This window comes from Pogoniulus pusillus, assembly GCF_015220805.1.
Source record: "Pogoniulus pusillus isolate bPogPus1 chromosome W unlocalized genomic scaffold, bPogPus1.pri SUPER_W_unloc_1, whole genome shotgun sequence".
Classification (NCBI taxonomy): domain Eukaryota; kingdom Metazoa; phylum Chordata; class Aves; order Piciformes; family Lybiidae; genus Pogoniulus; species Pogoniulus pusillus.
This window is the reverse complement of record NW_026974535.1, coordinates 2,262,709-2,334,797: the sequence shown is the minus strand read 5'-3', so window position 1 is coordinate 2,334,797 and position 72,089 is coordinate 2,262,709. Positions and strand designations below refer to the sequence as shown.

General features: G+C 43.3%; 1 protein-coding gene across 11 annotated transcripts; it reads right to left on the bottom strand.

Annotated features, from left to right (window-relative positions):
- Positions 1–20,500: 20,500 nt before the first annotated feature.
- LOC135173792 (mesoderm induction early response protein 3-like) lies at positions 20,501–60,621 on the bottom strand. Of its 11 annotated transcripts, none has more exons than XM_064140938.1 (13): positions 60,510–60,621; positions 59,716–59,740; positions 57,477–57,622; positions 52,006–52,140; positions 50,445–50,565; positions 48,331–48,416; positions 48,051–48,123; positions 36,255–36,406; positions 34,791–34,872; positions 31,467–31,561; positions 23,349–23,476; positions 23,027–23,172; positions 20,501–22,903 (listed from the first exon to the last, which is right to left on the bottom strand). In XM_064140938.1, exons 1-13 carry the CDS (start codon positions 60,516–60,518, stop codon positions 22,446–22,448), a joined length of 1,656 nt encoding a protein of 551 aa, XP_063997008.1. In that variant the 5' UTR covers positions 60,519–60,621; the 3' UTR covers positions 20,501–22,445. The 11 variants fall into 11 exon arrangements, with proteins under 11 accessions (XP_063997008.1, XP_063997011.1, XP_063997006.1 ...); XM_064140941.1 differs by having other exon boundaries at positions 59,523–59,740; positions 60,510–60,619; XM_064140936.1 differs by lacking the exon at positions 60,510–60,621 and adding an exon at positions 60,148–60,501.
- Between the last annotated feature and the right edge of the window lie 11,468 nt (positions 60,622–72,089).

Sequence of the window (72,089 nt, the reverse complement as noted above, 5' to 3'; positions counted from 1 at the left end):
TGTTCCCAACAAGACGACAGGAACCATCTGTGAACAAAGCATAGTTCTTTTCCTGATCAGAGAGATCACCATAGGGAGGAGCTTCCTCAGCACGAGTTATTTTCTCCTCTGGAGGTTTGGAACAGTCTGTGCCTTCTGGCCAGTTGGTGATCACCTCCACCAGACCAGGTCGGTCAAGATTACCCATTCGTGCTCGTTGGGTTATCAAAGCCATCCATTTAGACCAGGTTGCATCTGTGGCATGATGTGGTGATGAACCTTTGCCTTTGAACATCCAGTTAAGAACTGGCAGTCTAGGAGCTAAAAGCAATTGTGACTCAGTTCCAATCACTTCAGAAGCTGCTTTCACTCCCTCATAGGCTGCTAGAATCTCTTTCTCAGTTGCAGTGTAATTTGTCTCTGAACCTCTGTAGCAACGTCCCCAGAAACCAAGTGGACGACAACGTGTCTCATTTGGAGCACTCTGCCAAAGACTCCAAGTTGGACCATTGTCACTGGCAGCCGTGTACAGAATGTTTTTAATGTCCGGACCAGATCTCACAGGTCCCAAGCCCACTGCATGGACTATTTCTCGTTTGATTTGATCAAAGGCTGCTTGCTGTTCAGGTCCCCACTCGAAATTGTTTCTCTTACGGGTCACATCATGCAGAGGTTTGACAATCTGACTGAAACCAGGAATGTGTAGTCTCCAAAATCCCACCACACCAAGAAAAGAAAGTGTGTCCTTCTTACTGGTGGGAACTGCCATGGTAGAGACTTTGTTGATCACATCCTGAGGAATGTAACGGCGACCATCCTGCCACCGCACTCCCAGAAACTGAATTTCTTTGGCAGGTCCTTTGACCTTGTCTCTCTTAATGGCAAAACCTGCTTGCAACAGAATGTCAATGATTTTGTTACCTTTCTCGAAGACTTCCTCAGCAGTTTGGCCCCACACAATGATGTCGTCGATGTACTGGATGTGCTCTGGAGCTTTACCTTTCTCCAGTGCATTGTGGATGACTGAGTGACAGATGGTTGAGCTGTGTTTCCACCCCTGAGGCAAACGGTTGAACTGGTACTGGATTCCTCTCCAGGTGAATGCAAACTGAGGCCTGCACTCCTTTGCTATGGGAATAGAGAAGAAAGCATTAGCAATGTCTATGGTTGCATACCATTTAGCCTCCTTCGATTCCAGCTCGTACTGGAGTTCCAGCATGTCCAGCACAGCTGCACTCATGGGTGGCGTCACCTCGTTGAGGGCACGAAAGTCAACTGTCAGTCTCCACTCACCCGTAGGTTTGCGCACAGGCCAGATGGGACTGTTAAAAGGTGAATGAGCTTTCTCGATGACAGCCTGACTCTCCAATTGACGAATCAGCTGATGAATGGGCAACAAAGAGTCACGGTTAGTTCTGTACTGCCTATGGTGAACAGTTTGAGTTGCAATTGGCACTTCCAGGTCCTCTATGTCATGATGTCCCACAACTGCAGATTCATCAGAAAGTTCAGGTCTAATGGACAATTTCAATTTATCATCCTCAATCTCTACAGATGCTATTCCAAAAGCCCATTATGACCCTTAGGATCTTTGAAACAACCTTGTCTCAAAAAGTCAATTCCCAGAATGCAAGGCGCATCAGGACCAGTTACAATAGTATGTTTCTTCCACTCGTTACCTGTTAAACTGATCTCAGCCTGTATCTTAGTTAACTCTTGAGATCCACCAGTGATTCCAAAGATAGAAATGCACTCTGTCCCTTTACAATTAGATGGCAATAAAGTACACTGAGCACCTGTGTCAACTAAAGCCCTGTATTTCCGAACTCTTGAACTGCCAGGCCACCTAATGAATACATTCCAATAGATTCGGTTCTCTCCACTATCCCTTTCCTCCTCCTGGCTGGAGGCAGGGCACCCCTAATGCTGAACATGGCATGTAGGGTGTACACAATGATTGGTGTTGTTGTGAGAGGAACTGCAACTGTTGGAACAATTGCAGTTGCTCTCGGGAGCTGAAGAAGTGACAGCTACTTTCCTGGCATTATTGCCTCTGTTTCTGCCACTCTGCAGATCCCTGACTCTCTTTGAAAGAGCTGAAGTAGGTTTACCATCCCATTTGTTCATGTTCTCCCCGTATGTATCACGCAGAAGTATCCACAGTGACGCACGTGATTGCTGCTGTCTGGGTGGAATTTGTCTCCTCCTGGGCTGGAATTGCCTTGCAGGAGGTGGGCGTCTGTTCCTGACTGCAGAAACATGCACCCATTCAGATGATGCAGGAATGGTATCCTTTACCAGCTTGGTAATGTTTTTGAGATCCTCCTTCAGTTCTTTCATACTCTCTTTGATGCCATCCCTTATCTCTGTACCTAGAGTTTTTATGGCAGAGACTAAACCAGAATGTGACAAGCTGTCCTCAATCTGCCTGAGCTGGTCAGTGAATTCACCAACAGTGAAAGATCTTCCATTATCACTCCTTGCTAGAAACTTGCTGGCCAAGATGTTAGCATAGGATGAAGGAGCAAGCTTAATCAGCTTCTTCATGAGACCTGTTCCCAAAGGAATATCGTCAGGCTCATGAGTGCCATGATCTCCATAAAGCACTTCCTTCACAGCAAACTCCTTCAGAAGCTTAATTCCCTGCTCAACGGTGTTCCACTTCTTGGCAGCCCATGGCAAATCATCTCGGGAAGGATATCTCATAGCCACAGCCAACAGAAGGCGTGTCCACAAGCTAACCCTACCAAGAGGACTTGCTAGGTGTTTGTCCACTCCACTCTCCTTAGTGAGTGGTCCCAGCTGCTTGGCAGACTTGTCTCCTACCTGCAGAGCATTATCACCAATGCCACGGCATCTCACTAGCCAGCTTAAGATTGGCTCACCTGATTCCCTTGTGTATTCCTTCCTAACTTCCCTGACCTCTCTGAGTGGATCCTTGGAGCCTTGGATGTCATCTTCCTCCTCTTCCTCCTGTTGTTCTGGTGGTGCCGGGCCTAACACAATCTTCCTCATAGCATTCCTAAACTCATTGGAACCATCCTCTCTCCTGGCAGCTAACCTCACAGCACTCCTCTCACTTGAGTATTGTTGTCTCAGCACATCTACAAGGTCTCGCAGACTAACTATCTCCTCCTCCTCCTCTTGCTGCTGATCACCAGAGGTCCCATCTCTTACATCCTCCTGTGAACCACTCTTTGTCTTAGCTTTTGCCTTAGCAGGTGCCAGAAGGGCCTGAGCAGCAACAGACTTGGATGTGTCTGCTGGAGGATTTGAATCTTTAGGAGTCTGACTTGGAGCATTTGAATCATTAGGAGTCTGACCTGGAGCATTTGAATTATTGGAGGTCTGACTTGGAGCTTGTGAGTTCAGATCTGCCTTGCTTTTAACAGGAGGATTTTGGTTCTGGTCTGCTGGCTGGGGGTTTGAATTGGCTGAGCTGGTGTCATTAGGATTTGGACTGACTGGGCTAGCGTTACTAGCACTAGTAGTATTATTAACATTAGTGAGATTATTTGCCTGTCCTCCTGGGATGCCTGCCAACCCTGAGGTGTTATCATTTTTGCTAGGGACATTCTGATTTTGGGTACCTGCCTGTGCTCCTGGGGCTCCTGCTAAACTCTGCCCATTGTTTTTGTTTTTGTTGTCTTTATCATTGTTTATGTTAGTGGCAGGAACGTTGGCTGTGTTCCCAGCACTTGGAGAAGGAGGGGCAGAGGCTGGCAAGGGGGAAGCCGATAACTGTGTTCCCTTGTTTTGCTGTGAAAGAGACTGCTTCTGAGACACAGAATTTTTCCTAGTTCTTACAGAAGCTGGTTTTGAATTTTTCACCAATAATGCCAAAATTAATATGAATATTAAAATCATGAGGCAAATATTAAAAACTGTGAGAAGAAAAACAGTTTTACACGAGCATGTGCCTATACAAACAGTTGGAATTCCTGTCTTAGGCTGAATAACTCTCATTAGAGCCATATTTAAAGCAGAATTTCCATTGATTGTCACATTATTGACCAGAGCTCCTGTAATATCCTTGGTAATATTCTCAGAGATATTAAAACCAGCATAACCAAGAATCAAATCACCCCAGCTCCAGAACATATCTGAAATCTTAGCTTTAGCCTTATTATAAGCCAGATCAATGAAATAAGCAACAATTTGACCTTTTAACCAACTAAATGCCAAGAAAACAAAACCAGACCAGAGCAATGCACCAACCAAATACAATAGCTGCTTGATTAGCTTCATCTTAATTCCCAGAGCTAATTTCCAGTCACTCCAAAATATCTAGCCCCACGTTGGGCGCCAATTTAAAAATGTGATGGTTTGGGGGTTACCCCGCCCCTCCCACACTTTGTATTTGCCCCAGCTAAGTCAGACGGACCCTGGGAATATAGATGAAGCAATTTATTTACAGCTAGCAGAATTTACAAGCAGCTATTTACAATATATACAGTTATATACAATTATATACAGAAATATACAAAAGGATAAACAATACAAAAGCACAATTCCCCTCCCAGAAACCTGAGTCCCCAGGAGGGGCTCTCAAACCACCCCAACACCTCCCCCCGGCCCTCTCAACCTTACCCCAGTTCTCAGGAAGAAGAGAGGTGCAGCCAAGAGGTTAGGGAGCAAGGTTAGTAGGAGCAGGGTTAATGAGATGTGACCAGGTCCAAGGCAAAAGCAAGAGAGAGAGACAAAATGGAGAAAAAGTCTTTCTTCTTCCCAGAGTTCTCAGCGTGACTGTGAGAGAAGTTGACATCAATTGTTTTCATTTCACTGCCCGTTATCAAGTTCTTTTACCAAAACATTCTAGCTTGCTTCAAACTTGCACACCCTCCCATTCAAGCCACGGAGAGAGAGGATTCTTGATCGTGCTCAATATCTAACAGTTCATGGGCCAAAATTATCTTTATGTTGTTGCGCTTTGCTGGATTCTTGTGAAAATCTAAGAGCTGCTGCTGGAAATCTACCAATTTATAGTAGAAATATATTGGTTCAGATCTGAACTGTACTGTTTTTGGTGTAAATCTTGGTCATGGTGAATATTTTATGATTTATATGAGAAAACTAGTATTCTGATATTGAACTGTGCTGGTTTCCTATGAAAATCCATGCATTGCTAATGTAAATCTACAGATTCACAGTAGCAATGTACTGGTTCAGAGTTTCTTTCCCTGGCATTATCTTCACTCTCCCTTGCCACGCAGTCTCAAGCCCACGACAGAACTTTCTGATGCAGTGTGGACAGCTTTAGTGCTTCTGCAAAAAAATCACCTGGGAGAAGAAAGCACAGAAGTACTTTGGGAAATGAACCCAAAGGCCTCCATGGCTTGAATGCTGATTTCTTAGAGGCTCAGCAGGCCAGAGCCAGTGCCCATCCTAGCACATTTCACCTGGAGTGCTGCACTAATTCACCTGCCCAAACCTCCAGCTGGTGCTGACTCCAGCCCAGGAGCTGCCTTGCAGACTGAGCTGACAGTGACAGCTGTGACCCTGTCTGCTACCATGGTGTTATGGAGGGTGGCAAAGCCCCTGAAAGGCCCCCATGCCATGAAGGTTACAGTGTCTCACATTTACGCCAGAAGCATCGCAAAACCAAAACAATCGTCTAGTCCCATGAGAAGTTTCTTCCCTAGAGGAGATAAAAGGTAAACATAGGCCTTGTTTTCCAACTTTCGGCCTTGGTTCTCAGGCACACTGACCACCTGGTGATGGGCCGAGCTTTGGGTGGTCCTACAGGTTGTTTTGGTAAGAACTGTCCAATTATATAGGTTAATTATAACTTTGTACCAATCTGTAATAATATCGTAAAAATTGTCAGAACTGGTGAACACACCTCTTTTGAACATTATAAAAATGGTGTGTCTGCCTGCTTCGTAGTTTGGACCACTCGGACTGTTCGGAACTGTTCGGACTGTTCGGATCGGCTGGTTCGGTTCATATGCTACCAACCTGCCTGCAGCCCGTTCCACCTTATCAGCCTGCTCTAGCGTCCTTGCCTGCTTCGGTCTGCCTGCTTGCTTCGGTCTCAGCCCAGCGTAAGACTGCTGACGCCCGACTCTCAGAGACTGAGGGCCTGCATGGACCCGATCCTGGCCGGGGGAAAAGGGACAACGCCCTAGTGGTGCACCGAAACCCTGCTAAGCTGCTGACTGTGAGTAGACTGATGAACTCTTAAATCGAAACTGAACAACTTCAAAGACTCAAAACTCTTCAAAGAACCATAGACTCTCTTTTATTTACCATTTTCTGAAATGTTACTCTTGCCTAATCGAGAATAATTCACGTGGGTAATTCGGTTTTCGGGAAGGGGATCTTCACTTTTAGCAATAAATCACTTGGTCTCTACAAGCCAGCCTCGCGCGTTTTCCCCATGAATTTCTCGTGAAACTGCGTTCCACGACACATGGCAGGCATCTCTGTGTCTCAGCACCAAACCTCAGTGCCCCAAATCCTGCTTGGAACGGCAAAGGTCCAGCTCCAAGCCCTTTGCTCTCCTCACTCTCTCTGTGAGAACATTCAGGACAGGACCACACTTTGCCCATCTCATCTCTGCTCCAACAGGGCACTGCCCATGAGGGTAGATCTTGTGCAGCTGCAGGGGATTTCTGCTACCGTCTGCCCGTGGGCAAAAAACACTGCAGGCATAAACCCTACACCTGCCAAGGGGCTCCACAGAGCTCCAAGAACAGGACTCCTGCTGCCTGTGGCCACTATGTGCCAGAATGTCACAACCTTCTGGGCACTCTCAGAGGATTCTGTGTCTGGGCTAAGAGAGGGAAGGTGAAGCTTACCTCAGCTGGGCCAGCAGGGACACTCGGAACCTCCTCCTTTGCAGCTTCTTGTGCCTTCAGCAGAGCTTCTTCAAACACCTGGCTCTGTGCAGGCTTCTCCAGATCAGCTTCTGCAGATCAAATCCACTCCTGAGGAGAAAGTTGTAACTCACACTCAGACTCTGACAGCAGAAATGTCTGCAGAATGCATCCCAAGGAAAACAACAAACAAACCAACAGCAAATGTCATCCTGAGAAATGCTGCTGCATTAAGGTAAGAGTGAGTGCTCCTCACGTACAACACTGGCACAGTGCAGATTCCTCAGGAGGCCACACTTCAGCAAAGCTCTTTTCCTGAATGTCCTGGAGTCCTCTACCCCTAAATTCCTCTCCTGCCCGGACTTCGGGGGGAAAGGGGAAAAGCCGCCTGGTTTCCCCCCCCCTCGCCTGCCCTGCAGCCGTGAAGGGGGCGGCGACTGCCCCGTGAAGGGGGTGACTGCCCCGTGAGTTCCCGCGCTGGAGCCAGGCTGGGATTGGCCGTGCGCTTTCGCGCCTAAGGTGTGGTAACTCTGCCCTTTGTCTAGCCAAGGTTATAAATATTGGGGGTCTTCCCGCCTTTGGGGGTTCCCGCTTTGGATTTTGCCCATGTTGGACGCATGTCTCTGCCTGAGTTCGTTCACTCCCCTGTGCCTGGACTGCAGAGAGACTAAGGATTTGCTTTACTGTTAGGCACACACCTTTGTCTGCCTAACGACCCTTAACGACCCTTAACGACTCCTGCAGCCGCTGGAGGAGGAAGACAGACTGCACGAGCCAGCCTGAGTGAGTTATTTGGCTTAGCTTAATTTAGTAAGAAACCGCTATTAATTAATAGCTGAGTCCTTTTCCAAAAACTGACTTCAAATATATATAGTCAGATTATTAATGGTATCCTTGTAGATGTCTCATGCAACTTAACCTGTTTATCAAACAAAATTAATCTTTGTATATATAGTTGTGGGGGCGGGTTTGTAAAAATAAAAAATATCTATTTTTGATAAATTTTCGACTCGGCCACGAATTATTTCTGCCCTCCGCAACACTGAAAAAAAGCCTTCTCCTGCAATTCCATTCTCAGGGTGATGCAAACAGAGCCAGTGTGGTGGAGGGGCAGCAGCCCCAAAACTGAGGCCTCTCTATGCCTCTACATGTCTGGACATGTTTTTCTGCCAGGACCCATGGCAGTAAACAGGTTGTGTAACACACACACCCAGTCCATGTACCCCTGGCATCCGCCCATGTAATCCCCTATTGGGAGGGTCCAGGCAAACAGCTACTGCCTATTAAGGTAAGGTTTGGCTTACTGCCAGCATGATTGGTCACTTTAGATGTCCAAATGAGCCACGAATCTCGGCTCAGAGTCTATAAAGAGAGGTGCAAAGGAGCACCATGTGTTCAGAAGTTCAGAGCATTCAGAGCGTCCAGACTCAGCAGTTCAAGCTCAGCTCTCTGAATCATATATCAGCACCCTGCTGCCCTAACCTGCTTGCATGGCCTAGACAGAGGATCAGGCCTCACTTGCAAACGTTACTGAGGCTCAGACCTCTTGCATTGATCTCAAGGCGCAGTTAAGCTGTCTGCGAACCCTTTGAGAAGCAGAGCGCATGCACGCCTGCATTTAGTACATATATGTGGAGCCGAGAGCCCCCTGCTTAAGCCTAAAGCAGCCATATATACTGGCTTGCTATCCTGCATTTATCTACGGAGCTCAAGTCTCCCTGCAGCCCGGCATACACCCTGCTTGCCAGCTGTCCTGTAAGCCTGGAAAATTCTAGGCCCAGCAGACCCTTTCCAGATAGTCTGCAAACCTACAAACACAGCCTGCTAGCTGTACAGACGATAAATCCTTCTCCTGCAACTGGAATCCTGCCAGCTGGTCATCCCTGGACATGGCATCCAGAAGAAGCAGCAGCACCGAGGCAGAGACCACTTCACACCAGGAGAGAAGGTCAGAGAAATCCTGTTTACCCCAGAGACTGGGAACACTTATCCTTCACCTGCAAACCGGGACAGATTCCAGCTTCACCAAGACCCGAATACTGGGCACACGCTGTGACACAATCCCAGGAGGGTGATTAATGATTAATACTTAAGAGCAACACATTTAAGCAAGCTTTAATTCCTTTGCAATATAAGTTACCTCTATCTTAAGAGCACACACAGTTTCAGCCCTTGCTGGGCAGACAGTATAGTTGTTAAGAGGCATTAAGCCTAAGGGAATCTTTCTCTCTGTCTATAGTTGTTGATAATTTGATAATTCCATTTAATAATCAATGCCTGTAAATATATCCCAGCTGTTTTCATAATCTTGCACAACATAGTGCACAGATTACATAGTGGTTGGGGGTGGCACAAATTTGTAAATATTAATTTTAATAAATAATTTTATAAAAAATTAATACCACCTCAAATTAATTTCTCATCTCCCCCTAACAGAGGAGGAATAGAGAAATCCCCTCCACGACAGTCGGGAGCTTCCAAATGTGCCTTGCCCATCATACCAGGGCCTTCCACACTGTGCCAGGCCCTGGAGAGCAGCCATCCTTTTTTACCATGGGCAGCTCTGTGGTTATACAAAGTTTAGCTGCAGCCCTACAGAGCCAGGCCGGTCAGAGGTAGCCCCTCTGTAGCCAGGCTGCATCACTTACTGCTGAGCTGCAGTACCACTGCCTGTATGCTGCTGCCCTGCCCACAGCTCTGGTGTGATGGACACGAGGAGGAGGGAGCTCAGTGGCCTGAGACAGCTGAGTCGAAGCCACCGAGTGTGGCCACACCGTTCTCAGCATGTGGACATTGGAGAAGACAGAGGAGGAGCTGGGTCCGGCAGCGAAGAGGCACCAGCTGGAACTGGATGAGGAGGGGGCACCAGGCTAGAGCTGGGTGAGGAAGGGCATTGGGCTGGCCACTGCCTGCCTTGCCCAGAAAACTGTGGCAGCAGAAGGCAGAGTCCGAGCCTGCCAGTCGTGACATCTGCTGCCAGGGGCAGCAGCCTCTGTTCAGGCCCTGGGTCGAGGCTGCCAGCCACCACTGTGGTCCCGAGAAGGAGCTGACCAGCAAGCAGGGGAGGCAGAGAGGACCCAGGGGGCTGCTGGTGCTCCTGAGCCCTGTGACTCATTGCCCTTCTCCCTGCAGGCAGTGACCAAGCCCCAGCAGCACAAAGGGATGAGGTGCCCTTGCCCGTGGGGTGCCTCTCCATGCAGTGGATGCGGCTCTGTGGGGTGAGAGCTGGGCTGCACAATCTGAGGCTCAGCTGCTTCCTCAACACCACGCTGCAGTGCCTGACCCACACGGCGCTGCTTGCCAGCTACCTGCTCTCTGCAGATGTGAGTGGGGCTCAGCGGGTGGTAGTGCCAGGGTGGCAGTGCCCATGAGCAGCATGAGCCGCCTGCCCTGCAGCCCGCAATGTGCTCAGCACCTCTGTGTGGCCCTGGCAGGGGCTGTGAGTGTTAGGCTGTGCCCTGTCTGCTCCCTGCTGTCCCATAGGATCCATAGGGGTCAACAGGGTCCGTAGGAAGAAAGCGACCTAGGGGTAGTGGTAGATAGTAGGCTGAATGTGAGCCAGCAGTGTGCCCAGGTGGCCAAGAGAGCCAATGGCATCCTGGCCTGTATCAGAAACAGTGTGGCCAGTAGGACAAGGGAGGTTATTCTTCCCCTGTACTCAACACTGGTCAGGCCACACCTTGAGTACTGTGTCCATTTCTGGGCCCCTCAATTCAAGAGAGATGTTGAGATACTGGAATGTGTCCAGAGAAGGGCGACAAAGCTGGTGAGAGGCCTGGAACACAAACCCTATGAGGACAGGCTGAGGGAGCTGGGGTTGTTTAGCCTGGAGGAGGCTCAGGGGTGATCTCATTGCTATCTACAACTACCTGAAGGGAGGCTGTAGCCAGGTGGGGGTTGGTCTCTTCTTCCAGGCAACCAGCAATAGAACAAGGGGACAATGTCTCAAGTTGTGCAGGGGGAGGTATAGGCTGGATGTTAGGAGGAAGTTCTTCACAGAGAGTGATTGGCATTGGAATGAGCTGCCCAGGGAGGTGGTGGAGTCGCCATCCCTGGAGGTGTTCAAGAAAAGACTGGATGAGGCACTTAGTGCCATGGTCTAATTGATTGGCTAGGGCTGGGGGATAGGTTGGACTGGATGATCTTGGAGATCTCTTCCTACCTAGCTGATTCTCTGATTATATGATTCTGTGATAGGAGTCCATAGTGTTCTATAGGGCCCATAGGGGTATATATGGTCCATAGGGTCCACAGATCCAAAGGGGCCATAGAGGCCTATACAGTCCTTAGAGTCTATAGGGTCAATAGGATGCATTGGTCCATAGGTGTCTCTCCTGGAGTCCTGTACCGCTAAATTCCTCTCCTGCCTGGACTTCGGGGGGAAAGGGGAAAAGCCGCCTGGTTTCCCCCCCCCTCGCCTGCCCTGCAGCTGTGAAGGGGGGGAGGACTGACCCGTGAAAGAGGGCGACTGCCCCATGAGTTCCCGCGCTGGAGCCAGGCTGGGATTGGTCGTGCGCTTTCACGCCTAAGGTGTGGTAACTCTGCCCTTTGTCTAGAGAAGGTTATAAATATTGGGGGTCTTCCCGCCTTTGGGGTTCCCGCTTTGGATTTTGCCCGTGCCTGGACGTATGTGTCTGCCTGAGCTCACACACTCCCCTCGGCTGGACTGCAGAGACCTTCAGGAATTCGCTTTCCTGTCGACACCTTTGTGTGCCTAACGACCCTTAACGACCCTTAACAATTCCTGCAGCCGCTAGAGGAGGAAGACAGACCGCACGAGCCAGCCTGAGTGAGTTATTTGGCTTAGCTTAATTTAGTAAGAAACCGCTATTAATTAATAGCTGAGTCCTTTTCCAACTTCTGACTTCCAATATGGTCAGATTATTGATGGTATCCTTGTAGATTAATTCTCATGCAACTGAACCTGTTTATTAAACTAAATTAATCTTTGTATATATAGTTGTGGGGGCGGGTTTTTTGGAAAATAAAAAATATCTATTTTTGATAAATTCTCGACTCAGCCACGAATTAATTCCTGCCCTCCGCAACATTATGGCGCAGTGTATGCACGGTAGTTCAATCATAGAATTTCTACATGAAAAGGGATGCCTAATCACAGGACTTGATTTAATTTGGGCTCAGAAAAATTGTAAAAATCCAGAGAAAATCCTGGAGAAATTAGCTGAGTGCTCAGACCCTGTGATTACTGAGTCTCCAATGGAGCATTTCTCTGTTGTTCTGGGGTCAGTCGTGACCCGGATTCTGGCCGAATTTGAAAATTATGAAAAAAGAATTCAGGCCTTGGAAAAGGATTTATTAGCAGAAAAAGCTAAAAGCCAAAGTATCTGGGAGAACATGCTGGCGCAGACAAAGAGCCTGACCGCGGCACTGACTGCCCAGATGAAAGAAAGGCTTGTAATGCCTGCAGACACTACCTTTTCAGTCTTCATGTCTGAATTTGAATGGAGTGATTCGCGGGAATTGGGGAAAAAGGCAGAGAATGCCACAAGGGGCTCTTCCGGGGAGAGAAGTTCCCCGAAACCAGGCACAAAAGACTCTGCTAGAGACTCAGAGAATTCCTCTGCACGTGCCTCTGTGCGGCAGAAAGCCTCAAAGCCACGCAGAAAGCGCAGGTCCCAACTGGACTCCCCCGTGGCTAGCAGCGAAGAGAGCTCCGGTGAGGAGGGCGCCATGGTGCAGAAGCATGTGCTGCCTGTAATAAGGACTCAGGCCGTGAAGGGCAGAAAAGTCGGTGCAGGGACCACTGTTATCAAAAAGCAGTTTACAGACGCACAGCTCAGTGACTTACAAGTCAAATATGCGAGAGATCCTGGGGACTCAATTGCTGACTATGTGTATCGAGTGTCCCGAGCCGGTGGGGACCGGGTCCTTCTAGACTCGCAGGAAGCGGCTGGAGACTGGGGGGATGATGTGTTCCTGACACGTGAACCCAAGGGGACACACAGCCTCACCGCCCGGATAGCTTACTGGGCAAGCAGCGTCTGCCCAGCCTACCAGGGGGAGCCGACGGAACTACGGGTCACCAGCTCCTCTGAGCTCATCACTGCTCTCCACAGACTTGCCTGTGTCCAGGCTATCTATGATAAGGGACATTATGATTGCCCGTTTTATGCCCCTGTGGACCCGGAGAGACTGCACCCTATTATGAAGGGTTTGCCAGCAACTCTGCAAATCCAAGTAATGAAGAATGTTGAGAAAATTGAACGTGTGATTGCAAAGAATGCAGAGGACGGTGCCAAAGAGCACGTAATGACTTGGGCTGAACAGTTAACCAACTTAAATGCCCACGGGCTGCAGTTTGGGTTTGGGTCTCCTGAAGGAAAAGGGGATGGGGAGAGACAGTCTCGTGCTTCTCCCCCAGAAAATTCCAGGACTCTGCGCAGGCAGGTCCGGACAGTGCAAGACTGCCCCCCCAGGGGAACGGGTTCTGCAGGCTTCTCCCCGAGGGGAAGGGGCAGAGACCAACAGAGTGACTGGAGACCCAGAGAAAAGAACAGCTGGTATAGACAAGCCCTGACTTTAGGGGTACCAAAAACTGTTTTAAGGCAGCTGGCAGAATGGCAGCTGAAGGATCTAGTGCGGTGCCTCCAGAGATCAGCTACAAAGTCCAGAGGGAGCCGCGAGAAGCCCAGGGCCAGCGGCAGCGGCACGCCCAGCGGTGGCTCCCGGAGCGGCTCGTCCAGAAGCGGCAGCCCCCCCGCTGGGAACTGCAGCTCGCCCCCAGACAGAAAGGTTAACCTTTTCTCGTCTCCCACACGGGAGGCAAAACACTGAATTAGTGTAATAGTGGCTCGGCAGCTTTTAATGGTCAGCAGTCACGGGGAGAGGTACAGAAGCCCCCAGAATAAAGACCTGCTGCCTAGGTGAGCCACGTGGTCACTGACCACCTCCCCAGTACAAAAGGCCAACCTATAGGGGTAGTGCCAATGGCACGGGGTAAACCCAGAGGCTTATATGCCTGGGAAGCCCTAGATGCAAATGGAAAAGGCCACCGGATCAGCGCACGGTGGATCGTCCCCAATTATTAATTGTCAAGCCTGGCCTTTATAGGCCGAGGCAGGTTTTGTCTCCTTACAGGTTAAGGTCGAGGCAGAGGACCAGTTCCTGACCACCTGACCAGCACCTGGGAAAGGGAGAGCCAGCTACACAAGAGATGGAGTCATATCACCGGGGTGGCCAGTGGATGATGGCATCAGGACCCACGGACTGTGACCTCCAGCCATGGACTCAGAGCATCTAAGGCTCTGCCATGAACTTGGTAGCTCTACCAGGAACTGAGCAATTTTTCAAATGGACTGTGTAGCTTTATTTAATACTGTTTGGGGCTATTGTTAAGCCTTGTTAAGTATTGTTAAATATTGTTGGGGCGATTAATGTGTTATATATTGTTAATGTTGGAAAAGGCTAAGCTATATATATATATATTAATAGGTTACTAAATTGAAGGGGGATCACCTATCACTCAAGTTCTAGACAAAGATGCTCATTACCACCGGGGTGGGATGTCCTGGAGTCCTGTACCCCTAAATTCCTCTCCTGCCCGGACTTCGGGGGGAAAGGGGAAAAGCCGCCTGGTTTCCCCCCCCCTCGCCTGCCCTGCAGCTGTGAAGGGGGGGAGGACTGCCCCGTGAAAGAGGGCGACTGCCCCGTGAGTTCCCGCGCTGGAGCCAGGCTGGGATTGGCCGTGCGCTTTCGCGCCTAAGGTGTGGTAACTCTGCCCTTTGTCTAGAGAAGGTTATAAATATTGGGGGTCTTCCCGCCTTTGGGGTTCCCGCTTTGGATTTTGCCCGTGCCTGGACGAATGTGTCTGCCTGAGCTCACACACTCCCCTCGGCTGGACTGCAGAGACCTTCAGGAATTCGCTTTCCTGTCGACACCTTTGTGTGCCTAACGACCCTTAACGACCCTTAACGACTCCTGCAGCCGCTGAAAGGAAAAGGAACATAGACCGCACGAGCCAGCCTGAGTGAGTTATTTGGCTTAGCTTAATTTAGTAAGAAACCACTATTAATTAATAGCTGAGTCCTTTTCCAACTTCTGACTTCTAATATAGTCAGATTATTGATGGTATCCTTGTAGATTAATTCTCATGCAACTGAACCTGTTTATTAAACTAAATTAATCTTTGTATATATAGTTGTGGGGGCAGGTTTTTGGGAAAATAAAAAATATCTATTTTTGATAAATTCTCGACTCGGCCACGAATTAATTCCTGCCCTCCGCAACAGTGTCAATAGGTGTCAATAGGCGTCCATAGAGTCCATAGGATTCTTTCTGCCGAAAATTGCAGAGCATTCGAGCTTATGGGTGAAACGAAGAAGCCTACCTCCAAATCTCTTTATCCAAACTGGAAGGTTCCTCGAGAGAGCAAGAATAGTGTCTGGAATTCAGGGCTAGCACATTCCTTGCAGGAGCTGGAAGCAGATATAAGCATTTTTGAGGAAAGTGGATTTTTCGGCCAAAAATCACAGATACAGGGCGATCTTTCAAGGTTGTAGGTAACATGAAGCAGCCTAGCTTCAAATCTCTTTTTCCAAAGTGTGAAGTTCTTGGAGACAGTCAGAATGACACCTAGAGTTAGGGGCTAGCACTTTTCTTACAGGAGCTGGAAGCAGATATAAGTATTTTTGAGGCCGAGCACTTTTTTGGCTAAAAATTGCATATACGAGGTGAGCATTCGAGATTATAAGGTAAATAAAGAATGGAAGCAGATAGAAGCTTCATTTTGGCCATAACCTTGAATGCTTGCCCTGTATCTGCGATTTTTGGCCGAAAAATTAATCGGCTTCAAAATTGCTTATATCTGCTTCCATCTCATGCATGGAAAGTGCTAGCCCTGAACTCGTAGGCATCATACTGATCATATCCAAGAACCTCACACGTTGGAAAAAGAAATTTGGGGGCAGGCCCTTTCCGGTGGCTTATAACGTTGAATGATCACATTTTGTCTGCAATTTTTAGCAGAAAAAATGCTTGGCCTCAAAAATGCTTATATCTGCTTCTATCTACTGGAAGGAAAGTGCTAGCCCTGAACTCCAGGCATCATTGTGATGGTCTCCAGGAGCCTTTCAGTTTGGAAGAGGAGACCTCATTGCTGTCTACAACTACCTGAAGGGAGGCTGTAGCCAGGTGGGAGTTGGTCTCTTCTCCCAGGCAACCAGCAACAGAACAAGGGGACTGTACTACTTTGAAGCTATCTAGAATGTTTTGGTGAGAAGAATTAGATTACAGGCTGTGAAAGGGAAACAATGGTGATGTCTACTTCCCTCATAGGCTTGCAGACATGTATAAGAACAAGAATGTAAATATAGATAACACAGACACTCACTCTCTGGGCTTTGGGCTGCATCACTCTCTCTCTAACCTAACCTGCCATCTGTGTGACTAATTCACCTGCTCTTTTTCTGTGTATATTTTTTTTGTTAGGTTGGTTGAGGGTTTTTGTTTTGTGTTTTTGGTGGTGGTTTTGGGCTTTTTTTTCTTTGTTTTATTTTGAGGTTTGGGATTTTTTTGTGGTGGTTGTTGTCATTCTTTAAAAATAATGCTGATCTTAGCCTGTTGGCTAACTAGCTAGTATCACTTTTAATTTCTTGTTAAAATGAGGCAATAATTTGCAAGATTTTGTAAATATGTAAATTCTTCATATCTTTTTAGATATCCATTTCAATATTTTTCTGACTACTCCTGTGTATAGTAACATTTTTGTGCATGCTTGATGAGACATTCATAAATTTGTACCACTATAACTTTATCCATGTAAAATAACTCTTTATTGAATTTTTCTTTTAGGAGCCGGACTTAATTATTTTTCTTCCAGTTTAAACATTTTAAATGGAGAACTTGTCACTGTTTGTTAAAATTGTGTTTTGAAAGTCAGCATGAAGAGAACTGAATTGCAACAATATGAAGAAATTATATTGCCTTGGTTCTTTGATGGTGAAGCACAATTCTTATAAATTGTGATGATTTCTTTGTCCTCTGACATACTTTCTCCAACCAAAAATCCATAAATGGGCAATTGCAGTGTTGGTAAATGTATCCTTTCTATGTACAGGGAATGTGATGAGGATAGTTGATTAATTTAGAAGTGTAACTTGGTGCTGTGATTATAGCAATACTTTTACTTTGCTTACTTGTATGTTATCTTCTCACACTAGGATTTTAAATGTTTAGCTTTCCTTTCGTCATGGTCAAACTGCTGAATTTACTTGAAGGATACTAAATCGTGTATGACACAGTCTGTGTCATTAGGGGAAAGTTTTTCATGGAAAGACAGGTCAGGCATTAGAATGGGCTGCCCAGGGAGGCGATTGAGTCACCACTCCTGGATGTGTTTTAAAGGTTGCTTTGATGTAATGCTTGGGGACTTTCCCCTAATGACCAGTCTAAACCTAGGAGCAGAATGATCACTTGAGAACATGCAGGTTGATGGAGAAGAGTTAATATGGCAAACAGGCAGCCACAGACTGACCTTATCTTTCTTTGTGCCTTTGTTTTCATAGAATCAACCAGGTTGGAAGAGACCTCCAAGCTCATCCAGTCCAACCTATCACCCAGCCCTATCCAGTCAACTAGACCATGGCACTAAGTGCTTCATCCAGTCCTTTCCTGAACACCTCCAGGGACGGTGACCCCACCACCTCCCTGAGCAGCCCATTGCAATGGCAAATCACTCTCTCTGTGAAGAACTTCCTCCTAACATCCAGCCTATACTTCCCGTGGCACAACTTGAGACTGTGTCCCCTTGTTCTGTTGCTGGTTGCCTGGGAGAAGAGACCAACCCCCACATGGCTACAACCTCCCTTCAGGAGGTTTTTTTTGTGTCTCAGCAGAACAAATGGGCAATAAAGACATTACTATTATTTTCTTTTTTTTTTCCCTCATCTATGAACAGTCCCAGGAGCAGGGCGGCCCTGGGCAGCCCATTCCAATGCCTGACCATTCTTTCCATGAAAAACTTCCTCCTAATGACCAGTCTAAACCTACCCAGTCACAGCTTGAGGCCATTACCCCTTCTTCTATCACTATTTACCTGTGAGAAGAGACCAGCACCAGCCTCTCCCCAACATTCTTTTAGGTAGTTGTAGAGAGCAATGAGGTCTCCCCCTCAGCCTCCTTTTTTTCAAACTAAGCAGATCCAGCTCCTTCAGCTGCTCTTCATAAGATTTATTCTCCAGTCCCTTCACCGGCTTTGTTACCCTCCTCTGCACTTGCTCCAGCACCTCAACATCCCTCTTGCATTGAGGTGCCCAAAACTGAACACAATACTTAAGGTGTGGCCTTACCAGAGCAGAGGACAAGAGGACAACCACCTCCCTATTCCTGCTGGACACAGCCAGGATCCCATTGGCTTTCTTTGCCACCAGGGCAAACTGCTTGCTCATATTGAGTTGCTTGTCTATTACAACCCCCAGGTCCCTTTCAGCTAGACAGCTTTCCAGCCACACTTCCCCAAGCCTGTAGCATTGCTTGGGGTTGTTGTGACCCAAGTGCAGAACCTGGCATTTGACCCATTGATCCAATCCATCCAAGTCCCTCTGTAGAGCCTCTCTACCCTTGTGCAGATCAACACTGCCACCTAACTTGGTTTCATCTGCGAACTTACTGATGACACACTATATTTTCATCAAGATCATCAATAAAGATGTTAAACAGAAGTGGTCCCAGCACTGAGCCCTGCGGAGCTCTTGTGACCGGCTGCCAGTTGGATTTAACTCTACTGACCACCACTCTTTGGGCCCTTTCCTCCAGCCAGTGCTTTATCCAGTAGAGCGTGTGCTCATTCAAGCCACGAGCAGCCACTTTGTTCGTGAGAATTCTGTGGGATAACATGCCAAAGGCCTTTTGAAAGTCTAGGTAGACAATATCCACAGCCTTTCCCTCATCCAGTAGTTGGTTCATCTTGTTTGTCAGGCATGACCAGCCCTTCATAAACCCATGGTGACTGGGCCTGATTCCCTGGTTGTTCCCTATATGGTGGGTAATGGCACTTGACCTGCTCCATGATCTTCCCTGGTACAGAGGTCAGACTGACAGGTCTATAGTTTCCTGGGATCCTCTTTTCTTCCTTTCATGTAGATAGGTGTTACATTTGCTAACCCTCTGGTCCATTGGCCCCTCCCCAGTTAGCCAGGACTTCAGGTAAATAAGCTGAAAGTCATCATAATTCTCTATGTGTCTCTTCCTTACCATCAAACAGATGTGGAAGGAGGATGCATTCTAACATGAAAAAGCTTTTCAAGTAAAGAACATTCCAGACATTTATTTCTGGAATTGTACACCAAGTATTAATGTACAGCAAATACAAAATAACTAAAAAAAAACCACAGTGTTTATGTACAAATATTAAAATCAATGCAACAATAGCAACTTCCTCTTGAACATCTGATATTAAAAACAAGCTCTGATTGTCACTAAATTTATTGTCATGCACAGGGTAGTTTGAATAATTGATAACTGGAACCTGTTTTAGTAATAGGACTATAACCATACCTACTGTATTTTAATATTTTCCTTCTACTGAAAAATACGAATAGAAAAAATAGTAACCTTGTATTATAAATTACTGTATTTAGTTTTCCCATCTGTATACAATGTGCTTGTAGTGCTGGTCAAATATCGTGTCCCTGTTGGTCAGTTTATCCATTAGTTTACATTCGAAGTTGAAATATTAATCTAAAAACTTTGGTTAAATTAATTAGTATCACTATGTTCTACTTGAGCTGAAGTTTCCATACATTTTTTACTCAGTCTTAAAAATTAAAATCAGAAAATAATTGCACAGTCCATTGACCTAATCATACACGATTTAGTATCCTTCAAGTAAATTCAGCAGTTTGACCATGACGAAAGGAAAGCTAAACATTTAAAATCCTAGTGTGAGAAGATAACATACAAGTAAGCAAAGTAAAAGTATTGCTATAATCACAGCACCAAGTTACACTTCTAAATTAATCAACTATCCTCATCACATTCCCTGTACATAGAAAGGATACATTTACCAACACTGCAATTGCCCATTTATGGATTTTTGGTTGGAGAAAGTATGTCAGAGGACAAAGAAATCATCACAATTTATAAGAATTGTGCTTCACCATCAAAGAACCAAGGCAATATAATTTCTTCATATTGTTGCAATTCAGTTCTCTTCATGCTGACTTTCAAAACACAATTTTAACAAACAGTGACAAGTTCTCCATTTAAAATGTTTAAACTGGAAGAAAAATAATTAAGTCCGGCTCCTAAAAGAAAAATTCAATAAAGAGTTATTTTACATGGATAAAGTTATAGTGGTACAAATTTATGAATGTCTCATCAAGCATGCACAAAAATGTTACTATACACAGGAGTAGTCAGAAAAATATTGAAATGGATATCTAAAAAGATATGAAGAATTTACATATTTACAAAATCTTGCAAATTATTGCCTCATTTTAACAAGAAATTAAAAGTGATACTAGCTAGTTAGCCAACAGGCTAAGATCAGCATTATTTTTAAAGAATGACAACAACCACCACAAAAAAATCCCAAACCTCAAAATAAAACAAAGAAAAAAAAGCCCAAAACCACCACCAAAAACACAAAACAAAAACCCTCAACCAACCTAACAAAAAAATATACACAAAACCCCCAAACAACCAAAACACTATTGGACCAGCTGTAATTAATTTTTCTCTTATAATTTTCTGAATTTTGGTCAACAGTATTTTATTAAAGTGTCCATTCAACTTGCTGACAACCCAAACCTTAGACAAATCTCTGTCTACATTAAGAGCCCAGCAATGCATAGATAAATTGAATATATTACTGCATCATGTAATGAGAATGGGTATGTTCATTTAAGTGCAACTGGTATAAGCATTCAGTCATCTTTGTATTGTTTTTATACAGACCAACTACTCACTGTAAACTCATAAACTTGAATGTATAACAATGAATAATTATGGCCAGTATTTTACAAAATTACATATAATGTTTTGATTCATAAACCAAACAAATAAGATATACAGTTCAGCACAAAATACAACAACAAGAAGCTGACAACTTCACTGAAAATGTCAGAGTACAACACAAGGCCATGGCTACCCATTATTTACTGTGTACTTATTTGAATTAAATATTTCAGATGTGGAAGAATTGAATAAAAAAATATCTCTACTTTTGTCCACTGTGCTAAACTAGTTTATTTTAAAACAGCAAATGGGCTATTGCTTAAAGCTTCAAAACAATATTCATTACAACACTGTAAAGAAAACTCAATACCCTGACTTCAAAAGTCAGGATGTCAATGCAGTTAATGGTATTTATAAATACTCTCTTCTCTTTCAAATATTCAAATCACTAATATCAATAACATAATCACTTCAATAATGGAAACAAGTGTGTGGTAATTAAATTTGTAATATGGACAGTACAAGGAAAATTAATAAAGGAAAGGAGTAATCTTACCCAAGTATTATTCTCACACAAGAATTAGAACAAACAATCTGCAAGGCAAACTGCACGGATAAATTGCATCCAGTGTTCAAAATTAAAACTTACTGAAGTTAAAGAATTGATTTAACGGAAAACATTTTTAGTTGTCCTTTCCTATTTGACTGAAGTAGCGAAGTGTCATTTTTGAGCCAATGACTTGACAAAACAAAGAAATGCAATTCACATTGAAGAAAAAAAATCAAATGGATAGTTCAAGGTTCTTACTTTTTCTATATTAACATAGATATTCACTCAAAACTGTAATACTTTGAATTGCAGTGCTCCAAACAATTTAAGCTATCTTCCAAATCACAGACTGACTTTTCAGTGGTAAATCCTAAGGTGTGTAGACAGTAGCTTTATGTGTCAATTGCCTTTGGAAAGCAAAGTTATAGGAGTGCATTAATCTTTGAAGTTGTGGACAGAATCCACCTGAACATAATAGCCTAAAATACATGTTTAAAACAGTAAGTTTAAAGTACACAGGTATCTCTGGCAGTATAATTACTTTTGTGTAAGGTAGCCATGGCCTATAATTTTGCAATAGCATCCAAATGTATGTCTTCATACTTGACTCATGTTATGTCCCTTGTGCTAGCTTCCACCAAAATGAATTTGCTGTTTTGTAAAATGATGTGCTCTAGTTAAATACAACATGAGAGAATCATCCATTTAAAAAACATCCTTGTACATTTGTGCAGTTTCAGTTAAAGAAACCCATCCCTGCCTTTATAATAAAATAAAATGCTACATTGAGCAGGGATTGGGATCAGTACCTGTAAACATTATTACACTGCATCTGTTACAGCAAAAGTAACTTATACTAGAATGCCACTCCAATCATTTCATCATTTTGTGCTGGTTTTGAAAGAGTGGCCTGTCTACAGGCTTTAAAATAAAATTTTAAAATTGAAGCATAGTTTAAAGCTGCACCACAGAGTTTTTCTAATCCCAAACTCTGATGAACATTTCCACGTTTAAGGACTAAAAAAAGAAATAACTCTTGATAAATCAAGATATAGTTCTATACATAAAAAGACATCACTGATGTCAATGTTCAAACTTCCAGTGAAAGACTAAACAAACCTGATAGCTTTCATCAAGTTTACTACTACTGCATAAAGTACCCACTGTTTGCTTATTTTCCATAGTCATTCTGAATGAAGAGCATTAGGTTGGTGAAGAGCATGTGTGTTGATAAAATTGTTTGTCTCATTTGCAGATAAATTGCTGAAGTCAGCCACTGAAACAGCCATTTTGGCACTGGTAATACGGTGTGTGTGGTTCTCAAAGTCCACACCAAGGTTATTTACAGAGACATCATTCATGAAGGATTCCGGGACAGCAATTCCCATTTTCAATCTCTTTGCAGGTCTTTCTGTCTCCTCACTACACATGTTCATTTGGTTTAGCTCTGAATGATAAAAGCCAGTCTCAAATAAATTAAAACAATCACTTTCACCATTGCTAGGCAAGTTAAGCAATTCTTCTGTTCCAATAGGCACATGATTAACGGGTGCTCGGGGTAAGTTGTCCATAGGAGGAAAGGCACCATCCAGGCAGTTCACATCTGAACTGTGGCAGACTGTAGCTACACTGTTTGTCAATGCTGGAAAAAGAGATGAACACAAAATGTAAGTGAAATAGCTGTTTATATAGTTAAAACAAAAAGGGAGTTTAGGACTGTTGTTCTTTTGTTTTTTTGGTGTTTTTTTTTGATCTCTTGATTTACCTGTCAACTCATTGGCAGTGATAGAGCTCAGAATGCTTAGCTGTGGGTCAGGAATGGTTTCTGTTCGAGTATTTGATGTTAAGGCTGAAGAACGTACTGCTCCACCAAGGGCTTCTGCTTCATCTACCAAACGATCCATGTAGTCCCTTAAAGAATACGACATTCATAATGGAATATTTAACAGGAAAACAAGGCCTAAAAATTATTATTTTTTTTTATTTCCAATGCCATAGCACTACAGCATTACACTGCAATGACAGGAGAAAAAGTAATCTATATTTACAATTTGCAACAGAAAACATTCCAAGAGCATTTTACTTACGTAACTCCTGGATGATGGTTATATCTCTTCTTTCCAAATCTTGTTTGCTGAGCAAAGTAATCATAACGTTCTGACTTTTTCCACATGTAATAGAAAGCCACACATTCAGAAACTGTTCTGGTTATTACCTTGAAAGAAAGCAAGATGAATTGACAAGATTAAGCAATCAAAAGAGACTTCAAGGCACTGGGAAAACTGGTTGAAGAATTAGGGGCACAGGTAATTTTTTCATCAATACCCTCAGTGGCAGGAAGGGATACTGAAAGGTACAGGAAATCATGCATGATTAATAAGTGACTCAGAGGCTGGTGCCATTGACAGAATCTTTTTTTTTTTTTAATCTCGGGGAACTTTATACGGCACTGGGTCTGCTCGCAGCAGATGGAGTACATCTAGCTCAGAGGGTGAAAAAGATCCTGGTACATGAGTTGGCAGAACTCATTGAAAGAGTTTTAAATTAGGTTTGAAGGGAGAGAGAGTTAAAACCAGGCTCACTAGAGATGAGCCTAAGGACAGCCTTCAGTTTGCCACTTGAGGCGTGTCTCGGTTCTAATTTAAATTCCCGGAGACTCAAATATATTTGATAGAACCAACAACAATTTTATAGAGTGCCCTTCCCTCTTCCCCCTTCTTTCCCAGAAGAAGGGAATTAGATGTAGAGAGAAGAAAAGGTAAGCACATCCAAATAATTAATCTCACTCTGATTTGGAAGTTAAAAAGAAGAAAAGTTTAACAATAAATTAAAAAGGTATCTGAGGTATGTAAGTTACAAAGGTACAGGGAAGGGAAAACAAATACAAAATGTGTAAATACAACCAGATTTTTAATGGCAATGGGTTTGTCTGTCTCGTGGGTGATGGCCACGTGGCAAAACAAAAGAGAACCAGGAACAGGATGGTGATGCTGGTAAGCAGGGAGGCAGGGAGTGTAAAGACAGAGAGATCAGGAAGTTCCCCCTGCTTTTATAGACCTTTAGACAGGAAGGGGGAGTGGGCTAACCATGAATCACCTGGTGGTGTTCAGACCCACTCTTGGGGAGGGGTCAAGACCACCTAGGGTCAGGTTCAAAGTCACTCCCCCTGGAGGGTTAACCCTGTACAAGGTGGGAGATGGTGACAATATCAAAATTGTCTTGTGACAAGTGGTAGGAAGACACACCAGGGTTGAAAGGATGGGGTGAATGTGAGGGTCTTCAACCTGTTACCCTGAAGTATGCTGTCAACACTGCAGCAAAGGTCTTACAGAGCTGAGCCAAGGGATTCTGAGGTAATGGGAGACAGAAGAGTAGCTCCCATGAAATGCCTTGGGGGAACAATGGGGTGCTCCTCTAAGAAGGTGACATAGCCAGCAGCCCAACCGAAGTGTCTCTACACCAATGCACACAGCATGGGCAACAAACAGGAGAAGTTGGAAGCTATCCTATTACAGGAAAATTATGACATAGTGGCAATTACAGAAACTTGGTGGGGTGAATCCTATGACTGGAGTCTGGCTATCAATGGCTACAGGCTGTTCAGGAGGGACAGGAGAGGAAGAAAGGATGGAGGTGTTGCCCTCCATGTAAGCAAGCAGATAGAGTACAAAGAGTTGTCACTAAAGAATAGCCATGAGCAGGTTGAAAGCTTATGGGTAGGTATTAGGGATCGGGACAACAGAGGGAGCCTTCTGGTAGGAGTCTACTACAGGCCACTCGATCAAGTGGAGCCTATTGATGAAGCCTTCTTACTCCAGCTTGAGGAGACATCACGATCACAGGCTCTCATCCTTTTACAGGATTTTAACCACCCCAACATCTGTTGGAAAAGTATCATAGCTAGCTGTAGGCAATTCGGGAGGCTCCTAGAGTGCCTAGATGACAACTTCTTAAAACGAGAAATTAAACAGCCCTACACAAGGGGATGTGTTATTTCACCTGTTGATCACAAATGCAAGTGAATTCATCAGGGATGTCCAAGTAAAAGGCAGCTTGGGCTGCAGGAATCATGCACTAGTGCAGTTCACTGTCTTAAGGGGTATGAAGCCCATGAGAAGCATAGTTAAGACTACATTTTAGAAGAGCAAACTTCCAGCTCTTCAAGGAGTTAGTAAATAAGATCCTGTGGGAAATGGCCCTTGGAGACAAGGGAGAACAGAGCTGGCAGATCTTTAAGAATGCTTTCTATAGAGCACAAGAGATCACGATCCCCACATATAAGAAAGTGGACAAGGAAGGCAAGAGCCCCCTATGGCTGAGTTGTGACCTGATGGTCAATCTAAAGGGCAAGTTGGGACTACAGAGGAATTGGAAGAAGGGACAGGCATCCTGGAAAGAGCATAGGGATGTTGTTTTGTTTTTGTTTAGGGGGTGGTTATTGCACTGTTTGGGTTTAGGGAGTTGTTTTTTTTTTAGTTTTTGGAGGTTTGGGGTGTTTGTTTGGGACATTTTAACTAGATTAAAACTACCTAAATCTGAAGCATTTCAGCTCATAACCTACATAACAAATTTTACAATTGTAAGACAGACTTTTTCAAGATGGAAAGAGCTAAGTGAATCAATGATCTAAGAAAAATGAAGCAGAAAAGATTTCGGGTACTTCAAATGCTGGTCCATATTGACAGATTGATCAACCCATGTTGAAAGTTGTTTTTTTAATTATTCTGTTTTATCTCTAGTACATTATTGTTTATTGGTAAGGTCCATTTAAAATTTGAACCACACAAATATTTACCATTAGGGCAGATTAAGTCAAGTGTTGAGTAGGACTATCTGACTGTTGAATAGCAAACACAACCCTATAAAGTTTACCTGAAACACAAAGCCATCGGTTTCATAAAGAAAAAAAATTGTTGTGGCCAGCAACTATGCACCACACAGCTGTTTACTCACTCCCCCCTCTGTAGGATAGAAGTGGAAGAATTTGAAGGGTAATACTCACAGGTTGAGGTAAAGACAGCTTAATAATTTAAAACAAATATTATTAAAAAAAAAAAAGAGGAAAACAAAACCCAACAGACAAGCAATGTGAATGAAAACAACTGCTCACCACCATCAATGCTCAGCCAGTCCCCAAGCAATGGTAGCCCCTGTCAGCTTTCACCCTGTCCTGGAGTCCTGTACCCCTAAATTCCTCTCCTGCCCGGACTTCGGGGGGAAGGGGGAAAAGCCGTCTGTTTTCCCCCCCCCTCGCCTGCCCTGCAGCCGTGAAGGGGGGGAGGGCTGCCCCGTGAGTTCCTGCGCTGGAGCCAGGCTGGGATTGGCCGTGCGCTTTCGCGCCTAAGGTGTGGTAACTCTGCCCTTTGTCTAGTGAAGGTTATAAATATTGGGGGTCTTCCCGCCTTTGGGGTTCCCGCTTTGGAGTTTGCCTGTGCCTGGACATATGTGTATGCCTGAGCTCACACACTCCCCTGTGCCTGGACTGCAGAGAGACCAAGGATTCGCTTTCCTATTAACACCTTTGTGTGCCTAACGACCCTTAACGACCCTTAACAATTCCTGCAGCTGCTAGAGGAGGAAGACAGACCGCACGAGTCAGCCTGAGTGAGTTATTTGGCTTAGCTTAGCTTAATTTAGTAAGAAAACGCTATTAATTAATAGCTGAGTCCTTTTCCAACTTCTGACTTCCAATATGGTCAGATTATTGATGGTATCCTTGTAGGTTAATTCTCATGCAACTGAATCTGCTTATTAAACTAAATTAATCTTTGTATATATAGTTGTGGGGGCGGGTTTTTGGGAAAATAAAAAATAACTATTTTTGATAAATTCCTGACTTTGCCACGTATTAATTCCTGCTCTCCGCAATACACCCCTCCCTGGACTTACTGCTGAGCATGACATTATACGGTATGGAATATCCCTTTGGTCAGTGTGAGACCCCAAGTGTTTTGGTTGTCTCAAACAGCGCCACTGAAAGGCAGGTGTGCATGCAGTGCTCTGCACAGCTCTAGGGGTATCACCTTCCCCCACACCTGCTGCATGAGGGGTGAGAGGAAAATGGGGATTTCTGGGGAAGCAGAGAGCTAGAGGAAGTGGTGCCACTGTGCTCCCGCTGTTCTGCCTACTCTGCACATCCCTGCATCTCTCCATTCCTGCTGCTGCCTGCATGCCTAGAGGGCTTTGTGGCAGGCAGCCTGTACTGCCAGCCCCTCAATGCTCTATTCCCACTGCTGCCTGTGGTCTTGATTCTGTGTAAGCACTGCTCAGCAGTAACAAAAACATCCGTGTGTTATCAACACCATTTCCAGCATAAATCAAAATCATACCCCCATACTAGCAAAAATAAAAGGTGGTTTCAAAGCATACAAGAGATGTACAAAAAATTCAGAACCAGTCATATTGTCAGCTGTACCAAATGCTATGTATATTTGATTAAAAAAAAAAGAAAATATGCATATATATAATCCAATTCCTAATCTTCAGGCACAGAGGTCAATTGAAAGAATTCCAGATCAAGATTAGAACTCCTTTGTTGGTGTGCTAGTTTCAAGCTAGCTAGAATGTTTTGGTGAGAAGAACTAGATTACAGGCTGTGAAAAGGAAACAATGGTGATGTCTACTTCACTCATAGGCTTTCTGAGATGTATATGAAAAAGAGTATAAGCACAGATAAGGCAGTTTGGACACTGCCTGGGCTTTGAGAGGCATTTTCTCTCTAACGTCACCCTCTGTCTCTCTGATTAATCCACTCACCTCCTAACACCCCTGGCTGAACCCCCATTCTTCCGTGGGGCACAAGGCAATGTCTGCGGTAAGGTAGAGGGGTGGGAAAAGGTGGAAGGGCGGTTGGGAGCCCCTCCTGGGGACTCAGGTTTTTGGGAGGGGTGTTGTGTTTCTGTATTACCTTTTATCATAGAATCATAGAATCAACCAGGTTGAAAAAGACCTCCAAGATCATCCAGTCCAACCTAGCATCCAGCCCTATCCAGTCAACTAGACCATGGTACTAAGTGCCTCATCCAGACTTTTCTTGAACACCTCCAGGGATGGTGACTCCACCACCACCCCAGGCAGCCCATTCCAATGGGAAATCACTCTCTCTGTGAAGAACTTCCTCCTAACATCCAGCCTAGACCTACCCTGGCACAACTTGAGACTGTGTCCCCTTGTTCTATTGCTGGTTGCCTGGGAGAAGAGACCAACCCCACCTAGCTACAACCTCCCTTCAGGTAGTTGTAGACAGCAATGAGGTCACCCCTGAGCCTCCTCTTCTCCAGGCTAAACAACCCCATCTCCCTCAGCCTGTCCTCATAGGGTTTGTGTTCCAGGCCCTTCACCAGACTTGTAGCCCTTCTCTGGATACATTCCAGCACCTCAACATCTCTCTTGAATTGAGGTGCCCAGAACTGGACACAGTACTCAGAGTGTGGCCAGACCAGTGCTGAGCACAGGGGAAGAATAATCTCCCTTGTCCTACTGGCCACACTGTTCCTGATGCAGGCTAGGATGCCATTGGCTCTCTTGGCCACCTGGGCACACTGCTGGCTCACATTCAGCCTACTATCTATCAGTACCCCCAGGTCCCTTTCCTCCTGGCTGCTCTCCAGCCACTCAGTCCCCAGCCTGTAGCGCTGCTTGGGGTTGTTGTGGCTAAAGTGCAGAACCCTGCACTTGGCCTTGTTAAATCTCATCCCATTGGCCTCTGCCCACCCATCCAGCCTGTCCAGGTCCCTCTGCAGGGCTCTCCTACCTTCCAACAGATCAACACCTGCTCCTAGCTTGGTGTCATCTGCAAACTTACTGATGCAGGACTCAACCTCCTCATCCAGATCATCAATAAAGATGTTGAACAGGACTGGGCCCAGCACTGACCCCTGGGGAACACCACTAGTGACTGGCTGCCAACTGGATGTGGCACCATTCACCTCCACTCTCTGGGCTCGGCCATCCAGCCAGTTCTTGACTCAGCACAGAGTGAATCTGTCCAAGCCATGAGCTGCCAGCTTGGCCAGGAGCTTGTTGTGGCAGACGGTGTCAAAGGCTTTGCTGAAGTTCAGGTAGACTACATCCACAGCCTTCCCCACATTCACTAGGCAGGTAACCTGATCATAAAAAGAGGATGGAGAGTGGCTTGGCCAGCTCATCTGCCAGCTCTCTCAGCACCCTAGGGTGGATCCCATCCGGTCCCATGGACTTGTGAGGATCCAAGTGTCTCAGCAGGTCCCTTACTTCTTCCTCATGGATTAGAGGGGGACTATACTGGACCCTGATGCCATCTGCCACTTTAGGAGTCCAGTTGTCCTGGAGACCACTTGTCTCACTATTGAAGATTGAGGCAAAGAAGGTGTTAAGCACCTCTGCCTTTTCCTCATCCTTTGTCACTATATTCCCCTCTCTATCTAACAAGGACTGGAGGTTGTCCTTGGCCCTTCTCTTGCCATTAATATATTTATAGAAACATTTTTTATTTTCCTTAACAGCCGTGGCCAGCCTAAGCTCTAAATGGGCTTTTGCCTCTCGAATTTTTTTTCTACAAGACCTAGCAACATCCTTGAACTTTTCCTGGGAAACCTCCCCTCTTTTTTATCTTTAATTCCTTTAGCAGCTCCTTGTCCATCCAGTCTGGCTGCCTCCCTTGTCGGCTTGTCTTCTGGTACAATGGCACAGCCTTCTCCTGTGCCTTCAGGAGTTCTTTCTTGAAGTAGGTCCAACCTTCCTGGACCCCTTTGTTTTTAAGGGCTCTTTCCCAAGGAACTTTCTGAGTTAGTTCCTTAAATAGGCTGAAGTCTGCCCTTCGAAGGCCTTCCCCTTAATTCTCACCCATAATGACTCAACTTGATCATCCTTGATTTCTACCCCCATGACATCCAGAGCATTCCTAATATACAGAGCCACTCCCCCACCTCTTCTCCCTTGCCTGTCTCTCCTGAAGAGTCTGTAGCCATTGATTACAGCACTCCAGTCATGCGAGTCATTCCACCACGTTTCTGTGATGGCGACAACATCATAATTTTCCTCTTGTACCAAGGCTTCCAGCTCCTCTTGTTTGTTACCCATACTGCGTGCATTAGTGTACATGCACTTCAGCTGGGCTGCTGCTTTTACCCCTAGCTCTACCCTACCATCCCCAAGTTCCTTCAGTTTATCTCTAGTGCTACCATGTTTAACCCCCTCCCCCTTCCACTCTAGTTTAAAGCCCTCTCAACAAGCCCAGCCAGCTCATGTGCCAGGGTCCTTCTCCCCCTCTGCATCAGTTGTACCCCATCTGTTGCTTGCAGACCTGTGGCAATATAAAGTTCCCCAAGATCAAAGAATCCAAAGTTTTGTTGGAGGCATCAGCCTCTGAGCCACTTGTTAATCAAATAGGCTTTCCTATTCCTCTCTGCATTCCAACCTGTGACTAAGGGTAAAGATGAAAAGACTACCTGTGCTCCTGCTCCCTCAACTGCTTTTCCCAATGCCTTGAAGTCCCTTTTCATAGCTTTTAGCCCTCTGGTATTAACCTCATCATTTCCTGCCTCTATAACTAATAAGGGATAGTAATCAGAGGGCTTCACTACAGTAGGCAGCCTCCTGGTAACATCCCTGACCCGGGCCCCAGGGAGGCAGCAGACCTCCCTGTGGAAGGGGTCTGGCCGGCATATGGGGCCCTTGTATATTTCTGTATATAACTGTATATACTGTAAATATCTGCTTGTATATTGTGCTAGGCTGTAAATAATAAGCTTCATTCAATTTCCAGAGCTGGCTGAGTCTAGTCTAGGTGATTTCCAAAGTGTGGGGGGGCAGGTAACACCCAAACCACCACCGTTGGCCAGAAACCGGAGTACTGACGGATGACTCCACTTTCTGAAAATACAAAGAGCTAAACCTGTTTCTGTAGAATTACACATTACTGGTGACAAAAATAATTAAGATGCATTTTCCCCTCCCACAACCATGGTATGGAAATACTACACTTCTAGGAGAGGCAGACAATTATACTATAAATGCATAAACAGAAGTCAATTTTAGAGACTCTTCTTGCAACATCTAGCTTTCCCAATGACATTGGAGGTAAAATTAGAACAGAAACATCAAGTTGATTTTAATGTTGGTTCCTATTTCATTCTTCTGGGTGGCTTCTCCAAAATTTATTGCTTTTAGAAATTTTCAGTATTGTATAATCTACCAATTCTTCCATTTAACTATAAAATACTAACCTTGTTTTTCTGTATAAGATGAAAGTCTTTACCATAAATCAGAAGCGCATGTTCAAAGCTTCTGCATTCTTCTTCTGTCCATGCTGTCATCTCTTCTAGACAATTGAAAAAGTAGCATGATAAATTTATTTTCATTCACTAATCTATAACTACATTTCAATATCTGAAGGGGGCATACAGGAAGGCTGAGGAAGGACTGTTTAGAAGGGCTTATAGCAATAGGATGAGAGGCAAACATTTTTAACTGGAGCAGGGTAGATTTAGGTTGGACATAAGGAAGAATTTCTTCACAATGAGAGTGGTGAACTACTGGGACAGGCTGCCCAGGGATATGGTTGGGGCCCCATCCCTAGAGACATTCAAGATCAGACTTGATGTGGCCCTGGGCAGCCTGATCTAGTTGGAGGTGTCTCTGCTTACTGCAGGGAGGTTGGTCAAGTTCACCTTTGAGGGTCCCTTCCAACCTGATATAACTGGTGAATCTGTAACCTTTCACAGAGAATAAAATGTTTGCATTGCTAATGAATGAATACCCAAATTTTCTAAAACCTCCAACTGTTCAATTATTTAGACCCACAGAACCACAGAACTGTTTGGATGGAAAAGATCATTAAGTCCAACTGTCAACTTAGGAGCACCATGGCCATTAAACCATATCCCCAAGTGGCATGTCTACGTATTTTTTTAACACCTCCAGGGATAGTGACTCCACCATCTCCCTAAGCAGCCTATTCCAATGCCAAATCACTCTTTCAGTAAAGAATTTTTTCCTAATATCCATGTTCTTTACTGTATAGACATTCTACCTGAAATCTAATATTCTTACTTATAAAGACTCTTTTATGAGTCTGATTCATGAAATCTTTTATCCTGGAAGGCAAGGACATTCAAAAGACTTGATTTATTATTTCTTAAGAAGCTTGTCATCAAAAAAAAAAAAGAAGAAAAACAAACCAACAAACAATCCCACAAGATTTGATAACAGCACTCAGATACCCCCCATTCCCACAAAAAAAAAAAAAACAACAACCCAAAGCAGAACAACCAACAAACACATTTCTAAACATTTCTGAAAGCAGACACTGGAATCTTTCTGCTCCCAGATGAAGGTGATAATCATTTCACTACAAGATTTTTTTTTCTTTCCAACTCCATTAATTTTGCACTCCTTACTACAGAGTTCTCTCTGTTAAGAAATTATCTCGGGAGATTAATATTTTTAACTCCCATTGAGAATAACAATGAACTTCAACAGGTAGAGTAGATCATAGGGCCTTTCTTAGCATAACCTTATGCTAACTTTTAATGAGGGTATATATCCCATCTGACTTGGGGCAGGGGGGAAGTACTAGTCCTCAGGATAGAATTTGGGGTTCTGATCCACAAATGGGCAGAGGTATTTTTCCAGTTCAAAACAAGAACCTAAAATACAGCCATGCAACTGATACTTCCTTATTGCTTAGCGCTACACAATCTCTTCTTCTGAAGCACTGCTTCCTTAGGGGTGTGGTTAGCAGGTCGAGGGAGGTTCTCTCTTCCCCTCTACTCTGTCCTGGTGAGGCCTCATCTGGAGTATTGTGTCTAGTTCTGGGCCCCCCATCTTAACAAGGACAGGGAGCGCAGAGCCACAAAAATTATTAAGGAAGTGGAACATCTTCCTTATGAGAAGAGACTGAGGGAGCTGAGGCTTTTTAGTTTGGAGAGGAGGAGACTAAGGGGTGACCTCATTCATGTTTATAAATATGTAAGGGGCAGGTGCCAGGAGGATGGAGCCAGTCTCTTCTCAGTGATGCCCAGTGACAGGACAAGGGGCAATGGGTGGAAATTGAGGCACAGGAGGTTCCATGTTGTGCTAGTTTGAAGCAAGCTAGAATGTTTTGGTGAGAAGAACTAGATTACAGGCTGTGAAAGGAAAACAATGGTGATGTCTACTTCACTCATAGGCTTACTGAGAGATACAAGAAGAATCAAAACACAGATAAAGGCATTTCTCCTGCTGGGGAGCTCTGAGCTGCATCTCTCTCTCTAACCTCACCCTCTGTTTTTCTTTCCTAATCCACTTTGCTTCCTAACCCCCGGCTGAACCTCCATTCTTCCTTGGGACGGGTAGGGGGAAGGTGAAGGGGCGGTTGAGACCCCCTGCTGGGGACTCAAGTTTCTGGGAAGGGTGTTGTGTTTCTGTATTCCCTTTTACCTTGTATATTTCTGTATATAACTGTAAATATCTGCTTGTATATTGTGCTAAGCTGTAAATAATAAGCTTCATTCAATTTCCAGAGCTGGCTGAGTCTAGTCTGGGTGATTTCCAAAGTGTGGGGGGGTGGGGAACACCAAACCATCACACATGTGAACCTGAGGAAGAATTTTTTCACTGTGAGGGTGACAGCACTGGAACCAGCTGCCCAGGGAGGCTGTGGAGTCTCCCTCTCTGGAGATATTCAAGAACCGTCTGGATGTTTTCCAGTGTGATCTGCTCTAGGTAATCCTGCTCTGGCAGGGGGGCTGGATCAGATGATCTTTCCAGGTCCCTTCCAGCCCCTGACATTATATGATTATCATTCCCTTCACCTTTACCTTGGATAGTTAGATTTCACAGCACCTAACTTATAAACACTCAAATTCCCTTTGGATCCAGTTCTGAGGAGGGAATACCTGCCAACTTATACCAGGGTTCATAGTCCATTTCTACTTTATGCAACATGATAAAATACAGGACAAAGCACTGAAATTTGTCCACTAAATTATAAACTCTGATTTTTGTTTGAGTGAGTAATAAAGTTAGGGACATACAATATGGAAGCTCACTTTCCATTGCAAACTAAAGTAAATCTCTCCACACTACCAGAGACGTATAGACTATGCAGTAGACCCAGTTCAGGGTTGATACAGCACAATGTTAGCACAGTGATGAGGACTAGGGCTCACTTACATAGTCAGCTATGTTCTCCTGATACTGGTATAAATGTCATAAGATTACATTACCTTTTTCAGATCATGATCAATTATAACCTGGGTGAGAACTGTCTTCAGGGAGCAAAATCATGACTCCCCTCATCCTTCTCCTCAGTCTGTGCCGTTTTTATAATGGCAATGGAGGAAAGAAGGGAAGAAAATGTGTAAAAGCTGATTCTACAATCTTCATACAAGTTGGACATTTCTGATAGAGAAGTTTGCATCTGGTCAAGTCAAATTATACACAAACTGTGCTAAAGACACTGTGGAAAGGGATGTGCTCATCAGTATGAATTGTACTCAAGGGTTTTCTATACTTTTTTTTTTCTCCTACAAACATATATTTCTTAAAAAGGAGGTATTGTCCCTTACCTTGAGATGCCTTTCCATTTGAGCAGTATCTTTCAAGTGCTTCTTTAACATTATGGCTACTTCTGAGAAGTTCATATAGAGCCTATAAAATAAAAGCAGGTTTTAGAGTCAATATCCAATCTAAACTTCCGAAACTCACCTTTCAGGGAGCATCTTTTTTTTTTAAGGATTTATCTTAGAATGGTTTAGGTTGGAAGTGACCTTAAAGATCATCTAGTTCCAACTCCCCACCATATACAGGGACACCTCCCACTAGAACAGGTAGCTCAAGGCCTCATCCAACCTGGCCTTGAACACCTCCAGGGAGGGAGCATCCACAACCTCCCAGGGCAACCTGTGCCAGTGTCTCACCACCTCCACTGTAAAGAACCCTTTCCTAACATCTAGTTTGAATCTCCCCTCTTCCAGATTAAACCCATTACCCTTCTTCCTGTCATTGCAAGACCTTGTAAATAGTCCCTCTCCAGCATTCTTGTAGGCCGCCTTCATATACTGGAAGGCCACTATGAGGTCTCTTCGAAGCCTTCTCTTCTCCAGGCTGAAGAGTCCCAATTCTCATAGCCTGTCCTCATAGGAGAGGTGCTCCAGCCCTCTGATCAACTTTGTGGCCCTCCTCTGGACTCCCTCCAACAGTTCGATGTCCTTCTTGTGTTGGGAGCTCCAGAATTGCACACAGTACTCCAGGTGGGGTCTCACAAGAGCACAGTAAAGGGGGAGAATAACCTCCCTTGCCCTGCTAGGAATGCTTTTCTTGATGCAGTCCAGGACATGGTTGGCTGTCTGGGCTGCGCACACACACTGTTGGCTCATGTTGAGCTTTTCATCAATCAAGACACCCAAAGTCCCTTTCCTCCTCCTTATTGAATTTCGTGAGGTTGGCTTGGGCCTACCTCTCCAGGTCCCTCTGGATGGCATCCCTTCCCTCTAGCAAGTCAACTGTGCCACACAGCTTGGTGTCATCTGCAAACTTGCTGAGGGTGCACTCGATTCCTCTGTCCATATTGCTGACAAAGATGTTAAACAGCACTGGTCCCAGCACTGACCCCTGAGGGACGCCACTTGTCACTGGTCTCCAGGTGGACATTGTGCCATTGATCGCAACTCTCTGCATGTGACCATCCAGCCAACTTCTTATCCAGCGAGTGGTTTATATAGGATGGAAGTTTGAAAAGAACAACCAGAAGCAAAACCATCCAAGGTGTAATTAAGCAAATGTAAAACATTATATGCTATTCTTAGAAAAGCTGGATTTGTTAACAGCATGGCAATCAGAAAAAACACAATGCAACCAACATTCAAATACTCATAATTTTAAGCACATGTTTGAAATTACAAATAAGATCCTAATCCAAATAACATCCAAGTAATAAAAAAAGTTATCACTGCCTTCATAATACAAGGCAGAGAAAGAGAATACTTATTAAAGAGTAATGTATCACAAATGGAACGGGATATAATACATACTTGTTCGTTATCCCTTGTATGCAGTCCTTCAGGAATCCTGCCAATCATGTTTTTGTTTCCCGTTCTTAAGAAGGTTTCAAAAAGGTATTCTTTAACTTTACTTTCTGAGATCACATCAGGCTTCCAAAGTAAATGATCTTCATTTCCATAGGCTGTTAAAATAGAAATCCATTAATGCCAGGTGAGACATTTTTAAGGCTATAACATAAAAAGTTCTTTCAGAAAGACAAGCAGGAATACAGAAGTAATCAAATCAAGCACCATTATGCCACTTTATCCCCGAAAGCCTCTGTTCAGAGAGACTCTGCAGCATGGCATGGCAAAGAAATTCTGGTTCCATAACAATGAGAAGGCATTGGACTCCTGAGACATTAACAGATTCTAGTGAAACTATGCCTATATGTTCATCATCTTCACCCAGGAAAACCACTCATTTTTATTTGACAGGTGGCTGAACAAGTCAGCAGTGTGCCCAGGTAGCCAAACAGGCCAATAGCATCCTGGCTTGTATCAGGAATAGTGTGGCCAGCAGAACTAGGGAAGTCATTCTTCCTCATACTCAGCACTGGTTAGGCCACACTGTGTGTCCAGTTCTGGGTCCTTGTCCTGGGTTAGGGTGGATCCCTCCCCCAGTAGAATAAACTCACTACAACACAGATTTTTGGAAAGTCAGGGAAAGAGGAAATTGCATTTCTTATAGTTTAACAATATAGGGAGAATAAACTACTACAGAAATACAATAATGAAGATGGGGAAGGGGTCAAGTAGCAGCAAAGCAGCAACAGCCAAAAAAGTGGCAGGGGGAGATAACAGCAGGCGCAGCAGAAGCAGTAAGGGGAAGGTACAAGCTCTGCTTCCAGACATAAAACTCTTGATGCTCCAATGAAATTATATTAACTTATCCATTGTTACCATTATATGGCCTATCCCTAGAATGTTCACCTCTCCACTCAGAGCTTCCACTTCTAAGTTTCTTTTTTATAGAAATCTAGCTCAAACGGCCACAATCCACTACTTTAATATAATTCCCACTGGAGCATCAAGTCATTCCATCTAATTAGGGACAACATCAGTGTCATGGACAGTAGTTATCCAGACTTCAGGCATTTTCTCCAATTCCCAGTCATCCATCTCCTCGTTTCCATCTGTCTCAGGCATTGGCTAGCTCAAAGGTTTTCAGGAAACAGTCAGATGTTTTCTTCAGTAAACGGGATGGAGCAGGACTCTTAGCACTCACAGGGTTCATGCTCATGGATGGTGGGTTCTTCATCAGTTTTATGGGCACCACAATAATCTGCAAAAGAACTCATAACAACTTACATCTACATTCTGTCTGACAATGTCAAGTTCCTTCGAAGAACACATTGTATTCTACCATTCTTTTGCATAACCCAGTATGTATGACCAGGTCCTTCAGCAGAAACCACCCCTCAGACAGGTGTAGCCTCCCCTGAAGGGGAGAATACCCAAACAGACTTCCCCAACAAATTCTTTTCACGAATGACAGAACCCTGTCACTTTCTACCTTTCATAACAAATCTGAATGAGCTGGACCTGCTTGGTTGGCAGAACCTCTACTGTTCACTACCCAGGTAGCTTGGGCTAGATGTTTCTCCCAATTCTTTAAGGTTCCTCCCCCATCGCTTTTAAAGTTGTTTTCAGCAAACCATTGAAATGTTCAGTGGCAGGTGTGTAATAGGGGATGTGGTATATCCACTCAATGCTGTGCTCTTTGGCCCAAGTTTTTATGAGGTTATTCTTAAAATGAGTGCCATTATCTGATTCACAGAATCATAGAAGCAGTCAGGGTTGGAAGGGACCACAAGGATCATCTAGTTCCAATCCCCCTGTCGTGGGCAGGGACACCCTACCTTGGATCAGACTGGCCAGAGCTCCATCCAGCCTGGCCTTAAACACTTCCATGGACGGGGCCTCAACCACCTCCCTGGGCAACCCATTCCAGGGTCCTACCACTCTCACGGTGAAGAACTTCCTCCTCGTGTCCAGCCTGAACCTACCCATCTTCAGCTTCGCTCCATTCCCCCTAGTTGTGTCACTCCCTGATAGCCTAAAAAGTCCCTCTCCAGCTTTTTTGTAGGCCCCCTTCAGATACTGGAAGGCCACAACAAGGCCACCTCGGAGCCTCCTCTTCTCCAGACTGAACAGCCCCAACTCTTTCAGTCTGTCCTCATAGGAGAGGTGCTCCAGCCCTCTGATCATCCCAGTGGCCCTTCTCTGGACACACTCCAGCACATCCGTATCCTTCCTGTAATTGGACATAGTACTCTAGGTGGGGAGTCTCGCAAGAGCAGAGGGGGAGAATCACCTCCCTGGCCTTGCTGGCCACACTTCTCCTGATGCAGCCCAGGATCTGGTTTGCCCTCCAAGCTGCACATGCACACTGCTGGCTCATGTCGAGCTTCTTGCCCACCAGCACCCCCAAGTCCCTCTCTTCAGGGCTGCTCTCCAGACAGTCACTGCCCAGCCTGTATTTGTGCTTGGGTTTACCCCGATCCAGATGCAGGACACTGCACTTGGTCTTGTTGAACCTCATGAGGTTGGCTTGTGCCCTCCTCTCCAGCATGTCCAGGTCCCTCTGGATGGCATCCCTTCCCTCCAGCATGTCTGCTGCACTACACAGCTTAGTGTCATCAGAAAACTTGCTGAGGGTGCACTCAGTGCCTCTGTCCATGTCACCGACAAAGTTGTTGAACATGACTGGTCCCAGGACTGATCCATGAGGGACTCCACTTGTCACTGGCGTACACTTGGACATGGACCCATTGACAGCCACTCTTTGGGTGCGGCCATCAAGCCAGTTCTTTATCCATCTCGTGGTCCACCCATCAAACCCATGTGTCACCAGCTTGGAGACCAGGATGTGGTGTGGGACAGTGTCAAAGGCCTTGCTTAGATCCACATAAATGACATCAGTGGCTTGCCCCTGATCTATGAATGTTGTGACCTGTTCACAGAAAGCCACCAGGTTTGTCAGGCAGGATTTGCCCTTGGTGAAGCCATGCTGGTTGTTGCCAATCACCTCTTCACTATTCTTCTGTTTCACTATTGCCTCCAGGAGGATTGTTTCTCAGCCTTTTGACCAAGATTAAGCGTAGTGTAGTATTCTATGATCTGCTCCATGATCTCACTGGGCAGAGAAATGAGACCGACTGGTCTGTAGTTGCCTGGCTCATCCTTCCTACCCTTTTTTTCAATTCGCCCTGGAGAGCCAAGTTGCCACAGGATTTGTCTTTCAAGTCAAGAATGGTGTTATGTGCAGTAGCATGGGAAACTAGATAGGTTGCCAGCCATCCAGTTCTTGCTTCCTACCATGGTCAGCACATATCGCTTTCCAGTTTGAGAACGAGGTAGAGTGATGTAATCAATCTGCCACACTTCACCGTATTTTTACTTTGCCCATCACTCATCATACCACAAGGGCTTCAGACGCTTGGCTTAATAGCAGCAGACATCACAGTCGTGTATAGCTTGTGTTACAGCGTCCATGGATATGTTGATTGCTCTATCCCATGTCCATTGATAGGCAGCATTTCTACCTTGATGTCCTGAGGAATCATGGGCCCACATGAATAAGAACAGTTCACCTCGGTGTTCCCAATCTAAATCCAAGTTACAATTTACATTGGTTTGAAACACCTTGGCAGCCAAATCTGCCTGATGGTTGTGCTGATGTTCCTCAGTAGCTTTACTCTTGGGCATGTGAGTGTCTGTTGTACTCTTACAGGAACTTTCTCTAGACAGATAGCAATGTCCTGCCATAAGTCAGCAGCCCAAATTGGCTTTCCTTTCCATTGCCAATTATTTCTTTTCCAGTCCTTTAGCCAACCCCATAAGGCATTAGCCACCATCCACAAATCAGTGTAGAGGTAAAGCATGGGCCAATTCTCATGTTCAGCCACATCAAGAGCAAGTTGGATAGCTTTTACCTCTGCAAACTGGCTCGATTCACCTTCTCTAGCTTTTGCTGCAGCTGCTGCTCGCACAGGGCTCCAAACTGCAGCTCTCCATTTTCGCTTGTTTTCAACAAGGCAACAGGAACCATCTGTAAATAAAGCATAGTTCCTTTCTTCATTAGACAAAACACCGTAAGGAGGAGCTTCTTCAGCCTGAGTTACTCGCTCCTCTGGAGGATTTAGACAGTTTGTGCCTTGGTGATTATCTCCACTGTGCCAGGTCGTTCAAAATTTCCATGCATGCTCGCTGCGTTATGAGAGCCATCCACTTAGACCAGGTAACATCGGTTGTGTGATGTGGTGATGACCCCTTTCTATTAAACATCCAGTTCAAAACTGGTCATTTGGGAGCCAAAAGAAGTTGAGAGTCTGTTCCAATTACTTCAGAAGCAGCTTTTACTCCTTTGGAAGCAGAAAAGATCTCCTTCTCTGTTGGCATATAGTTTGCTTCTGACCATCTATATCCTCTATTCCAGAAACCAAGTGGTCAGCTGCATGTTCCTCCTGGGGCTCTTTGCCATAGGCACCAGGTTGGACCATTATCACTTGCAGCCATGTACAGAATGTTCTTAATGTTCGAACTGGACTGGACAGGTCCCAAACCCATTCCATGAACTACTTCCTGCTTTATCTGAACAAAGGCTGCTTGTTGTTCAGGTCCCCACCTAAAGTTGTTCCTCTTTCGAGTTACATCATGCAAAGGTTTTACAATTTGACTGTAACCAGGGATGTGCAGCCTCCAAAATCCAACTGTTCCTAAGAAAGATAATTTATCCTTCTTATTTGTGGGATTTGCCATGGCAGAAACTTTATTTATTACACCCATTGGAATGTGGCAGCGACCATCTTGCCAATGAATTCCAAGAAATTATATCTCTCCAACAGGTCCTTTCACCTTGTCTCACTTTATGGCAAAACCTGCCTTCAGCAGAATGTCAATTATTTTGTTACCTTTCTCAAAAACGTCTTGTGCCGTGTTCCCCCAGACAATGATGTCATCAATGAACTGCAGATGCACTGGAGCTCCACCCTTTCTCCAGCGTATCATGGATCACTGCATGACAGATCATTAAGCTGTGCTTCCACCCCTGGGGCAAACGGTTAAATGTATACTGAATCCCCCTCCACATGAAAGAAACCGAGGCTTGCATTCCTCTGCTATTGGAATAGAAATAAAGCATTAGCAACATCTATGGTTGCATACCATTTGGCCTCCTTGGATTCCAGCTCATGCTGGAGTTCTAACACGTCTGGCACAGCAGAATTCATGGGCGAAGTCACTTCATTTAGGCCGCAAAAGTCAACTGTCAGTCACCATTCTACATTTGCCTTTGGTACAGGCCATATTGGACTGCTGAAAGGTGAATGGGTTTTTTTAATGACGTCTTGGCATTCCAGACAACGAATCAGATCATGTACGGGCACCAAAGAGTCACGGTTTGTTCTATTTTGCCTGTGGTGTACAGTTTGAGTGGCAATTTGCAACTTCACATCCTTTATATTACACTGTCCAACAACTGCAGACTCATCTGAGGGCTCAGGCCTAACAGACAACTTCAATCTGTCTCTAACAGCTTCTACAGTTGCTATTCCGAAGGTCCATTTATAACCCTTGGGATCTTTAGAAACCCTTCTCTCAAAGTCAATTTCCAAAATGCAAGGTGCATTTGGACCTGTTACAATGGCATGCCTTCACAAAATCATTCCCAGTTAAACTTATCTCTGCCTCCAACCTCATCAGTTCTTGAGACCCTCCTGTAATTCCAGAAATAGTAATAGATTCTATTCCTTTATGATTTGAGGGCATCAATGTACATTGCACACCTGATTCCACTGCAGCCCTATATTTCTGAATCTTCAAGGTACCAGGCCATCTAATATATACATTCCAGTATATTGTTATCTTCTTGGTTCCTGGTCTCCACCTGGTAAGAGGCAGCCCCCCCCCCCAGTATTGACCATTGCAAGTACAATTGGCACAGTGTTTAAAGGTATTATCTGAATCATTGCCAGAACTGTTTGAGTCATTTGGGGAAATTGTGGCAACTACTCTTTTAGTCTTGTCATCTTGTAACCCTCTCACTCTTTTCAGAGGTGAGGTAGGTTTCCCATCCCACTTATCCATGTGACTGTTGTTGTCTATTTCTGAGCAAGTTAGATTGAACTGGTCTTCTGGGAGGTCACCTATCTCTGATGGCTGAGACATGTACCCACTCCGATGGCAAAGAGGAAAGGTCATTGCCCTTTGCCAACTGGGATATGGAGGTTTTAAATTCCTCCTTGAGTTGTTTCATGCCATCTTTTATCTTTTCAGCCATAGTATTTATAGCTGACACCATGGCATTAAACATGAGGCTGTCCTCCATTGGCCTCATCTAATCAGAAAATTCAATAACAGTCAGAGGAGTTGTTTCATCATCTTTCCCCACCATTTTACTTGCCAATGTATGGGCATAATTAGAGGGGGTGAGCTGAATAAGTTAATTTAGGAGAGCACGGCTCACAGGTACCTCATCAGGGTCTTCTGTTGCATAGTCTCCATAGATTAGCTCTCTTATGGCCACCTCTCACAAGCACTGAACCCCCTGTTCAACTGTATTCCAGTGTGAATGTCTCCAGGGTAAATCATCCCTGTTGGGATACCGCAGTACCACAGCTGTCAATACGTGTGACCAGAGGTTAGAATTGCCCCCAAGATGTCTTGCTTATCTATGCCATTGTCTTTCAAAAAAAAAGCAACTGCCTCACTGTCCAAGGGTTTATTTCTACAGTATCCATACCTCCATTCCAACATCTGTTTAACCAACTCATCAACAGTTCTCACTCTTCATCTCCTTCCTTGGTAATGGGGCTTTCTCTTCATCATCACAATCAACCATTTCCTGAGTATATTTTTCCTTAGCTCTAGCCTTTCCATTCCTTTTACTCACAAGGGTACAGCCTTCACACCAGTAGATGTACCCTTTCCCAGATCCTCTTCTGTTTGCTTCATGAGTTGAACAAACTTCTGAAACTCTTCAACAGCAGCAAAAGGGTTCCTAACAGTTTCCTCTTTGGGATTACCCTGCTCTGGTTTATCCCCATCATCATCTGAGCTATCTCGACCCCCAATACTATCTGCCATTCCTTTCCTTTTTTTAATTGGAGCAAGGGAGATCTTAACTCTTCCATTTGAATCTTCCTGCTCATGGCTATCTAAACTTCTTTGCTTAAAGTAAGACATTTCCTAATCTGGGAGGTGCCTTTCATTGAATCATTTAAATCTGTTTTGTCTGCCTGGCTCTATTCCTTTCATGGTGGTGGAATTGGGACTAAGGCAGAGGGAACCTCTCCCACAGCAGCAGCTGCTGGTTTGGCAGAAACAAGCAGAGCTAAAGCAGGAGCACTGGAATTAGCGGGCTCAATGGCATTAGTGGGCTCCACCCTCCAAGAACCCCACCACATCCTCCAGTACCACTTCCACAACCGCTTGGTTGCGGGTGAAAGAACCTTTGCCTCAGCAGCCCCTCTAATGCCAGAGGGTCTGGTGTCAGGAACTCTCCTACTGATCAAAACGTTTTGAGATGCATTTTCTGCAAACAAGCTCCTCAACTTTACCCATTAGAGGGACTTTGCCATAGCCCACACTGTTTGCAGCCAAATCCGTCGCCGCAGCCCTTTGTGACGGAACACCCCTACAGGAGTTCCATCGCTTCTACCCTTACTTTCCTCCGTTCTATTCGGTACCAACGGGAATGAGGTAAGTTTCCTGACTCCACACTTCAAAGTCACTGGGGTACAGGGCATGTCCAACTACTTTTTCCAAAGGTTCTGAGGCAGGATGCTTTGCTGCTCTGCAATCGTCTGCCCGGTGCAGTGGCCTTCCTTCCCCCGCTTCAGTTGCAAACTGTCTTTAACCCCTATTTCCTGCTACTACCTCCAGAGAAGGTAAAGACCTCACTCGTAGACTGTTTATTCCTGCATTTCTCTTGTCTCCAAACTACAATCAGACCTACAATAGCAGCCAGAAACATCAAATTCAAACACAGTAGGCAAACCGCTAGATAACTCAGCTCTCCCAAATAACTCTTAGTCTCTGACACAAGCATAACATACAGCATACCCTCAGCTACATTCCTAAACCTTAAAACATCCATAACAAAATTTCCAACCTTTGTTAACACAACTTTTGCTAACATGGTTTGGAACTGGGTAAAAAAGGAGCACACATGATATTGCACCATGGTAGTAAAGCACAGCTGAACTGATAAGGTCAAAATCAAAGCAATAATGAGCCACAATATACCAAACAAATCCATTTTTCCTCAACTTCCTTATCCTGATTATCAATCAAAAAAACAAACCAGGATTGTGTCTCACTTTAGGAGCCAAAATTCATGTCCTGAGTTAGGGAGGATATTCCTCCCCTGGTAGAATAAACTCACTACAACACAGATTTTTGGAAAGTCAGGGAAAAATGAAATTGTATTTCTTATAGTTTAAATATAACAATATAGGGAGAATAAACTACTACATAAATATAATAACCTTAATGAAGATGGGGAAGGGATCGAGCAGCAGCCAAAACAGCAGCAGGGGAGATAGCAACAGGTGCAGCAGAAGCAGCAAGGGGAAGGTAAAAGCTGTGCTTCCAAACATAAAACTCTTGATGCTCCAATGAAATTATATTAACTTATCCATTGTTGCCATTATATGGCCTATCCCTAGAACGTTCACCTCTCCACTCAGAGTTTTACTTCTAAGTTTCTCTGGTCCAAATATTTTTATGTCTGAGCTACAAATCTAGCTTAAATGGCCACAGACCCTCAATTTCAGAAAGATGTTGAGATGCTTGAATGTGTCCAGAGACGGGCAACAAAGCTGATGAGGGATCTGGAGCACAAGCCCTATGAGAAGCTGCTGAGGGAGCTGGGGTTGTTTAGCCTGAAGGAGGCTCAGGGAGGACCTTATCACTGTCTACACAACTACCTGAAAGGAGGTTGTGGCCAGGTGGGGATCAGTCTCTTCTCTCAGGCAACCAGTGTGATGGTTTGGGTGTTCCCCACCCCCACACACTTTAGAAATCACCCAGACTAGACTCAGCCGGCTCTGGAAATATGAATGAAGCTCATATTTACAGCTAGCACAATATACATGCAGATATTTACAGTTTATACAGTTATATACAGAAATATACAAGGTAAAAGGTAATACAGAAACACAACTCCCCTCCCAGAAACCTGAGTCCCCAGGAGGGGCTCTCAACCACCCCTGCACCTTCCCCCTACCCCTCTCAACCTTAACCCGGTCCCAAGGAAGAACAGAGCTTCGGCCAGGAAGTTAGGAAGCAAAGTGGGTTAGTCCAAAATGGAGGGTGAGGTTAGAGATGCAGCTCAGCCAGCAGCCCAAGCAAGAGCAATGCAGAGTGTGTTATCTATGTTTTGACTTATGTTTTCATACATCTCAGCAAGCCTATGAGTCAAGTAGAGATCACCATTGTTTTGATTTCACAGCCTATGATCTAGTCCTTCTGACCAAAACATTCTAGCCTGCTTCAAACTAGCACAACCAGTGACAGAATGAGAGGACGCAGTCTCAAGTTATGCCAGGGGAGGTTTAGGCTGGATGTTAGGAAGAAGTTCTTTGCAAAAAGAGTGATTGGCCATTTAAATAGTCTGTCCAGGGAGGTGGAGTCACCATCCTTGGAAGTGTTTAAAAAAAGAGACTGGATGTGGCACTTGGTGCCATGATTTAGTTGATTAGATGATGTTGGGTGATAGGCTGGACCTGATGATCTCAAAGGTCTTTTCCAACATGATTAATTCTGTGATTCAGTGATTCTGCTATTTTCAATAAATAAACTATAGTTTACAGTAATAAAGTGCAGGATATTACTTTAATATTTCAAATATTACATTTTTTTTTAAATTGAAAAGGTGGTCATTTTCAACTAAAATTTTCCAAAACTTATTTAGTTGAATGGAAATCTAAGTCTCAATGTGGTTATTTCATTTTCCATTTATTAACAATCAAATGCTGTTAACAGTGTAGATGTTCAACATTTCACAAGCAATCAGGGTCATCCTCCTTCCTAATATACTGAAATTGTGTATGCATCTCTCAAGTGACTTATTTGAAAGACAATATACTGTAAATATTAAAGAGTTGGCCTGAATCTTTGTCTGTGCACATATTTAAATTCTAGATTAAACTACGAATCCTTTACTTTGATCAATAGATGTGACTAATATTACACATAATGCTTCATGTACTCTCTTGACAATATGAAATTAGAGTTACTAAATTCAAAACACAAGCATAATGGCAATTACAGTAGAAGAGATAAAGTAGATTCTCAAATCTCTCATAAAACTGTAGGAAAGACTATTAAACTAAGGTGAGGAATAAAGTTACATCTCCTCTGAAAGTTCTGTCATTGTGTAAGAACAAAGAAAGCTTTCAAACGGATGTATTACAAGTGTAAGGTTTGTAGAAGAGCAGAACTACCTTCTAACTCAATTTCAGTAGTTGGGACTATGCAGCAGAAATATAAGTGTGCCCCCCCTTTGGTATCACAAGCATTTCAGGGAGTTCAGAAGAGGCTTTCACAGAATCTTCTACCCATACAGCCAGGTCCAACCTCTGCAAGCACTGCTGATGCTCGGCTTCAACCTCCATTATCAACGAAGACAATCCAGCACTTCTTGCTGGAGTCCATGCCTGATAGGTGCTCCTCCCATCTCACTGGTTCTCTCTAGCATCAGCTCATTGCAGAGGAAGTTGTCAGGTTAACGCCTTCCTAATCAGCCTCTGGTTATTGTTCCTTCTGTAGTTCTCAGTCAAGAAGCGTAAATAATACAAAGACTACCCAGAAGAATCTGGTTCTTACATTTGGTAAGCATCATGCCTCAATCTCAGAAAATAGGAAAATTCACTATTTCTCTTAAGCAACACAAGAAATGTTGACTTGCTAATGCTTCCAGCACCATCCATACTAAACATTCTTCATCTCTATCGTCAAGGATCATTCTTCAAAAAGCAGTTGGTAATGGTAAGAAGACTTGATATGCTTCACTAGAAATTGGTTTGAACACAAGTAACTTGAAGAAAAAACAGAATGCCCTTTAACACATCCCTCAAATGGTTCCTTAATTTCACACCTGCTCCATGCATGAGCAAATTTATTTCAATATTTGCTTTTTGAATTCCACAGCTATGTATGCTATATTTTTCCTCATAATGAAAGTTTCTAAAGATATCAAATAAAACTCTAAGTTATTTTGTACTCTAGCACAGTTGCAGTTTTTTACTTAAATTTACATAGAAATAACAACATACTTAAAACTTTCTAAAGACAGGGCATATCAGGACTTACATCATCTACTTATGCTATGGAATTTTTCAATTATATTATTGCTTTGTTCAGTGTAACCCACACTGTTGTGCTTGCCAAAAAAAGAAGCAAAGAAAGATACTGTTTTGAAGATCTTCAATGTAAACTCATTTGCATGCTCATATTCCAGTTATGATACTCTGATGAAAATACTTTCTTCTTGACACAGTTTGTTGCCTCCTAAGATTACTAAACACTTCAAATGAACAACATAGTCCACCTTCCTATGCCCTCTTGAGAATTTCCTATCAAAGTTGTAGAATTACATTTCTGAGATAGAATTATGCAGTTGTGTTACTTGAGTTTACTAGGGTGTTTTTTCAGTTTGGTTCGGTTTTAAGGTGTCCAAAACTACGTCACTGAATTTGTCTTATAAATCTAAATAACACTTTTCCATCAAATGTTATGTATAAACATAAGATAAAAAGTAAAGCAGTCAGAAGAACTTACCCTTTTCATTATCACTGTATCTACCAAGGTAAGGTGGAATTACAGCCTGATACTGTGAACCAACCATTATTTCCTGAAGATGTAACAAAAAAAAAAAAAAATCACAAGAGTAAGGTATTAGCTTGATATTTTGTGCATGGAAGCATTACAAATCTCATTAATATGGCATTTTACAGGGAATTTCAGAATTAAGGTACCATTTGAAATATGTACTATAAATCTCAATGCAGTTTTTTTAATAGTACAGTTTACTTAACTTTTAAAAAAATATAGTTATTACCTTTCTCAAATCTTCAGATGAATTACCATTGTCTGCCTCTACATCTTCGCTATCTGACTCCTTATCCCCATCACATGTAGTGTTTGCTTCAAAACACAAAGAAGCTGAGTTTTAGATAGGAAGAATTTTAAGTTCAAACAGAACTACAAGATATCCTTGACTTTTGAAAGAAGTCCCTGCTTTTATTCTTGGAGACTCATCATGAGTCTGTTGATGTACGTTTCTATCGAACCCTAGCATAGGTACTTATATATTGCAAAATTGAAACATTGTCTTAGTTGCAGTGATGACAAATCTACTATATAACACTCCAAAGGAAATAAGAGCATTTTTCTTCATCAGTTTTCAATAATAGTTTATACCTTATAGAAAACGTATGAGGAAAACCAGAAAACATCCAGGGCTATGACTTAGCTCTAGATTAATCACAAAGAAAGTAATGTTGAAGGCAATCTTTATTACTTACTAAAGCCTTTCATCAGAAGTTTTAATGAGCATTGAAAACATTCATTTAAACAAGGCTGTCTCAGCACAGAATGAAGATATAGCAAGAGACAGTAAAAGACTGCTTATTCCTCTCCTCCCCCCCCAGAGGAAATACAGCAGAGCACTTCAAATTATTAAAACACAGTACTCCACAGAATAACTCGTATTTTAGAATCTAGAATACTGTGGCACTGTTTTTTCAAGTAATTCTATTTTTTAATTTTATCCTCAGCTGAATGGAATTTTTATTTTCTATTCTGTTTTCAGTAACAGCATGCTCATAAATATGGTTGTAATTTTAGCTTCATCACAACTAAATAGAATCCTCAACATCAGAGACAAAATCCAAGGCTGTATTGACTAAGGTCTTCTCTAATCATTACTACAATCACCAGCCTACCTTTTGCTGTAAGAAGTAGCAGGCAAGAAGTTAACATGAATGCATGAAACAACAATATGCGATTTTTTCCCAAGTAATACAAATTTAATAAAATTGCCCATGTTAGACATGTTTATCTTAAAATTGAATGTTATCTTAAATGGATCAGAAAAGATAAAACTGTCAACAGCACAAGAAATTGATATTTCCCCCCCTGAAATGGTAGATATTTTACTTTAAAACACCTAACCAATTTCTAACAGAGAAAGAACAGCATTCTGATAGAAAATCATGATAGCTAAAAGATGACTATTTCTTAACACTGAGTCAGATGAGTGGCTAGTAATTTTTTTCCATATAACTACTACACTTTGTGTCATATTCATTAACAGTTCACAAGTTTAAATGCCAGTAAGTTTTGCTTAACTAAAAGAGGGCATTATAATTTAAGATTTTTGTATTTCCCTCTGAATACATGTAAAACATGACACAATCAGTAGCATGCAAAGAGCTACAATTGCTGATGACTGAAACAGAACATCCTCTTTATCATCCCCCTTCTCTAGAGGGATGAAATCCCCCAAGAACAGCTCAAGATACTTGCCAAATTAAAACTGGGATAAAAATCCTCCACATTGCCTATTGCAGTTCATTTGTTCACTGGTGTACTAGAGTTGGAGCAATGAGGAATATCTTGTCCATGTTGAGTAACTGAACCACTGGTTCTTGGATCTTTCCCACAATAGCTCCATGGGTAGTGAAATTTTGGTGATCATGGGTTCATAGGCCCCATCTCATATAAAATCACTTTGGCTCATGAAGTCCTTTGGAAAACTGTTGAATGTGTGAAGGCAAATAATCACAAAGAAACCACATCCCAGTTCATATCCACTGGATTAAAATTAGAAGCAAATAGTTTACTAAAGAAACATTAATTTAAAAGAAATGGTTACATACCCATGTCATTAACAAATAAAAAAAACACCACAAAGTGTTCCTCAATACATTAACTGTCAATTATGGAAAGTTACTGTATTTGTAGAAAATTTTGCACTTGTCCTTTCAGTACAGTACTAAATATAGGTCTCTTAATTAATAATATCAAAGGCAACATTCACATACAACATCCTGCAAAGCACTGTTTCTCAATTTCTGGTTGGCACTACTCTGCAATTTTGATATTTTAAACTAGGAAGCTATATACAATGCTAAGACATTTTGAGTTTTATTATAAAATTAGGTTTCCTACATCTTAATGGCCGAGGAAAGAAGTCAGTAGCCTCATGTGAAGTGACCGATGGCATCAAGTCATCAGCAGAAGACTGTGTTTCTTCATCATCACCTGACAAGAGATCCTTAGCTATTTCCTCCTATATCGTGAAAATAAAATAAAAATTAAAAAAACCCAGACTATTAAGTACAGACTAGTGGGCATTTAGATTCAAATTGTAAGTCTCGTTAATTTATCATAATGTTAGCTAGTTTGCTCATCCTAAATCTCAGAACCATTCATTTCAGAGTTGAAGACAGGTGTTAATTTCCCCCTTGTCTTCTATTAAAATAAACCCAGAAGTAGCAACCTCTGCAAGCATCTAATCTCAGATGTATCTCCAACTGCTTTCAATGAAAAGTGCAAGTGGAAAGCTTTAGAATTCTGACATTCTTTACATCACAGATATACTAAAGCTTTATCAGGCTGATACCCCTTAAAATATGGTGAAAAAGACACCCAACAAAGAAACAACACCAAAACCAAAAGCACCAGGCATTTTCATAGACTGAGAAGAGCTAGAGATAATAGACAACCCATTATCCTCACAAATCACGTACACACACACAAAGATGCTTCTATAGGTTTAAAAACAAAAAAAAAAGGAAGAAAAGTATACTTCCCTCACTAACAAATGTGTTTAACCCCTCTGTATAGATTAGGGAAAGAACTGCATTAAACAACAAGCCAACTACATATTTCTGTAGCCTCAACACAATCATGACTCCTAATGAAGTTCAGATGCGTGGAGCCATCAATATACCCTATTTTCTGTGGAGTTTCATTTCATCATACTTACTCCTACAGACTTTATAATCAAACTACTAGCTGCATATACTTTATAGCAAAAACTCAGATTTAAGTTTCAGAATTTAAAGTTAGCCTGTGAATCTTAACAACTGAGGTTTCATAGTTTTATACTCAAAGCAGCAACACATAGTCATTGCACATAAAACAATCTCATCCCCCCAAACTTGAGACCTTTTCAAATTCAATGCATTTGAAAGGAACATTCCAAAGCATTCAGGAATGCATTTTCAAGTTTCACAAACGTTTGATACATGACATGTATGTTGGAAGCCAAAATTGTTATTTCTGGACATTGCACACATTAAAATAAAATACAGATCTTCTCAGAAAAGTCCTACTTCTATTAAAAAGAAGAAATCTATTTACAGTTCTCCAGAAGTGTTTTAGAAGAACTGTTAACTTATTTATTTCTCATTTGTAGTAATATAGTGCCACTAAAGCTGCTATGCATGTGTGTGATAATTATAATTAGATTCAGATCCTCAATATCCTTGAAAAAAACCCAATAATTTCAGAATAGAAACTCAGAATCATTAAGGTCGTAAAAGACCTTTAAAAATCATCAAGTCCAACCATTAATCTAACAGAAATGAGTTCACCACTAATACAGTAACTTTTAATTGTATATTGAACTTGGCAAAGGTCAACATCAAGATAGTGAAATATAGAAATCCAGGTGACCTTAAACTGTTTTCAAACTGTAATACAGAGGAAAACATTTCTGACTTACTTTATCTAAAGTCATATCTGGAAGTTCATTGGCAAGTTCACTTGGAGAGCTATCCACACTAGAACCAGTGATAACTGGAATTGCAGGTTCATAGCCATAGAATGCCAGTAAATCTTCCAATGGCATGTTTCCTTCCTAATACAAGGAGATTTACAAACATTTTAATATATTGCCAAATACTTCTAAAGAGTTTAGGCCTAAAAGGATGTTATATTTTGAAAAGTAAAAACTGAATGAAAAACCTTCATTGAAAGCAAGATTAAAGATCTAAAATATTTTCAGTCACCTATTCATAGCCATATATCTTGACACATAATAAAGCCCCATCGTGCTATTGAAGCAAATAAGTTACTGGATGAAACTAAAGAGCAATTATTAAAAATTTGCTCCTTATCTGATTCATACTTTAAAACACGGTACACTAGAAACACTAACAATTCCCCTTCAACAAAGAAACACAGAAAATCTTGAAGACTTTAGTCCAATATAGGTACAGCTGCAAGCATGCAAGATGTCACAGAAGTGAACTAATACAGCAAATTTTTATTCCTCTTATTTGTCTTCCACACAATATATTTTATGACTGTTGAGATGTTGTTTTATCTCCAGCCAGAAGCTAAACACCACATAGCCACTTGCTCATTCCTCCCTCACTGGGATAAAAGGGAGAATTGGAAAGGTAAAAGGGAGAAAAACATGTGAACCAAAATAAAGACTATTTAATTATTTTTTAAATATATTTTTTTAATTGTAATAAAAAGAAGAGGAAGCAAAAAAAAAAAAAAAAAAAGAGAGAGAGAGGAATATAAACCAAAAGACAGACAAATGATGCAAATGATAACAATTGCTCACCACCAACTGACCCAGGCCAGTTCCCAAGCAGCAACACCCCCTCACCAACCTGCCCCCCAGCTTTTATTGCTGAGCATGACATCATACAGTATGGAATATCGCTTTGGTCAGTTGGGGTCAGCTGTCCCTGCTGTGTTCCCTCCCAAATTCTTGTGCACCTCCAATCTACTTGCTGGCAGAGTACTGCGAGAAGCAGAAAAGTCCTTGACTCAGTGTAAGCACCGTTCAGCAACAACTAAAACATCAGTGCATTATCAATGCTGTTTTCAGCACAATTCCAAAACAAGGCCACATACAAGCTACTATGAAGAAATTTAACTTTATCCCAGTAAAAATCAGTACATTCTCCAATTCTTATTCCATACCATTTATGTCACATTCAGGTTCCACCCTCTTGCAATACATCTCCTTAGCCTGGAGAAGAGGAGGCTCAGGGGTGATCTTATTACTGTCTACAACTACCTGAAGGGACATTGTAGCCAGGTGGGGGGTGGCCTCTTCTCCCAGGCAACCAGCAACAGAACAAGGGGACACAGTCTCAAGTTGTGCCGGGGTAGGTATAGGCTGGATGTTAGGAAGAAGTTCTTCACAGAGAGAGTGATTTCCCATTGGAATGGGCTGCCCAGGGAGGTGGTGGAGGCACCGTCCCTGGAGGTGTTCAAGAAAAGACTGGATGAGGCACTTAGTGCCATGGTCTAGTTGACTGGATAGGGCTGGGTGATAGGTTGAACTGGATGATCTTGGAGGTCTCTTCCAACCTGGTTGATTCTATGATTCTATTCTATGATTAACCATCCCTTCACCCCTGTAAAATGTCTGTAAAGTGTCCATAACTATCTATAAAATGTTCATTGAGTTCATTTGGTCTACAACTTTGGACTTTATCTGTTACAGTGGTCACTCTCAGGACAGGAGAGGTGGTGTGTTGCATGGAGTTACTGGGCACCCAAGCCAGCTCAGGTCAGGGTACTGCTGCACTTGCACTGTTTCTTGTGAGGCTCATTCTTCATTGCTTTGGGTGGTTTCAGCTTCAGTACTTCCTGTAATACTCAACTGAAATCACAGGTTACAATTTAAATGTATATCCATTATATTCCCCACTCTTTGTCTCTCTGGGCCAGGGCATAGTGTTTAACACTGTATTATACCTCTTGCCTGGCTAACAGCAAGAAGTTCCTGCTATAATACCTTTGATAAATGGCAGACACAGCAGTGGTGACATACACCATCATGTAATACTGCCATCGTACAACTTAAAACATGGGTTATTTTCATTCAGTATTATATCACCTTGAGGTACACACTGGACTCCATCATTCTTCTGCATTACAAGTACACCCATGTCCTTGAGCAAAAACAATCCCATGAATAGCATTGCCTGTTCTCAAAGAAAGAATAATCAATTGGTTTTCCCAACCAGATCCTTATATGTACTACAGAGACCTTATCTCTTTCCACAGTGCACAATGGTTTTATTGGGCAGGGCCAAGTCAACTGGCAGATTCTCTTGTGTTAACTAGCCAAGTGGTTTCTGCTAAATGTGTATTCTAATACTTGGATGTCCCAGCTTCCATTGCTCTCACTGCAGTTTTTAACAGTATTGTTCAATTTTCCTTGAGGCTAGCACATAATAGGGGATGTGATACACCCACTCAATGACATGCTCCTTGGCCCAGGCTGCTTTAAAAATGAATCCTGTTGTCTGATTCCATTATTTCAGGGGTGTCATGTTGCCATAAAACTTGCCTTCTGAGGCCCAAGATAGTATTCCAGGCAAGATCCTCTATGCAGGTCCTTTGACCTTATTTTTTTTAATGGGAAAACAAAAATAATCTAGATTATTCTTCTCCTTTTCTCAAATACTTCCTCTGCTGTGTTGCCCCAATAAGTGATGCCATCACTATATTGCAGGTGTTCAGGAGCAAGGTTCCAGTGCAGATTGAATCAGTCCATGGCAAATGCTGGGGCTGTGTTTCCACAGTCATTACAGTCCAGCAAACCCAGTTGTCTCTTTCCTCCACCTGGCCAAAGGCAAGGCCCCTCTATTCTTGTTCATTCTTTCTTATTTGATTTTTCTAACTGCAAACCAGAAATCCCTTCATTAGGATTGAAAGTATGACCAGTATTTCTACTCTATCCAACAGACACCGGAGCAGTAATTTTCCTGGATGGTTACCTTTTGACACTTGTTTTTTCTTGCAATTCTTGTACCTGAACTTCTACTCTCCAGGTTAAGTTTACCATTGCACTTCCTCATGTCCTCCCCTTGACCACACAGGGAGAGAACATGAGGGTTGCTTGTGTTGTGTGCCACTGATACTCTCTCCTTTGATCAGGAAAAGGCTGACTCTTAATAGCTGAGTGGGTGAGGAAGGGCTATCCTTCTCAGATTGCTCAGACAATTTTTTGGGTCAGTTTCTCCACAGCCAAGATGCAAGCCTGTAGGGAAGAAGTAAGATTATCTTCATACTCTTGGAGCTGCCTGGTCAATCCATCCATAGGTGGTGCCTCCATGTCTATCCAGCTCATTATTGCCAGGGTGTTGGCATATGACATCAGTGCACATCATACCAACTGTCACCACATGGACCACACACTGACTGTCATCTGGGTCTTTGGATACTTAGTTGTCAGACAGGTTATTATAGATCACCTCCACCACCAACGGTGGTCCATTTGCTTTGGGAATTTGCAAGATCTTCCTTGATAGGATACCTGTCCTTCACACTCCACAGGAGTCACCATCAATGACTCCTGCCCCTTTCCAATCCCTTCATCAATGGCCTTATCCTTAGCAAGGGATTCCAACTGCTGGGTTTCCTTACCCTCTAATTTCTGACTATTGGCCCCCAATATCCCAGCACTGGAGTAACCAGCTGAGCATTTGCTCACCTGGTTGAAATCTCCTCACATCTCACGGCTCACTTAAGGATAGGGTGGTTCGGGTCTCATTTATTATTTTGGTCCCTTCCTCCCTCTGTTCTTGTGGCTGCTCTGCTGCAGAACAAGCTGTCTCTTAGGAGAAGCTTCTTCATCACAATAAATGAGTTGACTTCAATTTCCATTGTTTCTTTTTAATTACAGGGATGACTGTTGAGGGCTGGGTCTCTGGTTTAGCCAGAGTGTATGTTAGTATGTATTCAGACCTTCTCTTATTATTTAGGATGCTGAATAGTATTGAGCAGCATTTGGTAGGTACAGGCCAGGCCCCAGCACAGTTGTCCCAGGTTGAGGCTATAGGGTTCAAAAAAAAAAAAAGCACCTCTTTGGAATAGCTAGGGCTTTTTTTGTTTTGTTTTTAAACATTCTATCACTTCACCAGGATTCCGCACTTGTTTAGTATTGAAGTTCCGGACCATGGAACGAGACACTTTCTAGATACCTGCCCAATATTCTCCCATGTGTTTTGCCAACCACAACCACACTGCCTCAGGGCCAGAGTTATATTCCTAAATAGCTTGTTTACCTTAGAAAAAGCCAAAATAATATTCTTAAGAAATACCTATAGAAGTATTTTGACTGCCTACGGATATTCACTGAAGAGTTATTGCAACAAGGGAGAAAGCACCATGGAAGGAGGTGGTGAAAGTGCTGTTCTGTATTTCCACCACAAAAAAACCCAAAACTTCTCAGAGAGAGTATAATTGTCTCCATGCAATGGTACCCAAAGTACAGTAACAGCTTCAGTACAGAGCTCAAACACAGGATTAAGCTCAAAGCCAGTGTTTTAATAATAAATCTTTCAGGCAAAACATCACTAAGCACTACAGAGCACAGCAAACTGCAAAAGCCAACGCCAATCTTTAGAACATACAGGGGGAAAAAAAGGAGCAGATCAGGATAAATCAAAATCAAGAACAGATAAATCAATATCATGACCAGCAACTATTAATATATATAAATTCCTTCTAATATGCTCTGGTCAAATCTGTTATCTCAAATCCTTTGTGCCCCATGTTAGGTGCCAAAAAAGACTGTTGTGGCTTAACTCCTGCCAGCAACTAAGCACCATAGAGCTGCTTGCTCATTCCTTCCATCTGGTGTGGGATGAAGGGGAGAAACAGAAGGGTAAAAGTGAAAAATAAACTTGGGGGTCAAAATACAAACAGTTTAATAATAAAAATGTTGTGGGTTTTTTTTTTTTAAATGATGCTGTGGAAGCACAGTTCAGCAGTAACTAAAACATCAGTATACTATCAACATTTTTAGCACAAATTCAAAACATAACCCCATACAAGCTACTATGAAGAAATTTAACTCTATCCCAGGCAAAACCAGTGCAGAAGGTAACAGGAGAAAGACAACCAGCAATACAAAAGTAAAAATCAAGAGAAAGGCATGGTTTACAACTTCTTTTTTTTCCAACAGCTTTGATCAAATGATTTTACTAACATGTCATCATATTCACATCCTAACACAATTAATAAAACAAACTATGGAGATATATTTTTTTTTAGTTACTGAATTCAAGTGATCAAATAATTAAAAATATTTCCCCATCTTTTCAAAATTATATTCCTTTGAAAGTACAATACAAATCAAAGAACAAGTTGAGTGTTCTTTTCACTAAAAAACGTACAACATATATGGACATTTAGGAAAGAGCAAATCATTCTTACCTTTTCTAAATCTTCTATTTCAGAACTGAAATGTTTGTTTTCTTCCATCATTTCCTCTTCTTCAAGAGTTCGCTCATCATCATAATCATGTACCAGCATTTCAGCAGAAGGGTCAAAGTCATGATCCTCAGATGATAAAGAGCCAACTATCAAAAAATCCTCATTTGAGTCCTTTTTCCTTTGTGTATGTATATATATATCTCAACATAAAATTACATCACAGAAAAATAAGGTTGCATGATTTTTTACATGAAATCCAGAAAAACTGGAACAAATTCCTAACTATCTGAAAAAATTCAGCTATTTCAGCTGCCTGTCCCTTTTCATACTTATAAGTATGAAAATGGGTGCATTTTTCTATCTTGCAACATAGAGTGCTTGGGTGAAGCATCAAAACTATCAAAGCAAAGCTTCAGAAACTAAAATCCCAATTTAATATTTTGCCAAAAAAAATTGTTCAAGTCATTCTTGAAATCATTGTTGAAGTCCACATCACAGAGTTTCAGATCCTGCAAGACACATGTTTATAGGGTCCGATTCTATTTATATGATTTACATGGCAACTAGCATATTTTTTCACTGGTAAACAGCTAACTTAAGTTGCACATCATCTTCCTACCAACAACTAAATAAGCAGCGAGACTTGCTTCAGATTAGCCTCACAGATGAGATCTTTTATTAAATCTAATTCTTAGCACTTAATCTAAATAAAAAAGAACAGAGTTTCGAGAAATATAGAGGAAAATATAATGGAAATAAAACACTTCCAATGGATCACATTAACAAGTCATTGTGATGGCTCTGTGGTCCAACAGACACTTTTTCATTACTCAAGAGGATACTCAATAAGAGAAGTACTGTTATTTTAAGTGCATTTTGTCAGAAAGGCTATCATTAAATTCAACAGAATTTAAAGATTAAAATATTCTGCACCACAAAGTCAGCGTTGTTATAGTGAAAAATCACTGACAAAGTTGTTTGGTTCTTTAATGCTCACTTTCTTCAGGCTTTCAGGACAGAGAAAAGAAACAGATTAGGATATTTCTCTTTCACTTCTGATTTTCCCTTCTAGTTCTTAAATACTATTGTTCTGTTGCAATTCTTGGCTTGCAAGGAGCAAAAAAAAAAGTTTATGAAGAATTATTTCCATATAAGAACTTCTTTAAAAGTTTTGAAGCTACAGATTTTCAATGTTTTGCTTAAATTAAAAAGAAGAAAAAAAAAAAAGCAAATGCCAAAAAAAACCAACCCCAGAAAACTCAAAGAAACCCAACCCCTCAAAAAAAAGCAGTATCTCTCTGCACTGCTTCTAACCTTTAAAGAGACAGTTGTATATATTAACATTTGTGAGTCTTAAGGCATCTAATACTAATTTTTCAGCAAATATGCTGTGTCAATTCCTTATATGCAGTTCTCATAGAACTCCCAGTATAGCTGATAATACTAGTCCAATTATGATTATTACATGCTGAATTTTTCTGTTGGCCCTCACATTCTGATTCTATGGCTTTTAAAGAACTGTCAACTGCTTGAATATATATAAAGCTATATTTATACACACATATGCTCGAGATTACTGCTTCTAAACACCGTTCTAATGTTAGCTCAAACAGAAGTTCTATTCTACTCACAGACTTTATCTAGAAAAGTTCCATTTTAGTAGCTCTGAACACTCAAAACCTCATTTAAAAAAATCTTTGAAACCATATTCAAATAATACAAGTTCAATACATTTAATAAAAGTAGTTTAAAAAGATTAAAAACGGCCAATGCTGAAAGCAGTTACATGGAAGCAAATACATTCCCCATATACTTCATGAGTTGCTCTACTGACGTTAAATATATTTGCTCATGTAAAGTATTCCATAGTACCTCAACAGCAGTTAAAATCTTAACAATTACATATCATTATGATTTTTAAGGTTTTCTCATATTATCAAGAAGTCAAAAATTTACACAAGCTTGCAGTTATCAGCAACAAGAGAAACGGTCTCTCTCCAGGCTACATAACTTAACTGAGATGCTGACTTAAAAGTGCTACGAAACCTTTTCATTTTGTGGGAAGAGCTCCACAGTGCATATCTCCTTCTCTTAAAAATCAGGCAGGAGGTTAGTTACGTGAACGTGAAGCGTTAGGAAAGCTACAAGGCAACAAGGGGTAACTTTGAGGAGCAGGAAAGACAGAACAGAGTGCGGGCAGCAGGCTAGGTGCCGGGGCAGAAGGTGGGCGAAGACGAACCTGGGCTCGAACTCCCAAAGGAAGCCTGCAAGGAGAGGAAAGAGCGAGGTGAGACACGGGCTCGCTCATGCTAAGCAGCAGATATATCTCCATTTCATGCCCCCACTCTTCCACCCCTGGTGCTTCCCTCTTCCCCTGCTGCTCCCCTTTTTCCGCCGTTCCGCGCCGGCCTCGGCCCCTGACCCCCACCCTGCTCGCCCCTCCATCCCGTTCACCTCTCCCGTCCTATCCTTCCCTTCCTTCGTTCACTCCCCGTCAGTCGCTCTCCTTTCCTCCTTTCCTGGCAATAAAAAAAAAAACAAAAAAAAAAAAAAAAAAACAAAAAAAAAAAAAAAAAAAAAAAACCCAGGAGCCGCTCCGGGCCCGGCGCTCCCACTTCCTCCAGCCCCAGCGGGACATAATGAGGGCACGCAGTAGCAAAGGGAACTGGACCTTTTTACCGTTCCTAGCCCAATGCTCGCTCCTCCTCCCTCCCGCCGAGCGTTTCTCCATCGCTCGCGCCGCAGCGGTGCAGCCGCCAGCCCCTCCTGCGCCCCTCAGGGACCGCTGCAGTGGATGTGTCCCTCCCCCGCAGCTTGTCGGCTGCCCGCAGACTGCGAACCCGACACCCGCAGCGCGGCCTAGTCGCGCAGACTCTCGGCGCCTGCTGACCGCCTGGCCACCTCGACACCCATCTCGCGCCGCCTCGCCGCCCCGGAAGCGCCTTACGAGGATGGTGCAGGGGGCTTGCCGGTGGCACGGTCCCGCAGAGAACCAGCCGAAAGCCAGCGCCCCAGGCCACTTTCCTCGCTCACCTCCGCCATATTGAGACGATCGGGCCGAGCAACGGCGCTGCGCCGAAAGCCCGGATGAGGCCGTTAAACCAATAGCAGTCGCCGAGCTCCAGCCGGACCCGGCCAGGGAGAAAGCGAAGGGGCCGGCAGGACTGGGCTGGGGCGGAGGAGATAGTGTCGGGACCCCACCTCCAGCGACACCGCGAACTCCCGCCCCAGCTGGCAAAAGCACTCTACTTGCCCCCCACGGAGGGTACGCTCGGCACCCGTCTCAAGGCCCAAGCCTGAAAAGCAAGAACTCTGGCTGCCACCTTCACCCCACCGGCAAAGTTCAGTCGTTTTAGAGAATCATAGAAATGTTGTGGTTGAAAAAGACCTCTAAGGTCACTAAGTCCAACCGTTGACCTAACACCATCATGGTCATTGAACCATATCCCGAAGTGCCATGTCTACACGTTTTTTTGTATGCCTCCAGGGATGGTGACTCCACCATGTTCCTAGGCAGCCTATTCTAATGCCTGACCACTCTTTCAAGTAAATAAATTTTTCCCAGTATCCAGTCTAAACCTCCTAAGCACAATTTCAGGCCGTTTCTTCTCATTCTATCATTTGATGCTAGCAAGAAGGGACTGTCATAAATATCAGGCATAAACTTGCGTTCATGCAAAATAAGGCTTTAATAGAGTTGCAGGAATCAAGCAATGTACAGGCCTGGGTGCACGGGGAGGCTCTGCTCTACCCTAACGCACAACTTTTGTTTTCAGTGTTCTCTTTTTATATCCTATTCTATTACATATTCATTACTAATTCTAAGAAAAAGGTTGGGTTTTGCTTATCAGTTCTAAGAATGGGAGGTGTCTCTTCCACGCATGTCTCTTTTTATTCGGTGGTCCCTCTGGTGGTCTTCAGGGATGAAGTAAGGGATCTTCCTCAAGTGTCCTCTCCGTGAACTCCAAACTAGTCCTCTATTTGCTCATGAGCAAAGGCTGTCTGTTCCACCTGCCTCACTCCTCCACCAAGCTTTCTAGCTTCTAATTATTTATTGCAGTTATCTTATGCCAAGTGTATGCTTTTGTGATGGCTGTGCAAGGAGGAGTGCAGCTCCATTCAAAACCCCCCTTCCTCCCTGTCTGTGGCTGTGGGAAGCTTTCTCCTGCAACGAGGTATGGAATGTAAATATCAGGCCCTGTGATGGGAAGTGTCCTTGGAGCCTCACAGGCTCCCAGGGGCCTAGGCTGAGGACTATGAGCAACCCACGCACAGCTGTCAGGGGGTGGAAACTGCCGGCCCCTGGGGCGGACACAGCCCCAGGGGGCTGACCCTGGCCAGCCCCCCTGGGTGGTACTCACAGGTTGTTTACCACAGGTAACCTATCTCTGCCTTACACATAACTTGGGGCCAATCTGTACTGTCCACTTCTGCCAGCCCCAGGCTGGTTGGGCACACCTCCTCGGAGGCACTATATAAGCCATTGCACTACCCTAATAAAATTGTACTGATGCACAGATGCCTAGAAGCTGCTGTCTCGAGTCATCAGTACCCCGATCTCACCTCTCGCCAGCCTCCGTACCCCAACATGTGGCCTCTTGCCACAAATTGATCGGATCAAATATATATTTCTCACAATCCCCCATATGCTTTTTGATCAGATTGATTCATGTCTTAGCTTCAAATTGGGCAATTACTAGCTCTAGAGAGTTTAACTCTCCATCTTTTATCCTTTCTTTTGTCACCTCAATAATCATTATAGTTTGGGGTTTGATTCTCCCTTCTGGGTTATCAGGTACAATGGTTACTTGCATCCCTTGCACAACCATCGTGATCAGTCTTACAAAACATGGAATGAGACAGGGTACAATTAATACCACAATCAACACTCCCCCTCCCACCAAAGCCAATTTAGTAAACCAATCGCTTACTCCCAAGTTATTCTACCAATTCCCTAAGTTTACCCCATTCCAGGTTTGTATCGGAACGTGATCAATTTTCTTCATCTCTTTTACCAGTTGGTTAACAGCATTTCCTTCATCATCTATTTCCAGGCAGCAGTTGGTTAGGTCGAATTTCCCACACACACCCTTCATGAGCTAGTAAATAGTCTAATGCTAATCTATTTTGATATATAGCAGTTCTCATTTGAGTATTTTGATTCGCTACCAGGTTCAAGGCATCTCCAGTTTTGTTTACAATTAGTTCTACTACTGCTTGCAGTCTAATTATCCTATTAAGCTTATATACTGGGGTTCGATAACCCCAAGATCCATCTTCTGCCCATGTTGCAGGATCATAATAGGCAATGATTCTTTCAGGAGGCCACTCGTTGTCTTTCCAATTTCCTACTTGGAGATCCCTCCTGGCCCTTCTTAACTCATCAGTCTCAGTGTACATCTGTACACCTAACCTTTCTCCCTTGGAGATAGGCAACAGGAAGAAGCTGGGTCTAATTGTTCCCAATACACATGATCCTACCCAATTGGAGATTTCTATGACATACTTCTGGATGTTCTTATCCTCTATCAGTTTGTTACCCATGGACATCCCGGCCAAATATGGCGTTCCGTATAGCATTTCATAGGGGGAAAGTCACGTGCTACTATGCGCCTTTGTCCTTAGGTTTAACAATGCTATAGGTAGACATTTAATCCATGATAATTCATTTTCCAACATTAATTTTGCTAATTGTTGTTTTAGTGTTTGATTCATTCGTTCAACCTTCCCTGAACTCTGGGGGTGCCACGGAGTGTGATATTCCCATGAAATACCTAAGATTTCTGATAGTTTCCTAATTATTTTTGAAGTAAAATGTGTCCCTTGATCCGAATCAATATGTTCCACTACTCCATACCTTGGTATTATATTTTCCAATAATACCTTTACCACCATATGTGCAGTTGCTCTGCTCACTGGGTAAGCTTCCACCCATTGGGTTAGGTGATCCACTATAACTAATAAATATTTTATCCTTCCTGCTTTAGGTCATTCTGTAAAATCTCTTTGCACTCGTTTGAATGGTCGATATGCTGTTTTTCTCCCTCCCTGAGCTTTTTGCTTAAATACTGCCTTGTTTATCCCTTTTACAGATTAGCCATCCTTGTGTGATCTGTTTTGCTATATCGTATATCCCTATATACTCATACTGTTTCAGGAACTGGTCTCCTAATGCTTTGGTTCCCCAGTGAGTCTGATTATGCAGTCTTTGAAGAATTTGTCGGCTGCATGCCTTGGGCAAAATCTCCCTCCTGTCCGGGAGCTGCCACTTCCCATCTTTAAACTCCGCTCCTATCTTCTTGATCTTATCCTCCTCTTCCCCTGAAAACTGTTCTTGGTGGAGTGTATAAGTCTCACAAGGGCCGCCTTCACCTTGAACTGCAGCCTTTTGGGCCTCTATATCAGCCCTGTTGTTTCCCCGAACTCATAAATGAAATCCTTGTTGGTGGCCTTTTATATGTACTACAGCAACCTCCTTTGGTCCCCTTAATTCCTTTAATATCAGGGTTATCAATTCTTGATGAATTAATCCTTTTCCTTGGGTATTTACGAGTCCTCTTTCTTCCCATATTTTCCCAAATGTATGCACCACTCCATAGGCATATTTAGAGTCTGTGTAGATGGTTCCTGTTTTGTCCTTTAATAATTTAAGAGCCCTGTAAAGGGCGTACAACTCACAGGACTGGGCTGACCATGATGGATTTAAAGACCCTGATTCCACTGGCTCTAACTCCCCATTAATTATCACATATCCTGATATCCATTTCCCTTCTATAACTCTAGAGGATCCATCCACAAACAATTTTTCCCCTTCATCTAATTCACTCTCCTGAAGATCTGGTCTGACCTTTGTCTGAGTTTCTATAACCCTTATACAGTCATGTTCCAAATTGTCTGGGGGTTTCCCATATAAGAATTGAGCAGGATTCTGAGCAGGTGTTATCTTTAATTCCAAATTCAGAGAGTCAAGGAGTATGGCTTCATATTTCAGTATTCGGCTGTCCATGAGCCATCTCTGCTTTCTGTTGTAACACTCCCCTCACATTGTGAGGGGTGTAAACTGTCAATTGAGCATGTAGGGTTATTCTTCTTGCTTCCTCAATTAATAAAGCTGTGGCCACCAAGGCTTGAAGGCAAGCTGGCCATCCTCTGCTTACCGGGTCCAATAATTTTGAACAATATGCCACTGGTTTCCTGCTCCCTGCCCAATCTTGAGCCAGTACCCCATAAGCTGTTTGGTTTGAAATATTTACAAACAAATAAAAAGGCCTTCCCAAATCTGGTAAGCTCAAAATGGGGGCTTGCAATAAAATATTTTTAAGGTCGCTCAACCTCTGCTCATCTTCTTGAGTCCACCTGGGACGTTCATGTGTGAGTTTTTCATATAGAAATTTTAGCCTTTCGCTGTATCCTTCTACCCATTGTCTACAATATCCAAGGAGTCCAAATAACTTTCTGACTTCCTTCTTATTTTCTGGAGTCTTCATCCCCAAGATCCCAGATATTCTTCCAGGGTCTAGTTTCTTTTCCCCTTTGCTCAACCAGTGTCCTAAATACTTTACATCTTGTTCCACAAATTGTAGCTTTTGTTTTGATACCTTAAGTCCTTTTGCTCCTAAAAAATTTAGAGTCTGTATGGTGGCTTCTCAGACTACCTCTTCAGTTTTTCCTGCTATCAATAAGTCATCCACATACTGCAGCAATTTTATCCCTTCTGGAAACACCAGCTGTTCTAATAGCTTCTCCAATGTCTGACCAAATAAGTTGGGGTACTCTGTAAATCCCTGAGGTAATACCGTCCACCTTAAGTGTTGCCTTCTCCCTGTCTCTGGATCTTCCCAATCAAAGGCAAAGTAATCCCTTGATTCCTCCTTTAGTGGGCAAGCCCAGAAGGCAGCCTTTAGATCTATTACACTGTACCACTGAAATTCTGGAGGTAAATTGTTTAATAGGGTATGAGGGTTTGCTACCACAGGGAATTTAGCGACTGTCCTCTGATTTACTGCTCTGAGATCCTGTACCATCCTAAAGGAGCCATCCGGCTTCTTAATCAGTAAGATGGGTGTGTTATGTGGGGACATACAAGGTTCCAAGAGCCCCTGTTGTAACAATCTGTCTACAATTGGTTTGAGTCCTTTACATCCCTCCTGGGAAATTGGATATTGTTTTATCCTGATTGGACATTGAGAATCTCTTATATGTATTTCGATGGGATCCATTTCTATTTTCCCCATCTCCTGACCATCGTACCACACGGACGGGTTTATATATTCTTCATCCCTTTGCGTTAAGGTGTACATCCTCACCTGTAATTTATTTCCCTCGCTCTGAATCCCCAGTTTTAGTTTCAAGATTAAATCTCGTCCCAGTAGGTTATGCTCTGCCTCCGGCAATAATAACAAATCGTTTAGATAAATTTTATCCTCTGCTTCTATTTCTACTTCCTTTAAAACAGGTACTTTAAATGGTTCTCCTTTAGCTCCTATAACCGTTGTGTGATTCTTCCCTTTTTGTACTCCTGTTGGGAATTTTTTAATAGTGGTTTTCTCAGCTCCTGTGTCCACTAAAAATTCCACTTCCTCCTTATGGGGACCTATTAATAATTTTATCAAGGGCTCAGTAGATGGTGGGGTCCCCAAAAGATATACCCCTGACTCCCCTAGTCTTCCTTAAATAATTTCTCATCCTGTGTCCTTTTACGGCAATATTTCTGGATATGTCCCTTCTCTTGCACCCTGTGCTAGTTTGAAGCAGGCTAGAATGTTTTGGTGAGAGAAAGTAGATAATTGGCTATGAAAGGAAAACATGGTTGTGTCTCTTCTCTCACAGTCCTGCTGAGAACTATGGGAACAAGAAGTAAACATTAGATAACATTCTCCAGTTTGCTCTCATTCTGCTTTTGGCTTCACACTGAGCAACATCTCATTAACCTCGCTGCCGCTAACCTTCCTTCTTAACCTCTTGGCTGCACCTCTCTTCTTTCTCAGGATTTGGGGTAAGGTTGAGAGGGGCAGGGGGAGGTGTTGGGGTGGTTTGAGAACCCCTCCTGGGGACTCAGGTTTCTGGGAGAGGAGTTGTGCTTCTGTATTACTTATCCTGTGTATATTTCTGTATATAACTGTATATATTGTAAATATCTGCTTGTATATTGTGCTAGCTGTAAATAAATAGCTTCATTTATATTCCCAGAGTCTGTCTGAGTTAGCTGGGGCATTTCCAAAAGTGGGGGGGGGCGGGTTACAGCCTAAACCGCCACACACCCTGATTCTCCAGAGGCCTCTTGGGCCCCATCCCTTTTAATTCTTTAGTTGTACTTTCTGACTCTCCCTTACTGCTGCTACAAGGATCTTAGCTTTTGCTTTCTGTTTTTCTGCATCCCTTCGGACATACACTTTCTGGGCTTCTCTAAGTAACTCTTCTAGTCCCCTCTCCTGACAGTTTTCCAATTTTTCAAGTTTCCTTCTAATGTCTTCCCAGGCTTTAGCCACAAATTGTGTCCTTAGGAGAGTAACCCCTGCCACTGAATTAGGATCTATTCCTGAGTACATTTGTAAACTCTTTCTCAGCCTTTCCATCCGTAATGTGGGAGACTCATCTTTTCCTTGTTCTTCCTCAAAGGCCTTGTTTATATTCTGTCCTCGAGGGACTGCTTCCTTTATTCCTTGTATTATTAGGGTTCTTAGGTCTCTCATATTCTGCCTTCCAAGGGGTTGCTGATGATCCCAATGGGGATCCACATTTGGCCATTTCTGATCTCCGGGGGGGCCATTCTGATTCTGGTGTTCCCATATTCTCATTCCAGCTTGTCTGATCATTCCTCTTTCTTCAACAGTAAATAGGATACCCAAAATTGACTGTATTTCCTTCCACGTATATGTGCTGGGACCTAAAAATTGGTCTAGTCTCTCAGCCACTCCTAAGGGGTCATCCAGTAACGTTCCCATTTCCTTCTTAAAATTTCTTACATCAGTCGTGTTCAATGGTACGGCCACAAATCCTATCCCTCCTCGATTGCCCCCTAAAGGGACTTCCCTTAGGGGATACAGGTCAGCCCCTACATTCTCTCTTGTCGTGCTCCTCGTTCTAGTAGCAGCGGCGGCGAAGGGGATAGGGGGGGCTGAGGCAGCAGAGGCGGCGAGTGGGAGAGGGGGGGCTGAGGCAGGCAGTAAGTTATCTAAGGGCTCCCATTCCTCCCTCTTCTCCCTCCTTCCTCCTTCTGCTGTTAGAGCATACAGCGCTGTAACTTTTCTTTCTGCTGATAGTTTCCAGAGCTCAGCATATTCACCCTTCTCCGGGCTTAATATTTTTTTGTTGCCCACATATTCTACTAGGGCTTGAAAAACCCAGTCCTCAAAAGACCCAAACATAGGCCAATACACATGTGGCCGTATTGCTTCCTTTGGCCATATTCTCATACAATAATGGACTAATTTTGTTTTTGTTTTTCCCTTTCTGGGGCCCCTATCATTCCAATATTCAATCATTAAACCCAACGGGCTTTCTGGGGGAATATCTGGTAACTTTGTTTCACTCCCTCTGTTAGGGTCTCGGGTCCTCAACTTAATTTGACCCATCTTTCCTGACTGCCTAAAAGTGTGTCTTGCAGGGGGTTAAAAGACCCTCTTTTAACCCACCCACGAATCCTACAGGAATCGCTTCGATCCTTTACCGGCCAAGTCCCTCGCGGGAGTTTGGAACCACGGTAATCGGACCTCCGCACTCGCTTCGGAGTCAGACTCCGTCTCAAACACACTCTTTCACACCAGGCAATCGAATCCCACCCAACCAAACGGATTCCACAATACTCACGACACTGTCATCTTTGCTCGGGTCCATGCGCACAGAATTAAGGGTCTATAAAAGCGGCTGCAGCCTCATCAGGGAGCTCAAAAAAATGTATTGGTTGATTCCGGCTGGGTTCAGGGTACCACCAGCCCCGACCGGCCCTCCCCAGGGAGCCACCAAGAGGTGGGGGCGCCCCTCCCTAGGTGAATGTGGCCGTTTGAGCTGATCCTCTAGCTCAGACATAGGGGAGAGATGAACATTCCAGGGATAGGTCACATAAATGGCAACAATAGATAAATTAACATAATTTCATTGGAGCATCAAGAACTTAATGTCTAGAATCACAGCTTGTTCTTCCCCTTCTCCCGCTGGCTTCGGCTGCTTCAGCTTCGCCTATCTTCCCCGGCTGCTGTTTTGGCTACTGCTGCTTCTGCTGCTTCGCCACCGCCTGACCCCTCCCCCATCTCCCTTAAGGTTATTGTATTGTTTTTTTTTCCCTTCCTTCCTTCTCTAGCTATTATCTCTCTTTACATTGTTATACTTATACTATAAGAAAATACAATATCATCTTTTCCCTGACTTTCAAAATAGAAGGGTTTTGTGTTGTGCTGAGTCGACTTCTCCCCGGGGGGAACCTCCCCCAACCCGGGACAGTGAACCTCCAGGGTCTAGCGATATCCCGGACGAGCCCCCAAGTTGTCATAAATATCAGGCATTAACTAGCGTTCATGCAAAATAAGGCTTTAATAGAATTGCAAGAATCAAGCAATGTACAGGCTTGGGTGCGCGGGGGAGACTCTGCTCTACCCTAATGCACAACTTTTGTTTTTCAGTTCTAAGAATGGGAGGTGTCTCTTCCACGCATGTCTCTTTTTATTCGGTGGTCCCTCTGGTGGTCTTCAGGGATGAAGTAAGGGATCTTCCTCAAGTGTCCTCTCCGTGAACTCCAAACTAGTCCTCTATTTGCTCATGAGCAAAGGCTGTCTGTTCCACCTGCCTCACTCCTCCACCAATCTTTCTAGCTTCTAATTATTTATTGCTGTTATCTTAAGCCAAGTGTATGCTTTTGTGATGGCTGTGCAAGGAGGAGTGCAGCTCCATTCAAAACCCCCTTCCTCCCTGTCTGTGGCCTCTTGCCACAAATTGATCAGATCAAATATATATTTCTCACAATCCCCCATATGCTTTTTGATCAGATTGATTCGTGTCTTAGCTTCAAATTGGGCAGTTACTTGCTCTAGAGAGTTTAACTCTCCATCTTTTATCCTTTCTTTTGTCGCCTGAAAAATCATTATAGTTTGGGGTTTGGTTCTCTCTTCTGGGTTATCGGGTACAATGGTTACTTGCATACTTTGCACAACCATCGTGATCAGTCTTACAAAACATGGAATGAGACAAGGTACAATTAATATCAGAATCAGCACTCCCCCTGCCACCAAAGCCAATTTAGTAAACCAATCGCTTATGTCCTGGAGTCCTGTACCCCTAAATTCCTCTCCTGCCCGGACTTCGGGAGGAAAGGGGAAAAGCCGCCTGGTTTCCCTCCCCCCTCGCGTGCCCTGCAACCATGAAGGGGGGGAGGACTGCCCCGTGAGTTCCCGTGCTGGAGCCAGGCTGAGATTGACCGTGCGCTTTCGCGCCTAAAGATGTGGTAACTCTGCCCTTTCTCTAGCGAAGGTTATAAATATTGGGGGTCTTCCCGCCTTTGGGGTTCCCGCTTTGGAGTTTTCCCTGTGCCTGGACATATGTGTCTGCCGGAGCCCACAAACTCTCCTCGTCTTGACTGCAGAGACCTTCAAAGGATTTGCTTTCCTATTGACACCTTTGTGTGCCTAACGACCCTTAACGACCTCTTAACGATTCACCTGCAGCCGCTGGAAAAGAAGAGGAAGACAGACCGCACGAGCCAGCCTGAGTGAGTTATTTGGCTTAGCTTAATTTAGTAAGAAACCGCTATTAATTAATAGCTAATGCCTTTTCCAACTTCTGACTTCCAAAATAGTCAGATTATTGATGGTGTCCTTGTAGTTTAATTCTCAAGTGACTGAATCTGCTTATTAAACTAAACTAATCTTTGTATATATAGTTGTGGGGGCAGGTTTTTGAGAAAATAAAAAAATAACTATTTTTGATAAATTCCCGACTCGGCCACATATTAATTCCTGCTCTCCGCAACAGCTTACTCCCAAGTTATTCCACCAATTCCCTAAGTTTACCCCATTCCAGGTTTGTACCGGAACGTGAGCAATTTTCTTCATCTCTTTTACCAGTTGGTTAACAGCATTTCCTTCATCATGTATTTCCAGGCATCAGTTAGTTAGGTCGAATTTCGCACACACACCCCCTTCATGAGCTAGTAAATAGTCTAATGCTAATCTATTTTGATATATAGCAGTTCTCATTTGAGTACTTTGATTCGCTACCAGGTTCAAGGCATCTCCAGTTTTGTTTACAATTAGTTCTACTACTGCTTGCAGTCTAATTATCCTATTAAGCTTATATATTGGGGTTCAATAACCCCAAGATCCATCTTCTGCCCATGTTGCAGGATCATAATAGGCAATGATTCTTTTGGGAGGCCATTCGTTGTCTTTTCAATTTCCTACTTGGAGATCCCTCCTGGCCCTTCTTAACCCATCAGTCTCAATGTACAACTGTATGCCTAACCTTTCTCCCTTGGAGATAGGCAACAGGAAGAAGCTGGGTCTAATTGTTCCCAATACACATGATCCTACCCAATTTTGGGGTAAGTGAACATAGGTTACTCTCCCAGATATCCAATAATATCCACCCAGGGCTGGCCACCCATTTCCAAATTCCCTATAGATTGACCAGCAGCTCCTTCCAATTTTACTGGTTTGTAGGACCCACTGCTGCGGTCTATTACCTCTCTCCACTTTCCAGTGTTAGGATCAGAGATGTTCACTTCCATTGATTTCCAGGGCCATCGATCTCCTTGATTGGTACCTCCACAGACATAACAATTGGTTACATTCAATGATTTTGCAATATTCTCAGCCAAATTTACAAAAATATTTTTAGCAACTGTTGGAATTTCATACTTAACTCCTGGTTCTATTTCATGATAAAATGAATGAAATACCAAATGTTGTGATTTTCCATACGATACTGGCAGCATTGGCCAGGATCCTCCGGGCAAATGTATTTTTCTTGCACACTATAATAACATCTCCACCCCATATTCCCACAATTTGAAGAACCATTGTTGTCAATAACCTGGCAAGCATCAAAAGTGACCCACAGGGGTTGGCTGCAGTCGCTGGCCATTTGGCTTCTTCCTAACAATTTTCCTTTCCCACCATTTGCCCTTATTTCTACCCACTATAGATAGTCTACTTCCTTTGGATCATAACAAGTGAATTTTAACATCTCATTACACCTGTTTTTTATAACAGGGATTTAACTTTCATCCTTTGCACTCATAAATTGTATGGTACACCAGTGTTTGAGACTCAGTTTTGCCCCTCCCAGTTACAGCAATGCAGTCACTGCAATTCTGGTCTTGTTCCAGGGCTAGGAGGCTTAACCCAGATATGCACAGAAGAGGTCTGGTCAGAGCCATGTCACTTGGCGGTCACAGCCCAGAGTGGTTGCAGCCCTCGGCAGACCTTCTTCAGCCACAGCACTGGTTCCCGCTCCGGTCTTGCCCTCTTTTTATTTCCTTGGGTGCCTCTCACTGCCCTTTTGATTTTCTTGAAATATGTGTCTCAAATTAAAATAAAATCTTAAACCAACCAAACAACAAAACCAAACTAGCAACACAAAAAAACCTAAACAAAACAAAATCCTCCAATTTTTCCCCACTAA

Coding starts and splice junctions, on each gene's coding strand:
- LOC135173792 (XM_064140936.1), bottom strand. CDS start 60,207: ATGGAGAAACGCTCGGCGGGAGGGAGGAGGAGCGAGCATTGGGCTAGG. Junction 36,407..48,050: donor ATACAGTGATAATGAAAAGG/GTAAGTTCTTCT, acceptor CTATTTTAACAG/CCTATGGAAATGAAGATCAT. Junction 23,173..23,348: donor AACCATCATCCAGGAGTTAC/GTAAGTAAAATG, acceptor GTATTCTTTAAG/GGACTACATGGATCGTTTGG.